The sequence below is a fragment of the Eurosta solidaginis genome, chromosome X (assembly GCF_040869045.1).
Source record: "Eurosta solidaginis isolate ZX-2024a chromosome X, ASM4086904v1, whole genome shotgun sequence".
Taxonomy (NCBI): domain Eukaryota; kingdom Metazoa; phylum Arthropoda; class Insecta; order Diptera; family Tephritidae; genus Eurosta; species Eurosta solidaginis.
Window position 1 is genome coordinate 78,189,223 of NC_090324.1, and position 72,089 is coordinate 78,261,311.

Genomic DNA, 72,089 nt, shown 5'->3' on the forward strand with positions numbered 1-72,089 from the left:
CCGCATAATCCATGAATTGTATTTACCCTTTAAATTCCCTATTGGGAACACTAATGGACGTGTGGCAGCCTCCACCGCGAAATTCCACCAAATTTAATTCGCCACAAATGCAGGATGGCGATCTGGCATGATCGCCATCTGTCAGAAAACAACCACCTTTTGGTCATATAAATTTTATTATTGTCATTGCATAAAAAAAAAAACGCAAAATCAGCATCTTGTGCTTTTCGGAAAAAACAGATTTATAAATTCGCGATTTTGTCATAATTTTACTTCGTAAAACCGCCTGTTGATCAAAAGTTTCATTATTAATTATTATCGGCATCGTTATTGGTGTAAACTCGTGTAGTTTTGTGGTCAAAATCTGGTTTACAACCAAAATAACTCTCCAGTTGCAAATGCATATAGTTTGTGCGGCAAATCGGTTTATAACAAAATTAAATTAGTTATTGGATATATATTCTACATATAGAATCGCCTTAAGTTATACATTCAAAACCTACAAAAAACGAAATATAGTGAACAAACCTAAAGCATACAGAAAGCCGTCTTTTATTCAACAGCTGCACGTAGTACCTTCGATTATAAGGATCGCAGCCCAGTCAAAAGTAAAGATCTGGTGTTTGGTGAATCACGTCATTTCTGTGTTAAACAACTGTGTTGCAGGACAGTTTTCTTCCAATCCACAAATCACAGTGACGCATATGATAGTTCCCATCCTAGATTTTTGAGCAAAAGGCTATTACTACTACCGCCCTAATATCGGAGAAAGTATAATTGCAAATTAATACTGAACTTCGCATCATTCCGATCGAGGAGAACACCAATAAATCAGCTCTGCTCAGTGATTCAAACCGGAAGGTAAACGAGAGCCAGAACATCATTAGCAAATACACCCTCAGCAGTCTTAACAGTCCTCAGCCCTACCTACAAGCCGGTGAGTACCATCCCATATTAACTAATGGTCCTTCGTCGCCATTGACGAAACCAGCCCCTTTTAAAATAATATACATATATTAAAATATATCCCTCCCAAAAAATTTTTGGCGGCTCCCAATTATATACAATTTTCCCGCCAAAAATACAATTTTCCCGCCATAAAATATATGTATATGTATATTCCCACCACCATATACAAACGTTCATAAAAGCGGTGTATTACAAACCGGCATATCCCACTCATACTCTTACAAAGTTAACTTGTGTCCCTTGCGGTATAATATAAATACATATCCCCCCCCACATCTGTATTATTATTTGCGATACCCAGCAAAAAATTCGGCCACTTTCACATAGTCTGAAATACCCAGCGGCAAATTCTGCAGGTCATCCCAACTGCTCTCAGACTACTCCCAATTAATCTAACTGGTCCTAACCTACCCACTCTTGACCGATAGGAAAGCTTCTGCCTTTGGTATTCCCTCATAAATAAACACCAGGCAGTCCCAAAAAATAACCAAAATAGCTAAAATAAAATTAAGCAAGTCCCTGTTCAGAATGGCTACCGTGGTCGAAAATAAATTTATATCCGAAACGGATCTCTTTACTGATTACTGCGCTCGGTTCGGCACAACCGAGATCCAAGATAACACCGAGGCATCCCTAAAGATAAAAGACAAAAATATTGATGTGTTCTGGGAAAGGCTACAGAGCGCATATGACGCTGTCGTGGAATCTGATGACAACGATCTTCCCGTCGACTTTAAGGCCTCAGCCTTCAATAAATACCGCGACTGCCTTATAGCATATGAAGACACAAAGGCAAGAATAGGCGATCAGCTCCAGCTAAGGTTACTAAGCAATCCCGTCCCCGCTACAACTACCACTCCCCAAGAAAATTCCGGGATGCACCTCAAAGTACCCGCTTGTGACACCGAAGTATTTTACGGGAGTTATGATCAATGGCCGTCCTTCCGTGACATGTTCACGGCGGTCTATATCAACCACCCCAAACTCTCGAACGCCCAAAAACTGTACCACCTCAGGTACAAAACCCAAGGGAAAGCCAGCCAGATAGTAAAGCAATTTCCACTGAGTGATGACAACTTTGCTCTGGCTTGGGAAGCTCTTAAATCCCGTTATGAAAATAAAAGAGTCCTGGTCGACAACCAAATCAAAGCCCTCATGACCCTCAAGCCCATTCCGACTGAAAACAGCGAAGACATTCAGCGATTGCAATCCTCCGTTAATAACTGTCTCCAGATATTAGCAACCCAACAAGTCTCGACAGACAGTTGGGACCCCATATTAATATATCTGGTAACCTCAAAACTGCCGGAAAATACAGTTGCACTTTGGGAGCAATCTTTAAGCTCCAGAAGAGACCTACCGAACTGGTCCCAAATGGATCAGTTTTTGACTACTCGCTACGAGATAGTGGAAAGGGTGGATCAATGGCGACCAGCCAAATCCCGATATAACCCACCCTCCACTAATTTCTCAAAGCCTCCCACAAGTCAAAACAATCCCCAGTTCAGGCATGCTCAAACCCCTAACCAAAGCCGCAACCCCCCGCAGAACAACAACTACTCTCAAACTCGCACAAATGCTCATATGGCCGAGCATCAAAAAGTATACGCCTGCAGAAAGTGCAAGCAGAACTCCCACAAGCTACAAAGCTGCTTGCATTATAAAAAGCTGGCAATCCCCGAACGGAAAAAATTCGTGAGAGAAAGCAATCTCTGCGAAAACTGCCTGTCACAGACCCACCTCGTAAAAGATTGCACAAGCACAGGAACGTGTCTATACTGCCAAGGTCGCCACAACTCCACCCTCCACTATACCGGAATATCACACCAAACCAATGGCCCTCGAAGAACGGCAGCCCAAGTAGCAACTACTCAGGACGTTACCAACCCAGATCCCAACGAGGAACTTCCAACCACCTCAAACGCTGCCCGCATCCAATCTTTGCATGCGGAAAATGATAGCAAGATCATTCTCCCCACAGCGATAGTGTCCATAGAACACCGAGGGGACTGCTTCAGGCTCAGAGCCTTAGTGGATCAAGGGTCAGATCGTAGCTTCATCTCGTCGAAAGCTCAAATCAAGCTAGGCCTCCCATATACCCACTCCCTATTTGAAATATCGGGAATGGGAGGCGGAGTAGTACAAATCTCCAACAAGCTATGCTCACTGACCCTAGTCTCAAATGACCACAAGGTAAAAATAAAGGCCCAGGCAATCGTGCTACCTCGGCTCACTAGGCAACTCCCAACACTCACGCTAAATAACGACCAAATGCGCAAATGGTCCCATCTCAAGCTAGCAGACCAGAACACTCACAACCCCTCCCAAATTGATCTGGTATTAGGCAGTGATCTTATCCCACAAATAATGCTAAATGGCATAGAAAAGATCTCGCCCACACTGCTAGCACAAAACACGATATTTGGCTGGATAATAAGTGGCCAAACCCCCGAAAAGGTCGGATCACACTCCTCTCAAGCGTGGGAAGTGACGAATGTCCAGCTGAATGAACAGCTAAGGCAATTCTGGGAAATCGAAGAAATACCCAGAGTGCGAGTGGAAACCCCAGAAGATAAAATGTGCGAAGACTTTTATCAAAGCACAACCACTCGCATGGATGACGGTCGATATATGGTTCGGCTCCCCTTTAAACCAACATTCCCGAACGATGTCGACCTAGGTCAGTCCCGTACTGCAGCCCTACGACAGTTCCACGGCATGGAACGTTCCCTCTCAAAAAAGGGAGATCTCAAGCAGCAATACGACCAGGTACTCGAGGAATATCTATCCCTAGGCCACATGGAAGAATGCAGTCCCAATGAAATAGAATCCCTGGGTAAATACTGCTCATTCTATCTCCCTCACCATGCAGTCGTAAGGCCAGACAAAAAGACAACAAAAGTCAGAGTTGTGTTCAACGCCTCCAAAAAGTCGGGTTCCGGTCACTCCCTCAACGATGTTTTATGTACCGGACCAACCCTCCAACCCGATCTCCGACTTATGTTGCTGAAATGGCGAACATATAAATATGTGTTTAATGGCGATGTCGAGAAAATGTACCGCCAAATTCTCTTGCACCCCGATGACCGAGACTACCAACGGATAATATTCCGAACCCCCGAACACAGTCCAATAAAGGACTACAAGTTAAAAAAGGTCACCTTCGGGGTTAACTGCGCGCCTTTCCTGGCTATTCGCACTCAACACGAGCTAGCGAAAGACATAGCCGATTCCCATCCACGCGCAGCCCCAATACTAAAATCCGAGACGTATGTTGACGATATTTTATCTGGCAGTCATGATCTTCAATCAGCCGAGCAATCCCTAACAGAGACTATAGACGGTCTCAATTCAGCCGGCTTTCCCCTAAAAAAGATCACGGCAAACCATCCCAACATCCTCCAAAAAATATCGAAAACTGATCTGCTGGAAACAAACTTTCTCGAGTTCGAAAAGACTAGCACCGCCAAGACCCTGGGCATCCAGTGGAACGCCCTAACGGATACATTCTCGTATACCGTCGACTCAAATCCGGCATCCACGGCAGCCACGAAGCGGCAAATCCTCTCCTCCATTGCGAAACTTTTCGATCCCGCAGGGTGGCTAACGCCAATTATGATCCAAGCAAAAGTCTTGATGCAAGAGCTATGGCTAGACGGGACTGACTGGGATGAGCCAGTGAAACCCCTCCGTCTCATCAAGTGGGCGCAGTTCGCCGACAATCTCCCAACGATCTCGGATATTCAAATACCACGCTGGATAAACTAGCACCCCGATAAACCAGTTGAGCTCCATGGCTTCTGCGACGCTTCGGAAAAGGCTTATTGCGCGACACTTTACGTAAGAACCACCGTAGGAACTCAAGTATTCTCTCACCTTTTAGTCTCTAAAGGGAAAGTGGCCCCCCTAAAAACCGTAAGTTTGCCACGACTAGAGTTATGCGGCGCGGTCTTATTAGCCAAGTTAGTCGCAGTTGTCCAATCCCATCTCGGCTTCAATCAGCGAAAGTTAACCCTGTGGTCTGACTCCGAAATCGTTTTAGCCTGGCTTGAGAAACCACCTCATTCCTGGAAAACCTATGTCTCCAATCGAACTGCGCAGATCATCGACCTCATCGGCAATGCCACTTGGCGACATGTACGCAGCAAGGATAATCCCGCAGATATGGGCACCAGAGGATGCACCCCCCTCGAGCTAGCTAGCTCATCGCTATGGTGGAATGGCCCAGAGTGGCTTTCCCGACCCCCTGAGGACTGGCCAACACCAACGGCCAGGAATATTGTACCCCCCGAACTTCGCCGAGTCGAATCACTGCATGCAGCGGAAGAGTCGGAAGACTTCTTGGAACGGTTCTCCTCCTATCCCCGCGCCCTACGCGTAACAGCGTACATGTTGAAGTTTGTAACTCGGCTGAGAAATGCTGTAGGAGGCAATCGTACCCCTAACGATCCCGCCCTCTCTTACGCCGACGTCATGCGCGCGAAAAACCGTCTGCTAAGCTTGACTCAGTCGAGATGCTTCGCTTCCGAAAGAGCCTCCCTCGAAAATTCAAAACCAATCGGAAGGCGAAGTCCCCTACTGGCACTTGACCCCTTCCTGGATACAAACGGGATTCTCCGTGCCAACGGAAGATTAGTAAACGCCGACATGACCTACAATGAGTGTCATCCTATCATTCTCCCCGAAAAGGCTAGATTTACTACCCTTTATATAAGGTTTCTACACGAGAGCTTCCTCCATGCGGACCTCCGCCTCCTGCAACAAGCTATGAGGCAGGAATTCTATATCCCCCGACTCAAACCTCAGCTGAAAAAATGTATATTCCAATGTAAAGTCTGCACCATTCATAAGCGACAAACGCAATCCCAAATAATGGCAGCTTTACCCCCCCAACGATGCACTTTCGCGCCCCCCTTCACTACTACTGGCGTAGACTTCGCCGGCCCGTTTCAAATCAAAGCGTCGATGCTCCGATCTCCAACCCTCGTAAAAGGTTATGTGGCCGTTTTCCTTTGCTTCACTACCAAGGCGATCCACCCGGAATTGTGTTCGGATCTCACTAGTAAGGCTTTTCTCGCTGCCTTCGCCCGGTTTGTAGGGCGTCGAGGGTATCCGAAGCAAATGATGAGCGACAACGGCACAACCTTCATTGGTGCTAAGCGAGCTACCGAAGTAGAGTTCGTCAACTTCCTCAACGAAGTCTCGACAGATATTGTGCAAGAGTATGCGCCACAAGGCATCGATTGGAAATTTATACCCCCCGGCGCACCCCACATGGGCGGATTATGGGAATCTGCCGTCAAAAGCTTTAAAACCCATCTTAAAAGGGTCGCCGGAACGCACAGCTTCGCCTTTGAAGAATTCTCGACTCTATTAATTCGCATCGAGGCCGTTCTCAATTCTCGTCCTATCTCCCCGCTTTCTCAGGATCCAGCGGATCTCACCGCCCTCACACCCGGCCACTTTCTCCGAGGCGCACCCCTTCTCGCCATCCCCGAGCCGAACTATGAACACCTCTCTATGATCAACCGGTGGGACCGGTTGAAAGTTTTACATCACCAATTCAGCAAACGCTGGAAGAATGACTATCTCATGGAGTTACATAAGCGTTATCGATGGCAAACCGCTCAACCTCCCCCTAAAATCGGCGATCTAGTCGTCATTAAGGAAGACAACCTACTCCCTACCGAATGGCGCCTAGGACGCGTGGAAGACACCCATATAGGAAGAGACGGCCATATCCGAGTCGTCGACGTACGCACGCAAAATGGTGTGCTCACCAGGCCTATCACAAAATTGTGTTTCCTGCCACCAGCGGAATTCGACTCAGAACCCCACGGTTCCCTACCATCTCCCCAACCAACTACAGTCCACTAAGATTACCTATCGATATCATCTCAGAGCATAACTTAATCATCCCGTATCTCTCACAGGCAGTCCCTAACCTGGCGTTTCCTCTCAGACATACCACTAATACGCATTCATATTCTCTTTCACAGATGGATCGTCACCGCCCTCCGGTTCCCGCACCACGCCGCTCGCTTGAATCGCGAGTCCTAGTGCCCACAGCCCCGCCACGACACACCAATACCGCGATGGCCGACTACCGGAAATGCCGATTGTGTATGCGGCATCACGCCCTCTTGAGGTGCCCTGCCTTCTTGGCCATGCAACCGCAACAACGCGCACTAATCGCTAGGGCACATCAATATTGCACCAACTGCTTGGCGCTGTCCCATCGCACCGACGAGTGCACCTCCACCGAACGCTGCCGGGTCTGCGGGCATCCCCATCATACCCTATTACACCGGGAAACCGGAGGCCGCCACCCGTCATATGCCGTTCCACCACAGCAGGAGGCTCGTCCGACATCACGCCGCCCGGAGCTGCACCGTCGCATTTCCGCAGCTCATCGTCGACATCGCCCCACCGTTCTTCGAATGCATGTCAACCTCAACGGCCATCAAATGTCGAAAATCGCACTATACGATGCACCGCCACCGGATTGCGCACGTCAACTTACAAGCATAAAGTTGGAAAAATATTAATTCAAGAAGCAGTTCGGGCTCTGACCGAGCTGCAGCACACGTTAGGCGCTTAGTACGCCTAGGCGGGCCAGGATGTTTACGCGGCGTAGGCTGCCAACCGTCCCATCTCCCTTTTGTACATACGTATATCCATGAATTTATATCTATTCCGTATCTTGTACTGTATTTTCTTATGGAATTGTATTATAGTGAATTACCCGCATAATCCATGAATTGTATTTACCCTTTAAATTCCCTATTGGGAACACTAATGGACGTGTGGCAGCCTCCACCGCGAAAATCCACCAAATTTAATTCGCCGCAAATGCAGGATGGCGATCTGGCATGATCGCCATCTGTCAGAAAACAACCACCTTTTGGTCATATAAATTTTATTATTGTCATTGCATAAAAAAAAACGCAAAATCAGCATCTTGTGCTTTTCGGAAAAAACAAATTTATAAATTCGCGATTTTGTCATAATTTTACTTCGTAAAACCGCCTGTTGATCAAAAGTTTCATTATTAATTATTATCGGCATCGTTATTGGTGTAAACTCCTGTAGTTTTGTGGTCAAAATCTGGTTTACAACCAAAATAACTCCCCAGTTGCAAATGCATATAGTTTGTGCGGCAAATCGGTTTATAACAAAATTAAATTAGTTATTGGATATATATTCTACATATAGAATCGCCTTAAGTTATACATTCAAAACCTACAAAAAACGAAATATAGTGAACAAACCTAAAGCATACAGAAAGCCGTCTTTTATTCAACAGCTGCACGTAGTACCATCGATTATAAGGATCGCAGCCCAGTCAAAAGTAAAGATCTGGTGTTTGGTGAATCACGTCATTTCTGTGTTAAACAACTGTGTTGCAGGACAGTTTTCTTCCAATCCACAAATCACAGTGACGCATATGATAGTTCCGATCCTAGATTTTTGAGCAAAAGGCTATTACTACTACCGCCCTAATATCGGAGAAAGTATAATTGCAAATTAATACTGAACTTCGCATCATTCCGATCGAGGAGAACACCAATAAATCAGCTCTGCTCAGTGCTTCAAACCGGAAGGTAAACGAGAGCCAGAACATCATTAGCAAATACACCCTCAGCAGTCTTAACAGTCCTCAGCCCTACCTACAAGCCGGTGAGTACCATCCCATATTAACTAATGGCCTTTATTAAAGTACTTCACAATAACACTCAAACTGTGCAACGAATAGCTTGCTTAATAACCAAACTGATTAACAGCTCAAATGAAACTCTACTATTCAAAATAATACTGCTCTTGCTCGCTAGATAGCGTCTTAGTCAAAACTCAAATCAAACTGAATTCCAGCGCCTCTACAATTGCCGCCTTTTATACTCTTTGATTTCAACCTTCACATTTTCTAGGTGCTTCCAGAATCTACTAGTCCAGCACCTCTCAAACTTCTCAGCTGTAACTACAATTGCACAATTTTATAGTTTTTCTCATTGCATACTTATAGGAATATCTCAGATATAGGCATGTGTTTGTGCATTGACTCTCCGCTGTTCGTATACGTACATGGTACATATGTGTAGACGCAATTATTGTTTCGTTTATGTAGATACATAATGATTGATCTATGGATGTGAACTCACGTCACTGTTTAGCATCGCTTAGTGCTGCTAACATTCGTTACAATACGTAACCATTTGGTGAAATTTGAAGCTTCTAGCTATTAAAACGGGGCAGAAATTGCGCAAAGTTTCTTATCTGAACAATCGGTTGTATGAGATATATACTATGTATACCACCGATCAATGATTTTTTCCGATATCAATATATGCTATACACGTAAGCATTTGGTGAAATTTGAAGCTTCTAGCTGTTAAAATGGGGTCGAAATCGCAAAAAAAAAAAATATATATATACTATATATACCATCATATATATATTATATATATCACCGATCTCTATGATTTTTTCAGATAACAATATATGCTATATACATAAGAAATCGGTGAAATTTGAAGCTTATAGCTGTTAAAATGGGGTAGAAATTGCGAAAAGTTTCTTAACTGAACAATCGGTTGTATGAGATATATACTATATATTCAACCGATCTCTATGATTTTTTCAGACAACAATATATGCTATATATGTAAGCATTCAGTGAAATTTGAAGCTTCTAGCTGGTAAAATGGGGCTAAAATTGCGAAAATATTTATATATACTATATATACCACCATATATATATATATATATACCACCGATCTTTATGATTTTTTCAGATAAAAATATATGCTATATACGTAAGCATTCGTTGAAATTTGAAGCCTCTAGCTCTTAAAATAGGGCAGTAATTACAAAAAGTTTCTTATCTGAACAATCGCTTGTGGGAGATATATACTATATATACGACCGATCTCATCAATTTTTTCAGGCAACAATATGTGCAATATACGAAATTATATGGTGAAGTTTGAAGTTTCAATCTGTTAAATTGAGTAAGATATGACAAAAATCCCCTTTTTCTGAAAAATCGGTTGTTTGGAGGATATATGCTATAGTGGTCCGATACGGCCGGTTCCGACAAATGTCTAATTGGACACCCAAATACACCCGCTCACCAAATTGTATCAAGATATCTCAAAAATTTAGGGACTAGTTTGCATACAAACAGACAGACGGACAGGCGGCTAAATCAACTCAGCTCTTCATCCTGATTATTTCGCTATACTTAATGGTGGGTCTATCTATTTTCCTTTAAGGACTTACAATTTTGGGTTTCATGACGAAATTAATATACCATATCATTTTCATGAAAGATATAAAAATAGGTAGGTACTTTATGTGAGGATGCAAAGCTTCACGTTTTTTGTGGTCTGCATGAAAAAACTATGACTACGAATCACGTATTTCAAAAATATATGACGTAAACGTAACTATTTGAGGAAATCTGATGAATTTTGAAGCCTCTGGCCAATAAAAAGGGTACAAAATTGACAGTTAGTATGAAGTATATAATATATATACCACCGATCTCTATGATTTTTTCAGACAACAATATATGCTATATACTGAGACGAATTTACTTGCAATCCTCTTATTTGCCCTTTTGCTAAGTTCGAATCACTAAACTGTTGAATAAATAACTCCAATATGTAATAATGCAAAATGGCCTTTATTAAAGTACTTCACAATAACACTCAAACTGTGCAACGAATAGCTTGCTTAATAACCAAACTGATTGATAGCTCAAATTAAACTCTACTATTCAAAATAATACTGCTCTTGCTCGCTAGATAGCGTCTTAGTCGAAACTCAAATCAAACTAAATTCCAGCGCCTCTACAATTGCTGTCTTTTATACTCTTTGATTTCAACCTTCGCATTTTCTAGGCGCTTCCAGAATCTACTAATCCAGCAGCTCTCAAACTTCTCAGCTGTAATTACAATTGCACAATTTTATAGTTTTTCTCATTGCATACTTATAGGAGTATCTCAGATATATGCATGTGTTTGTGCATTAACTCTCCGCTGCTCGTATACGTACATGGTACATATGTGTAGACGCAATTATTGTTTCGTTTATGTAGATACATAATGATTGATCTATGGATGTGAATTCACGTCACTGCTTAGCATCGTTTAGTGCTGCTAACATTCGTTACACTGCCCTCCACCTAAGTCTGATCATCCCGATCTGACAAATCTCCTGATCTAAACGCCGCTAGCATCTCCAGATGTACCAATTTTCTACTCCGTGGTTTCCCAGTGGTTTGTATGCGGTAGATGGTATCACTGATCTTCTTCACAACTTTGTACGGGCTTTCCCAACTGCACCAAATCTTGGATGGCACACCTTTCCGCCGGTGAGGGTTGTATAACAGTACCAAATCTCCCGCCAATAAACCTTCCGAATTAAAGTTCTTGTCATGCCAGTGTTTCATCTTACTACTGATTACCATGGGCCGTTCCTTCACACTCTGTTGTTTGGCCAATGAACTACTTCGTAGAGCTTGCGCTGGACGGATTTGTTTGCATAATCAGTATCGTTCCGACGTTTCACAACAGTAGTGTGCCCTGGCTTGAAACCACCCTTGCATTCTTTCTGAAAAATTCTTTCAGTCGTTTTAGTGCGTCCATTAGGGTTTGTCGATGCCGGTCTTTTTCTCGCAGGTACTTTAAATTTTTCTTTTTTTGGCCCATTCGATCCATCAACCTTTCCTTTTGACTTTCGTGGCCTTTGCCGAATCTCCTCCACCAGCACTCGCTTACTGCTGAACCCTTTCTCCAACTTGAAGTTAAGTGGTATGTCCTGGTTCTTATCGCGCATAATTTTTCTCCGCATATCGATCCTGATGTGATGGTCAACCAAGAAGTCCACTCCCAATATGACTTCATCAACGATCTCCACCACAACGAGTTTGTGTAAAACCATGACCTTCCCAATTAGGACTTCACATATCACTTCTGCCTGGACTTGGTTATACTCGCCTGTGACCGTACGCAACCTTGCTCCAGGTAATGACTTTACTCTCCTGTGGACCAAATCAGATCGAATCAAGGAATGAGATGCGCCCGTATCTACAGTCAGTACATGTTCTTTGCCATCCACATTCCCTCAGACGGTGCTTGATTTCCTTCCAATTTGCCACACAGATATCACAGGACATTCAATAGCCGGGGCAAGTTTTCGTTCTTTACATCCGACACGCTCTTGCCAGCTTTGCGTTTACGGCCACCCACATTGTTGGAACTATTAGGACCAAGATCGCAATGACATGCAATGTGACCTGGGTTGCCCCACTTGAAACATTTAATAACTCCTGCATTCTTCTGTTGAGATTCCTTCAGTGCTTCCAAAATTGTGTCTACCCACTTTGGCCTTTCTACTTCCACACGGCGTGCTTTGGAAACTGGCTTACACAGAAGCGACGCTGTTTCCTGAATCAGAGCATGTGATACCGTTTCTGCGAATGTTGGCTTTGGGTTTGCGTATGTAGCTCGCTTTGTTTCGATGTCCCGTATGCCATTTATAAAGCACTGAATCTTTACCCTTTCAGTGTATTCCATGGGTGCGTCCGCATTCGCTAAATGTGCCAGCCTTTCAACATCCGAGGCAAACTCCTGCAAAGTCTCATTAGTTCTTTGTTGACGGTTTTGCAACTCAATTTGGAATATGTTTTTCCTATGCTCGCTTCCATAACGTCGTTCTACAGTAGCCATCAATGTTTCATAACTGTTCCGTTCGTACTCTGGAATCGTCTGTAAGATTTCCGCTGCAGGCCCTTTCAATGCTACGAACAGTGCAGCAACTTTATCTTCCGCATTCCAGTTGTTCACTGCTCCGGTCTTCTCAAACTGTAGCTTGAAGACCTGGAAAGGAACAGAACCGTCAAATGATGGTGTTTTTACCTTTGGACTGCTTGCTAAAACAGCTGGGCGGTTTAGTTGAAACTGCTCCATACGACCTTTTAACGCTTTTATTTCGGCATCAATTTTGTCCTCGAGTTGTAAAATTTTTGCATCCTGCTCTTCCAGTTTCACAAAGAGCTGCGATAATACCTGTTCCGAAATTTGTGCCGACATTTCAGATATACGTGCCTCTTGCGCTTCCAGTTGAGATGCCAAATATGTCTTCTGTTCTTCCAATTGTGATGTTATACGGGTTTCCTGCGATTCCAGTTGGGATACCATACACGTCTTCTGTTCTTCCAGTTGTGAAGAAATTTGTGTTTCCTGTGCTTCAATCTTCGATGTTATTCGTGTCTCTTGGGATTCCATCTGTGATGACATTGTCGATGTTTGAGCAGATATTGCAGCCAAAATCATGTTCAAGTCTGTGCTCATAATTGTCTGCGATGTTTCGTTTTTCTCTTAAATTTTTGTTGTTGTCTCGTCCCCATCAGGATAAAAGACATACTCGTCCACATCAATTCCTTCTGCTTCCATTGCATCTCGTAGTCGTGCTTGGAGTTCAAGTTTAACGCCGCTTGTATTCAATCCACGGCTCACCAACTCCTTCTTTAGTTGCTGGATCTTCAATTCACTGAACTTTGCCATGTCCTTGTTGTCATCTGGAATTTATTCAACAATTCCTCTTCTGACACCAATTGAAACGAATTTACTTGCAATCCTCTTATTTGCCCTTTTGCTAAGTTCGAATCACTAAACTGTTGAATAAATAACTCCAATATGTAATAATGCAAAATGGCCTTTATTAAAGTACTTCACAATAACACTCAAACTGTTCGGCCTGGGTGCGTCTGAAACCGGCAATGGGTAGGCGCACACGGGTCGATCTCGGGTTGATAGAGCACTCGAAAGAAATGCGAGAAAGAAAACACCAAGAGGAATTCCTCGTTATAATAATGTATTTAATTGAATTGAACGGAAATGTACAATGTAAAGATGACAAGGGTTATTTTACCTGTGTAACAAATTACAGCGTTGATCCTTGGACGATGCGTATCGGTAGGCGGTTGATCGAAAAAGAGGCCGGGTGTGCCGTTGATGATAACCGCTAAGCCGCGAAAAGGTCCTCTGGTATTAAGGAGGGGAAAAACCACACACACAACCACCCTTACGTATACGAGCATGGGTGCTGACAACCTGCACACACACATGCATGTGTACGCAACGCATGCATGTGCATGCATGCACACAAATGCGGCGTGAGTGTGGGTGGCTGGAAATATTATTAAAATATTAGGGAGGGGCGCCGTCAATCAAGTGAAAGTTAGGCATTGGGCCTAAACATGCCGCCCCCCTTGCGCAACCTCTCAGTCCTCCAAGGATCACCGACCGTAAAGATGAGGAAAAAAAATTCAAAAACTTATAACTAACTTAACCTAACGACGGCCAGTCCGCCGGCTTGGCAGCACGCACGATGAGTTGCGTAGTGTGCGGGCTTGGTTGCGGATGCCTCGGTCATTCGCCACTTTCCCGTCATGGTTAGAAGCCTGAGCCATGTTTGCCTAGAGCTAGGGATTGCAAAAAAGTAAAAAGATATATATGTTCATATTTCTTGCCGTTTATTACAAATTCGTTGGAAATGAACAAGCATAGAATTTTGTATGAAGAAAATTCAATAAAAAATAACTTATTGTAATGATACAGGGTTTTAAACGCACACCTCCATTGTGAATTCATGCAAGTGGCGAATTTTTGATAAAACGTTCACAATAGTGAACAGTGAGTGAGTATTAATCTGTAGTCTGATTTTCTGTATACAAATGTAAAAGGAAAAGCTGATTTGAAACAAATGCGCAATTCATGGCACTTCCATTTAATAACGGCGAACACAAGAAAAAGAAACCTTTTTTCCATTCTCTGGCCCTTCGCGACAGCCGTCCTCCCTGTCAGCTATGATTTGACACGTAGATATGGCAATGGAGGGATAGAAAGATTTTTCACTTGTACGAAGTCACAATGCACACCTCTTGCGACTGTGTACAACAGAAATTCAATAAAAAGTAAATAAAAAAAAGGATAAAAAGTGTAAAAATTCCTGTATTTCGGTCGTTACCGAACATTTTCATGTTAGGCCTTGGTTGTGCCCGAGAGTACCCAACCGAAGATGGTACTCTGAGCCAGCAAAGGGCCAAACGTGGTGGGCAGAATCCCTGGTAATATTATCTCCGCATAGACATCTGTTCCTAGGATGAGGCGGATCGGCGCGGATGCATGGAACTGTGGATCCGCAAGACGGAGATGTGCGTACGGGGCTGCGATAGCGCTGTCGATGCTGGTCGGGGGTGTCATGTGCCGAAAATTAGATACGACCGCAGCATGGGTCGTAATCCTTTTGTTCTGTCCGTGTCTTCCTCGGATACGCAGCAGACATCCTGCTTGCCCGCCAATGCTGCTGGTAGGAAGTTGGAGCTCCTGGGCGAGCTCATCCGCAATCACTGTGGTGGGGGAGCATCCGTCGATTAAGGCGCGAACGAGGTGTAGCCGCCCCCCTGCTTCTGTTTTCACAACCGCGGTGGGGGTGATCGCTACCGTCGGTATCATGGTGGCGGTGGCAGCTGAATGCGGGGCTAGGAGCCCTGCCCGGAAGGCGGACACGGTGGTGAGTTGCAGCGAGTTGGATCCGTGACTGCGATCTCGTGGTTGATGATGGGTGTGATGTCGTTGTTGCAGGCGAAGAGGCCTTGTCTCCGCTCTGCGATCGCGCGGTGGTTGTCTTCGTTGAGGGTCCATAGTTTGCCGGCGAAGAGACCGAGTCTCCGCTCGGCCGTCACGAACATGGCGCTGGACTGTAGATGTGTTGTGCTGGAGCCGCTTCCTTTCATGCTGCAAAAGCGGTCGAAACGATTTGGCTGCTGGTGTTGTGTTCGGGCGAAGAGACCGAGTCTCCGCTCCGGTTCGGTGGATTCGAGCTGGACGAAGAGGCCCAGTCTCCGTTCCAGCATCTGACGCATATAACGATATGGAGTCATCAATCCGCTCACGGGGTGATTCCAGCTCCTCCTCAACTTGTACACTCCATGGCTTGGCGCGGGCTTCGTGGAGTAGCTGTTCCTCTTCATCAATCGAGGAGATGTGAAGCATCGTGTGATGTTTTTCGCCGCATTTTTTACATCGGCCGTGGCTTGGGCACGCGTTAGAGCGGTGGTCTAGAGCCAAGCAATTTCCACAGCAGCTCCCGCGGATCGCTAAGTAAAGACGCTCCTCGGGTTTTTTGGCCCGAAAGATGGGGCACAGGCGCATGGGATGTTGCTTAAAACAAGCGCGGCATTCCGACGTATAACGCATGACGTTCTTGGCAGCGTTTCGTTGCATAGCGGCAAAGCGACCCATTTTTCTGAAAGAAATGCAATATATTTGACTGGGTCGAGTCATTCTCGAAAATGCGGGGGCGAGTGGTCCCTGATTGTATTATTGGGGATTTGGGAAATTTTATTAGCGCGCGCATAAGGGGAAACATCTGTCGCTGCATAAAAAAAATATTCATATGTGGCGTGCATTATATGCATGGCCTCTTTCCCCGCACGTTATGTGCCTGGGTCTTTAGTGCCTTATTTTGTTTATTTTGTGTCACCCGGTAGCGTTTTAGTTGGCCACGGGCACACTAGTGCTGCAGAAAATGAGCATTTACGATTTTCGGCTCGCACATTCTGGTACCGAACCGGGTATAGCGTGGGTTCTTTCGAGTCGCTGTTATTTGTGTTGTTGGTGCTAAAAACCAACAGCTTCCCTGCCCGCCACAAAAAAAAACATTTGGACAGCAAATTGTATGCTATGTAAAGAAAAAATAAAAAAAATCTTCGTTTTGGACGAAGAGAAGAATTTGCAGAATGAATCATTTTTTTTTTTTTTTTTATTGCCCTTCACTTATTTCTTCAACTTTTCCCCAAGTAAGCTTGTAGTCCTGTTTTATTGATGGCCTTTAGCAAAAGGCACGGTTCCAGAAGGGTAGTTGGCTCCGATACCGATTTTCCAGAAACGGGTTTTTGGGTACCCGTTTGCATTTTTTTTATGCATCCCTAATACAATGTACATTTAACACTCGGCATATATATGTAAATACGTTGGTACAAGTATATGGGCAGTCAGTGCACGTACTTTACCGCATTGGTAGATTGACCTACCTTTTTGACCCATTTTCATTTTCTAATACTTTTACGACTTCTGCTACCAAAACTTAGATTCTACCAATATTTCAGTATTTTCGCACTAAAAACGTATACTGCATTGCAGTATTGAATTGCCGAGCCCACCCAACTAATATTAGGAGGCGATAATGGCCAAATCAGTCAATTTTGACAAATTTGTGAATAACTTAAACAGGAAATGAATTTTTTTTGATTAGAGAAATATAGTAACTGAGCACGCGAGTATTTACTGCCCTATTTTTTTTTAATTTCTTTTCTTTTTTTTTTTTGTGAAGAGTTTGAACAACAATAAAAAGTTTTACGTAAACGAAAACTGCCGAACCGGTTATTTTGCGGCAGTATTTTTGGTACATTGGAAAATTGTTGTGGTTGTCAGACGTTTTGGTATGTTTTGTTTGTGTATTTCAGGAAATAATGAGTATCCTAAGACCTAAGCTGTGTATGTACAAATTTACATTGATTTTGTCTTGTGTACATGTTTTTACAAGTGTTATTTCCCTGACATTTGCTTTATTTGTTTTACAATAAATGATGAATAATTCAAGAGGATTCAATAACAAGTATTGTTTTTCACGCAAATAAACTACCAATTCCTACTGCTATTTTCATTTCTCGTTTACCAACATTCCTTTTATAAAAAGTCCGCGCACTGGTATATGTATACCAGACAAGAAAATATGAACATTCCTGCGCACAAATGTACATTTCTCGCGGCGTCGGCCGCGCTGTCAGTTGTCACACTTTTGCGATGCCCATTGATGTATCACTAATGGGTTTTTTTTTTCTTTTTCTTTGCAGATTTTGTTATGGATATTTTTGGTCACAGTAGATCCTAATAGTGAACCGGCGAAATGGGTTCATGCCACGAATACCCAGAAATGTATTCGTGCTGGGGGTAAACCCAATGATTTGGGTGATGCCCGTAAAGATGCCTACCATCACACATTTTTTTTTGAAATGCTCGGTAATTGGTCGTTTGGGGGTTACACAAAGAAATATGCGTAAAGCATTGGAACAATTTGAAAGCCAAAATGAGCTGAACAATTCCAATTACAAAAAATCCTAACAAATAATTAGCTGAAAAGATCGTTTTAACGATTTCAATATTGAAAGGGGTCGGAAAGCAATAATTAAGCTGAAAAAATTGTTGCATCGGGATAGAATATTGTCTGAAAAGTTTTCAATTACATTGGTGTGAAGTAAAGTACCTAATGTGTAAAAAGCCTAGGGTGCAGTAAAATAAAATAAAAAAAAATGAAGTGAAAGCAGGCAAAAACGTGCTTATAAAATTATATGAGAATTTCAAAAAATTGCAATATTTTTGTAGTACGGTAAAACTACCAAAGCAAAAATTTTAATACCCGCTTGTAAATACGGAAACATCATCAGCAACAGCTGATTGGAAGAGTAGTAAAGCAAAGAAAAATTAGTATAAAAAGAGACTGTTAAGTTAAAATTTGGTATTTCATCGACATTAACTTTGGAACTTAAACCTACGTAGACCCCAATTTATATCCGAATTGATATATGTAAATATTCCTGTTTACAAAAACCATGGAGTTTGAAGAACTTGAAGGCATAGCTAAAACGGACTTTGTTCCGCTTATGCCCTTGATAAAACAAGAGCAAATGGACACGGCGATATCCGATGTTGGAGCTCCGCAACAGCTTGCCGGTACCGGTGCTACTACATCGACGACATCCTCGTCATTCGGCAAACCCTGCGATAGTCCCCATCATCTGCTTCCACCAAGTTTGCTCTTCTAAAATGTGTATGTAATCAATTACTTTGCATTAACAACCGTCCCAAATCATTGGAGTGTTTACACGTTTCCTGCTTGCAATGTGTTAACACAAAATTCTCTGAATTGGATCGAACTATGCCACAGCGTATTCATTGTCCGATTTGTAATATGGCCTCACAAAATGAATTTATTATTGATAATCAACTCCTAATTGAGCAATGTACAGCAGCTGGTGATAACAGTTTGACCGATGGCAGTTTAACAGATGCATCAGAATTTACGAAATTTTACAAAGAGTTGCCTCAAGAGTCACAAGCTCAGCTATTGCAACAGATATTGTTGGCAGTACAACAAGAAATTACTCCAAACTTACGTCGTAAAATCTGTGAAGTAGTCGCTGAAGTAGCACGTAGTCTCACCAATGATGATGGCAACAATCAATGGACTGATATTTTAAAATTTTTCTTTCAATGTGCTAACTCACCATCTCTACAACTACAAGAATCCGCATTGCGTATATTTGCTAGTGTGCCATCAATTTTTTGCAATCAAGAGGCACATGGTCTTGACTTAATCAAACAGATGTTGGCCAAAAGCTCGCGACAACAGCTGATGTTGAGGTACGTTTTCAAGCTGTGCGTGCCATTGGCGCTTTCATATTACATCACAAAGCTGAAGAGACCAGCGTCTTCAAACATTTTTCTGATTTATTATCACGCATGGTTATGATAACAGCTGAGAACATTGAGGCGCAAGATGATCAAAGTTTGTTGAAGGTACTTATTGATATGACAAAAACTTGTCCGAAATTTTTACGTCCACGATTGGAACTTTGAAAGAATGACCTCAAATTTGCGTCAAATCCCGTTGATCTGCCGTGGCCACACACGCGCCTTTGTGCATTAGTGATATTTGCGAGAGCGGTTACTACTTCCTATCGGCGGGTAAAGATGGCAGTCCCATGCCACGAAAAGGTGATACCGGTGATTGGGTTGGCGCAGTCGAAGGACACAAAGGTGCCGTTTGGGGTGTCGCGCTAAATAAGAATAAGAATGCCACGTTGGCTGCTTCCAGTGCTGCTGATTTTTCTGGCCAATAGCCTTGAAATATCAGCTCATAATCATATACTGACAATCACACACGGTTCAACCATTAGCTTCTTGGAAGTGGACACATTGAAAAAGCTGAAAGAGGTGAAAGTGCCGACAAATGTCCCATCGGCTAGTTTGCGTCCAGATAAACATGTGTATGTGTGTGGAGATGAAGACTTCAAAAATGTACAGATTTGATTATATACCTGGTAATGAAATTGAATCCTTTAAAGGACATTTTGGTCTAGTACTTTCGGTGACGTTTAGTCCAGATGGTGAACTTTATGCTAGCGGCGCCAGAAGATGGCGGTGGTTATCTGATTGGTCTACACGCATTTGCACGTATATTCGCATGCATTATAATTACAATTTCAATGCATTTCTGTATTATATACAATTCGTTTTATGGTTGCTCAGAGCCAAGAGCAACCCTAACGGCTTTGACGCTACCAATAACACCGCCAGTGCCAACAACATCTTTGGAGGTACATTTGCGTTCACAAGCGCTGGCATATAGAAATTGGCCATCAAGTTGAGGTATGTATGTAATTGAGTGACCTTAAATAGAATGAGTTTTATAATGTAAGATTATCTTTATTTCAGAAGCACTAATTAAAATAGGCCCGCCCGGTAGTTCTGGTTAACAATGGGTAATGGCTAATAGGGATAATGACGTTGACATTAGCGGTGAGGATGTCCTCAAAGGCATAACCATAACGACGAGAGTGGTGCCGGCACCAATGGCCCAAAAGGTGCCAAAGCAAAGGCACGAGATGATGATAACGACTATTTCTTGGTGGTCGTATCTGGGTGACATCGGCGAAGGAACTCCGCGAACAGGTAACTGAAAGTTATTAACAAAAACCTGTACAATCGCTATGGGGGTCTTTGGTTACTGCAGCCACGCTTGTGGCAATGTGTGATATGGGTTTAATTATTAATATATGCTGTGTATAATTTGAGGTAGTGACCACCCCGAAACTCAAACTTTGTGGTTTTTGTTCTCATCCAGCTGAAAATAAAGGTTTGTTGGCGGGTGCGGCAAATGCCGATGTACTCTGAGTGGTTACATTCGTTTGAATGGTGGAGTATGGAATGGTGCGGTTGGTGGTATCTCAATTGCTGGTAGCGAATGTAGACTGCTCTCCTCTAAACTTTGAGCGAAGTTAGACTTCGTTAAGTCTCCTTCATCCAAGCTACTGAACTTTGCCAAAGCATAGTTTATTGGCGCTGGGGGTGAGCAGATATGCACAACGTTCGGTGTTAAATTCAAAAAAAGTTAAAACATAGTAAAGGACCATTTGTTGAAAGTACATAAATTACGGGCATCGTTTGCACTTCTTTCGCCTACAGTTAACTCGTGAGTTGGAGAGTTGGCTAACGCTAAACCAATAGGATAAGTTTCATCGCTAGCTTCCGTGAGTGGCATTTCAATACGTGCTTCATCCCATAGCATGTAAGGTACCCATTGTGGTTGATCACTACTATCCCTAGTCCCCACAAGGTCAATTTCAACACCAATTTGCCGATTCTACTAATAGTAAATTCCACTGTGCAATGCGCATAAATGTAATTTGTTGTTTTCCTGGTTAGGAGCTACTATAGCACACCCCATTGTAATTAATACAGACAGTGAATCACCTTTAGCTGCATTTACTATTTACATATTCGGCAGGGTACCCTCACCATGTTGCGAAAAGATTACACCAAGCTGAAAAGTCGATAACCAGTGTAATGATATAGTATCAAATGGACCAGGGTGTATATGGAGCGGGAAAATAATGCCTTTTGCAGGTGTAAGATCGAGTTTAAATTGTTGTAACTTTCCATTCGGATGACCGAGCCTGGTTTGCTTGCTCTTTTTCTCAAATAGTTTCCGGTAAAGGAAATCCCTTTTTTTTTCCAGTGAATTGTAGCAGACAAGTATCTTCGGGGTTATATTAGTAGCCATAATAAATTTGTAAATGCAAATAATTCAATTTCTGCTAAATATTTCGTGCATTGATAAAGTCATATTGGTTTGGTCATTCTTTCAGAAATTGTTTGAAGAATGCCGCGCATTAGAATTTTATTCAAAAATGCACTATCTCAAATTTGTTGCCAAACCTCCCAATATGAGCATAAGTGCGATGCCTTTTGTCGTAAGAAAAGGTTAATGAAGGCATTCCGAGATGAAGCGTTCTCCAAGCTAACTCTAATACAGGGCGGTTGTTGGGGTGATGGGATGAATTTTCATAAATTCTGTTGTCCGAGTGTCTTTGAACGAGTGCATATGCATTATGTGGCAGATCATGGATCTGCGTTAGGGTTCTGGTGTCCTCGCTCTGGGGAGTGAGTGAATTGGGGTTTGATTTTGGAAATTGAAAATAAGTATTTTGTGGCAGATGGATGATCGGTGTGAGGGCTTTTCTGGTATCCTCGTTATGGGAGAACGAGTGAGTGGGAAGATTTTCTTGAAAATTTAAAAAAAATTGAATTGGCCGGAGAATGCCCTTGGTTTCGGTGGCAGATGCAGATCTGCATTAGGGTTGTTGGTTGGCCTCGTTCCGGGTGAACGAGAGCTGGGGTTTAATTTTCTGAAAGGAGGGATGTGGAGGAACGGACGGATTGTTAGGAGGAACTCGTGGTCCTCCCACAATCGATCTCCGTAGGGAGAAGGATCAGTTTGACCAAAGGTCGTCTGACTTGACCCTTCTCGGTTATGAGGTCGACTACACGTACTCGGTTATCTTCGCCGGGGTGTACGTTGACGACTCTACCTAACCTCCATTCGTTGGGAGATAAGTTGTCCTCTTTTAGGACGGCGAGATCTCCCACTTGTATGTTTTCTTTGGGATGTTTCCACTTCACTCGTTTTTGAAGTTCGGATAGATATTCACCTTCCATCGCTTGCAGAAAGTATGATGGAGGGCTTTGAGTTTCTGCCACCGATTTATCATCGAGGCAGAGCTCTCACTAGCATCTGGTTCTGGCGGAGCCAATAGGTGGCTGCCCGTTAGGAAATGTCCTGGGGTTAGTGGTTCCAGATCCGTTGGGTCATTCGACCCTGGACTGAGTGGGCGCGAGTTGAGGCACGCCTCAATCCTGCACAAAATGGTTTGGAACTCCTCCATGGTGTACTTATGGGGAGATGCGATCTTTTTGAAGTGGCTTTTGAAGCTCTTCACTCCCGCCTCCCACAAGCCGCCCATATGTGGAGCAGCGGCGGGAATAAAATGCCAGCTTAATGCTTGATGGTTGTACTTTGATACTGTGTTGTCTCGGCTTTCGGCCAGAAAGGCTTTAAATTCGGATCGTAAAGATCTTGATGCTCCGACAAAGTTTGTACCATTGTCGGAGTAGATGTTCTTAGGACATCCTCTTCTCGCGATAAAACGCGAGAATGCTGCAAGAAAGCATGGGGTGCTGAGGTCACTAGTGGCCTCTAAGTGAATGGCCTTACTGGAGAAACAGACAAAAAGGCATAAGTAGCCTTTTGACAGTCGACATCCTCTACCGCGGTAGCTTTTGATGTCGAAAGGCCCCGCAAAGTCTACCCCGGTATTGGTGAACGCGCGGGTAAAAGTAGTCCGTTCGCAGGGAAGGGTACCCATAAGTTTGGACTGTGCCTGCTTTCGATGAATAATGCAGGTTTTGCAATTGTGGATGACGGCTCTGATCATGGTCTTGACATTCGGTATCCAGTATTGGGTTCGGATGAGACGGAGCATGAGCTGGTTCTCGCCATGAAGGGAGTCATGATGAGCCATCATAACAGTAAGGCGAGACAGCCTACAATTGAAAGGCAAGATGATCGGATGACGCTCGTTGTATGAGATGTCTTTAGACGCCCCTAGACGCCCCCCTGTTCTAATAATATCATCTTTGTCGATATATGGGTTGAGTGACAGTATTTCACTCTTTCGGTCGATCGGTTCCCTAGTTTTCAATTTTAAATATTCTGTCCCGTAAAACTGTTTCTGGAAGACTCGTATTAATGCTTGAGTCGTTGCCTTAATCTCATCGGCTGAGATTATACACGCTTTTTCGCGGAACGAGGCTTTTGTTCTTGGGTGAGTTCTTTTATAAAACCTCCTAACATAAGATAGAACCTTCAAAGCCCTGGGTAAATTTGAAAAACGGTCGAGAATATCTACATGATCTACCCTTGTCGTGGCATATGTTTGTGCCCTCTTCTCTTCAACGGACGTTTTGTATTCGGTCTCTTGTGCTGGCCAGTGAGAATTGTCTTCTTGCAGCCAAGAAGGTCCCTGCCACCACAACGAATTGTTGACCAACCCTGATGCAAGTAGTCCTCTGCTTCCTAGATCCGCTGGATTGGATTCCGAGTCCACGTGAAGCCAGTCCTTGCTACCGACCATATCGACGATCTTAGTGATTCGGTGTGCGACGAAGGTTGACCAGGAACAGGGCGGCTTTCTTATCCATGCGAGTACGATGGTTGAATCTGTTCAGAGGTGAACTTTTGCTGGCCCCAAATGAATGTTTCGGAATATTCATTCCATGATTTCTGCGAGCAGCACGGCGCCGCAAAGTTCTAAACGTGGCAGTGAGATGGTTTTCACTGGGGCTACTCGGGTTTTGGCTAGCAAGAGATTTGTGAAAATTTTATCGCCCCTTTTTACGCGCATGTATATTGCTGCTGCATATGCCTTTTCCGAATCATCGCAAAAACCATGTATTTCGATGTCGTCCTCGGGCGTAAAATTTACCCATCGCGGTATCCTAATGTTATCTATTTCGTTATAGTGTTGGGTGAAATTTTCCCACCGTTCTAAGGTAGTTGGGGAGACAGTTTCGTCCCACCCGGTGCCCTCTAACCAGATGTGCTGCATTAGTATTTTTGCCACTATGACCATTGATGCAAGCCAGCCTAAAGGGTCGAAAAGTTTGGCTATAGCGGATAGGATTGCGCGTTTTGTGATGTTCTCGCCATTCTCTAAAACTCCTGCGGTGAAGTAAAACATGTCTGAATGCGCGTTCCATCGTATTCCGAGTGCCTTCACCGAGCTAGCCTCTTCAAACGCTAGAAAGTCCTCGCTGAGCAGATCCGTTTTGGGGATGTCCTGAAGGATTTCCTCACAATTTGATGTCCACTTGCGCAATGGAAAGCCAGCTGAGTGTAATGCTTCGCGAATCTCGTTTCTTGCTTTGATAGTTGACGCTATTGTATGCCCTCCAGATAAAACGTCGTCGACATACATACTTTCGCGTAATATACCCGAAGCTATTGGGTGGGTATTTTCTACATCATCAGCCAATGTAGAAGTGACCGTATCGCGAGGTAGGGGGCGCAGTTTACACCAAAGGTGACAGTGTTTAGTTCGTAAAGACTGATGGGTTCTTGGGGGATGTTCGATGGACAATTCTTTGAAATTTGGCGTGATTATCGGTCACCCAAATTTGCCTATACATCTTTTCTATGTCACTATTAAAGACAAAGCGATACAGTCGCCAACGTAAAATTAAAATAGGCAAGTCTGCTTGGAGTACTGAACCTGGGTGGAGTATGTCGTTTAGACTAATGCCATTTGCTGTCGGACTTGACGCGTTGAAGACGACGCGCACCTTTGTAGTGGTACTTTCCGCCTTTACAACGGCGTGGTGGGGCAGGAAATAATTATCCGAATCGTCGGATGGTACATTATTTTTAATTTTTCTCATATGTCCAAACGTTTCGTATTCGGATAACACCCGAACATACTCTTTCCCTAACTCTTGGCTTTTCAGTAATCGCCCCTCATTTCTGAAGAATTGTGAACATGCGCGCTTTAGGGACGGTCCTAATGCAATCTTCTCAGGGTAATCCTGCCTGAATGGTAGCGAGACTGTATATCTTCCACTTTCATCACGTTTTGTTGTGTCCTTAAATAATTGTTCACAATACCTTTCTTCTTCATTAAGCACTTTATTTTTGGGAACATTTTCTACCTCCCAGAAGGCTTTTAATTGGTTGTCCAACGCAACCTCGTTGTAGAATGACATGATGCTATTTGTTGGACTCGGTGCTTCGATGCGACCGGTTAGTATCCAACCGAACACTGTCTCTTGGGCCAAAAGTGTATTTAGTACATTCTTTTTCAGACCGCTCAGTATAATTTGGGGATATATGTCTCCTCCAAGTATGCGGTCTACATCTTCGTTGATGTAGAACCTCTTGTTTGCCAAAACCAAGTCTGGGAATGCCTGCCTAGTCATGACGTTGATATGGCAGGATGGAAGATTCCCAGTGAGTTTGGCTAGGACTAGAACGGGTGTAGTCAGGCTGAAGCAGGCATCCACGGGTGAACGTAATTCAATTTTGGATGCTTCTTTCACCTGAGCTGACACCGAATTTGTGATGCCTGAAACTTGGGCATGCATTTTTCTCGCTGGCAAATTGATTCTGCGTTTCAGTCTTTCAGTTATAAAGGAACAATCAGACCCTGAATCAATTAATGCCCGTGCGGAGAAGTCGGTACCATTATGGCGAATGTGTACGCGAGCAGTTCCTAATAGCACGCCTGTGCTGGAATTGGCATGACAGGATTTTACATTCTGGTTCGCAGATTTTCGCGCCTGTGCCGAAGTTGTTGGGATATTATCCGCATCTTTGAAAGGATTGCGTACAGCCGTGTGCTGAGATGTATCCGCATGCAGGAGCGTGTGGTGACGAGAGTGGCACTTGGAACAGTTGTAGGAACTGGTGCACTTCGTCACGGTGTGTCCTGGGGATAAGCAATTCAGACAGCCACTTGTGGATTTTATAAATTTAATCCTTTCTACTGGGGTTAACTCGCAGAAGCGTGAACAGTTGCGTAATCTGTGTTCAGGGGATTTACACATTTTACAAATTGATTTTATTGTTTGCTTGGATACTTTCGTTTGAAAAGCACCAAGTCTTTTCGTAGGGGGTTCCGTTGATTGTCGCGACGCGTTTGGTTTTTGCACTTTCGAAGTGGCATGCCCTGTAAAACCAGACACTGTTTCAAGTGTCTGAAACCGATTAGACAGGAATTTATCCATATCCTCCCACTTGGATATGTCCATTTTATGATCTATACTTTGCTCCCATAGAGCCAACGTGCTCTCTGGTAGCTTGGTTGAGCAGAGATAAGTCAGGATTGCATCCCAATTGGAAGTGTCAATTTTGTGGCATTTGAGGGACGAAATACAATTATTTATATCATTTTGCAGCTTTTTTATTGAACTGCCACACTCACTTTCTACCTTTTTTAAGTTAAATAAAATTTGTAGTAGTGTGTTAACTAAGATACGTTTGTTTTCGTATCTTTCACACAAGTTTTTCCAGGCCATCTCGAAACCTTCATTTGTGAGGGGGCATTTTTAAACGATATCTTTTGCTTCGCCCTGCGTTTTGTTGTTGAGATGGAATAACTTTTCCACCCCTTTCAAGCTGGAATTGTTTATATAAATTGCCGTGAAAAGGTCGCGAAAAGTTGGCCAAGACAGATAATCCCCTTTAAAAACTTCCGTGTCGCAAGCAGGGAGGCGAATTTTATGCGCATGAGGTTCTTGCTCAGGGTTGACGTTCTTGTCCGTTTTCTTGTATTTTTCTGCCTCAGCACATATAGACGCTAGGCATCGCATGTAGATTACGTATGCTGCTTTTTGCTTTTTTCTTACCGCCATAACGTCATCCCCTGACACCTCCTCAGATCCTAGTAGCGAATCAAACGCAGACTTTACCTTCTTCCACAAGGACCGCAACTCTTCCTGCTGTATCGCAAGGGTGTGCTTGCTATGGTCGCTTTCCGGAATAAGGCTGTAATCTGTATCAAACTCTGCGATTAATTCTACCAGTCTCATGTAGGTTTCCATGGTCTTATTTGAATTTATTAAAGAAATAATTGCTGATTAGAGAAATGGAACGATTTTGTGTAAAAATACCTGCCCAGCCGTAAATAAACACTATTGAAATTCGAAGCTTTATTATTTCTTTTTATATTGCAGACTTTTTGTCTCGGTAGCAACAACAACAGAGGTTTATTTTTCAACTTTTTGTCACAACAGGGACAACAAAAAGGATTTATTTTTAGACTTTTTGTCACAGCAGCGAAAACAGCAAAAGATTTAATGTAAACATTTTTGTCTCAGCGGCAACAACAAAAAGAGGACCACTCGCCACCTCCACAAATAATGGGTGTATTTTTGAAGAAGTGAAAAAATGCGTGCGATATTGCAAAACAAGCGCCAAAAAAAGTGTAAAAATTGTTTAAAAAGTGAAGTGAGCACCGGATTAATTAATTAAATTGAACTTAATTTCGTGTTTGTGAAGTACAAAAAAAACAACAACAAAAACCTATTTAGTATGGTGCGGAAAGTGAGGTTAGGTTACCCTCTTCCTTGTGTTGTGTCTGGAAAACCTTACCACTGGTGGGGGGATAGACCAGATAATCACAAGGACTGAAAATAAAGGCTAACAAACCGAGTGATTTAACCTTTGAAATTATAAAAATAAATTGGTGCTCACTAAATCACTTCACTGTTTTCACTTTTATTTTTAATTTTTCGCGCACTACACGGGGTTTTTTTCTTTACTTTGCAAAAAACAACACTCAAAAAAAAGTGGCAAGAAATATAAACTTACTTTGTTTTTGTGGAAAAATTGAAGTGATGGCTGTGGCTCCGGCGGCTGCTAATGTCGTGTATAGTATCAAACTTCCAACTTTTTGGTCGTTCTGCTTTACTATGCTGTGACAAATAAACTTTTGATGATTTTTTTTGTGGCAATTCGTGCAAATTTAGTAGTAGGCAAATGTGCTGTGTTGTGGACTGTATATATAAAGGGGCGCTTTTAGTTCCTGGTGAGGAGGACCAATGTTCGGCCTGGGTGCGTCTGAAACCGGCAATGGGTAGGCGCACACGGGTCGATCTCGGGTTGATAGTGCACTCGAAACAAATACGAGAAAGAAAACACCAAGAGGAATTCCTCGTTATAATAATGTATTTAATTGAATTGAACGGAAATGTACAATGTAAAGACGACAAGGGTTATTTTACCTGTGTAACAAAGTAAAGCGTTGATCCTTGGACGATGCGTATCGGTAGGCGGTTGATCGAAAAGGAGGCCGGTTGTGCCGTTGATGATAACCGCTAAGCCGCGAAAAGTCCTCTGGTATTAAGGAGGGGAAAAACTACACACACAACCACCCTTACGTATACGAGCATGGGTGCTGACAACCTGCACACACACATGCATGTGTACGCAACGCATGCATGTGCATGCATGCACACAAATGCGGCGTGAGTGTGGATGGCTGGAAATATTATTAAAACATAAGGGAGGGGCGCCGTCAATCAAGTGAAAGTTAGGCATTGGGCCTAAACACAAACTGTGCACTGAATAGCTTGCTTAATAACCAAACTGATTAACAGCTCAAATGAAACTCTACTATTTAAAATAATACTGCTCTTGCTCGCTAGATAGCGTCTTAGTCGAAACTCAAATCAAACTGAATTCCAGCGCCTCTACAATTGCCGCCTTTTATACTCTTTGATTTCAACCTTCACATCTTCTAGGCGCTTCCAGAATCTACTAGTCCAGCAGCTTTCAAACTTCTCAGCTGTAACTACAATTGCACAATTTTATAGTTTTTCTCATTGCATACTTATAGGAGTATCTCAGATATATGCATGTGTTTGTGCATTGACTCTCCGCTGCTCGTATACGTACATGGTACATAGGTGTAGACGCAATTATTGTTTCGTTTATGTAGATACATAATGATTGATCTATGGATGTGAGTTCACATCACTGTTTAGCATCGCTTAGTGCTGCTAACATTCGTTACAATACGTACCCATTTGGTGAAATTTGAAGCTTCTATCTATTAAAACGGGGCAGAAATTTCGCAAAGTTTCTTATCTGAACAATCGGTTGTATGAGATATGTACTATGTATACCACCGATCTCAATGATTTTTTCCGATATCAATATATGCTATACACGTAAGCATTTGGTGAAATTTGAAGCTTCTAGCTGTTAAAATGGGGTCGAAATCGCAAAAAAAAAATATATATATACTATATATATATACTATATATACCATCATATATATATTATATATATCACCGATCTCTGTGATTTTTTGACACAACAATATATACTATATACGTAAGAAATCGGTGAAATTTGAAGCTTATAGCTGTTAAAATGGGGTAGAAATTGCGAAAAGTTTCTTATATGAACAATCGGTTGTATGAGATATATACTATATATACAAACGATCTCTATGATTTTTTCAGACAACAATATATGCTATATATCTAAGCATTCAGTGAAATTTGAAGCTTCTAGCTGGTAAAATGGGGCTAAAATTGCGAAAATATTTATATATACTATATATATATACTATATATACCACCATATATATATATACCACCGATCTTTATGATTTTTTCAGATAACAATATATGCTATATACGTAAGCATTAGTTGAAATTTGAAGCCTCTAGATCTTAAAATAGGGCAGTTATTACGAAAAGTTTCTTATCTGAACAATCGGTTGTGGGGGATATATACTATATATACGACCGATCTCATCAATTTTTTCAGGCAACAATATGTGCAATATACGAAATTATATGGTGAAGTTTGAAGTTTCAATCTATTAAATTGAGTAAGATATGACAAAAATCCTCTTTTTCTGAAAAATCGGTTGTATGGAGGATATATGCTATAGTGGTCCGATCCGGCTGGTTCCGACAAATGTCTAATTGGACACCCAAGTACACTCGATCACCAAATTTTATCAAGATATTTCAAAAATTGAGGGACTAGGTTGCATACAAACAGACAGACTTCATCCTGATTATTTCGGTATACTTAATGGTGGGTCTATCTATTTTCCTTTAAGGACTTACAATTTTGGGTTTCGTGACGAAATTAATATACCATTTCATTTTCATGAAAGGTATAAAAATAGGTGGGTACTTTGTGTGAGGATGCCTTCAGGTTTTTTGTGGTCTGCTATGACTTCGAGTCACGTATTTAAAAAATATATGACGTAAACGTTACTATTTGATGAATTTTGAAGCTTCTAGTCGTAAAAAAGGGGCAAAAATTACAGTTTATATGAAGTATATAATACAATAATATAGACAACAATATATGCTATTACGTAGGCATTTGGTGAAATTTGAAGCTTCTAGCTGTTAAAACGGGGCAGAAATTACGCAAAGTTTCTTATCTGAACAATCGGTTGTATGAGATATATACTATATATACCACCGATCTAAACGATTTTTTCAGACAACAGTATATACTATACACATAAGCATTTGGTGAAATTTGAAGCTTCTAGCTGTTAAAATGGGGAAGAAATTGCGCAAAGTTTCTTATCTGAACAATCGGTTGTATGAGATTATATATACCACCGGTCTCTATGATTTTTTCAGAAAACAATATATGCTATACACGTAAACATTTGGTGAAATTTGAACATATCTAAACGATTTTTAAGATAAATATAAAATAAAACAAGTAAGAACGGGACTGTCTTCGGCTGTGCCGAAGACTTCATACCTTTCATGAATGGGCCTGAACAATAATCTTATCCCGTTCGTAATCTCCGAATAATCGGATGTATAAGATAAGATATATATAGTGAACAGATCTACATACCTTAACGATTTTTAAGATAAATATAAAATAAAAAACAGGTAGGTAATTTGTGTGAGGATGCAAAGTTTCAGGTTTTTGTGGTGTGCGTGTAAAAACTATGACTACGAATCACGTATTTCAACAATATATGACGTAAACGTAACTATTTGATGAAATTTGATGAATTTTGAAGCTTCTAGCCGTAAAAAGGCCGTAAAAAAATATATATACTATATATATATATACTATATATACCATCATATATACATTATATATATCACCGATCTCTATGATTTTTTGACACAACAATACATACTATATACGTAAGCAATCGGTGAAATTTGAAGCTTATAGCTGTTAAAATGGGGTAGAAATTGCGAAAAGTTTCTTACCTGAACAATCGGTTGTATGAGATATATACTATATATACAACCGATCTCTATGATTTTTTCAGACAACAATATATGCTATATACGTAAGTATTCTGTGAAATTTGAAGCTTCTAGCTGTTAAAATGAGGCTAAAATTTGCAAAAATATATATATATATATATACTATATATACCACCATATATAAACTATATATACCACCGATCTTTATGATTTTTTCAGACAACAATATATGCTATATACGTAAGCATTCGTTGAAATTTGAAGCCTCTAGCTCTTAAAATACGGCAGTAATTACGAAAAGTTCCCTTCCTGAACAATCGGATATATACTATATATACGACCGATCTCATCAATTTTTTCAGGCAACAATACGTGCAATATACGAAAGTATATGGTGAAGTTTGAAGCTTCAATCTGTTAAATTGGGTAAGATATTACAAAAATCCTCTTTTTCTGAAAAATCGGTTGTATGGAGGATATATGCTATAGTGGTCCGATCCGGTCGGTTCCGACAAATGTCTAATCGGACACCCAAATACACCCGCTCACCAAATTTTATCAAGATATCTCAAAAATTGAGGGACTAGTTTGCATACAAACAGACAGACGGACAGACGGACAGACGGACATGGCTAAATCAACTCAGCTCTTCAACATGATTATTTCGGTATACTTAATGGTGGGTCTATCTATTTTCCTTTAAGGACTTACAATTTTCGGTTTCGTGACGAAATTAATATACCATTTCATTTACATGAAAGGTATAAATAGGTAGGTACTTTGTGTGACGATGCAAAGCTTCACGTTTTTTGTGGTCTGAATGTAAAAACTATGACACCGAATCACGAATTTCAAAAATATATGACGTTAACGTAACTATTTGATGCAATTTGATGAATTTTGAAACTTCTATCCGTAAAAAAGGGGCAAAAATGACAGTTTATATGAAGTATATAATATATATACCACCGATCTCTATGATTTTTTCAGACAAAAATATAATCTATATACGTAAGCATTTGGTGAAATTTGAAGCTTCTAGCTGTTAAAATGGGGCAGAAATTGCGCAAAGTTTCTTATCTGAACAATCGGTTGTATGAGATATATACTATATATACCACCGATCTCAATGATTTTTTCAGACAACAATATATACTATACACGTAAGCATTTGGTGAAATTTGAAGCTTCTAGCTGTTAAAATGGGGAAGAAATTGCGCGAAGTTTCTTATTTGAACAATCGGTTGTATGAGATATATACTATGTATACCACCGATCCCAATGATTTTTTCAGACATCAATATATGCTATACATGTAATCATTTGGTGAAATTTGAAGCTTATAGCTGTAAAATGGGGCCGAAATCGCAAAAAAAAAAATATATATATACTATATATACCATCATACTATATATACCACCATATATATATTATATATATCACCGATCTCTAACATTTTTTGACACAACAATATATACTATATACGTAAGCAATCGGTGAAATTTGAAGCTTATAGCTGTTAAAATGGGGAAGAAAGTGCGAAAAGTTTCTTATCTGAACAATCGGTTGTATGAGATATATAATATATATACAACCGATCTCTATGATTTTTTCAGACAACAATATATGCCATATATGTACGTAAGCATTCGATGAAATTTGAAGCTTCTAGCTGTTAAAATGGGGCTAAAATTGCGAAAATATATATATATACTATATGTTTAGGCCGACAGCTCAAACTCCAAACATAAAAGGTCGCCCTCGCATTTTTCTTATATTGGTTAACAGTGCCAGTCAAATTGTCTATGTTAACCATACAAATGAACATCGCTGGAATAAATAAACAGTTTGACTGGCAAGCGGTATTGACCTGTTATGTTCTTTTACTTCACTTGTTTTCACACATCAAGGAGAAAGGACGTATCCCGCCGCAGTTTCCAGCATCAACCAAAAGCTAACCTAAAAATATATATATAATTAATTTTTGTGCACAATCTTTATTTCGAATAAAGATATTATATTTAAATTAAAATTCTAATACCAAACTTTTTCTTCTTTTCTACATTAAATCTTGACCGGCACCATCCCTGAGCTGTGGCCCGGCCAAGACATTGAAAAATCCATTGTTTCTATTTTTAAATTTTTTGCAATATGGAAGCATATAACCGCTTAGTTGACACAATTATTGAGTTCGACATCGAATTTTTAAGCATAGCCACTAGCGAACACTCCAAAAATTCGCTGACAATTCAGCAGCAGGAGTTGAAATCGACGTGGGAAAAAGCTAAAGAAGCTTTTGATGCGTTATTACAATCAGAAAATATATCTGAGAAGAATGTTACGGCAATTAGAAAAAAAATAAGTCGTGCTATACTGTTTTTGTGCGGTGTATGACAAAAATAAATAACCTGGCAGAAAAACTTGAGAAGGCAGAGAAGGAAAACGATGCTGCCTTCACGCCACGCAATTTGTATTTAGCACCTTGTGATACTGATATATTCAAAGGTGATTATTTGTCATGGCCAACTTTTCGTGACATGTTCACGGCCATTTATTTTCTAAATAAAAGCCTGTCGCCAGTACAAAAATTATATTATCTCATACAAAAAACCCAAGGTGAAGCCAGAGAAAACGTTAAGAAATGCGAATTGACGAATGATGGTTTTGATATAGCTTGGAAAAATTTGTGCGACAGGTATGAAAACAAGAGAATATTAGTCAACACCCAATTAAAGATTCTTTTCACCCTTCAATCAGTCGAAACTGAATGCGGTAATTCAATAAAAAGATTACAAAGGGACATAAATAATTGCATATTCTCGTTAGTAAGTCATCATATTGACATATCTAATTGGGATCCAATTATTACATACTTATATTCAACTAAGCTTCCTGATGTGACCCTTTCGCTATGGGAACAGTCCGTAGAAAAACAAGACAGAAACTTCCAAGTGGGCGGATATGGACCGATTTCTGACAAATCGTTTTCAAACGTTAGAATCAGTCTCAGGTTTAAGAGGTACAAAGAGTACAAAACCTCAAAAGGTACAAAACTCAAAGCAGGCCTCTGAACATCCGCCAAAGAAACTTGGCGCTTTTCAAGCAAGTGTAGCTAAAGGCACTTGTAAAATGTGTCAAAACAATGATCACAAAATTTATGCGTGTTCAAAGTTCAAAAATTTGAACACCAATCAAAGACTTGCTTTCATAAAAAGATATCACTTCTGCCTAAACTGTCTGTCATCGGGGCATTCAGTGTCAAAATGCACAATGCGCACAATTGCAGCAACTGCCATTTAAGACATAATACCCTTCTGCATTTACAGACAAGTAAGGCAAAACCTACACAGGCAAATAATTCTGCAGATTCATCGGATGACCAACCGTGCACTTCAAGGCAAGCTCAATCTCAAAATGAATCTGCAAAACAAAAAAAAAGCAGCAAAATAAAACTACTGTAAAATCTAATTTTATTAATACCAGTAAAGGGGTTTTACTAGGCACAGCTCGCGTCACCATTCATTATAATGGTACAGATTTTTCGGCCCGAGCTCTCATAGATTCGGGATCTGAATGCTCTTTTATCACTGAAAGACTCAGACGAAGAATCAACCTGCCAACTCGAAAGATGCATGCTCAAGTTTCGGGCATCAATAATTCAGTTTCTGCGCAGGTAAAAGAGGCATGCGCCATTCAGTTGCGGTCCCCAGTTGACCCACTAATTTCTATTGATGCTTTAGTTCTAGTTCTACCCCATTTGACAGGTAATTTGCCAACATGCGATGTTAGTGCATTAACACATCAAGCATTCCCTGATCTCGTGCTTGTGGATAAACGTTTCTTCGTGAATGAGCCAGTTGATCTTGTTCTGGGCGGGGATATTTTTCCGCAAATCATATTAGACGGTATCAAAAAAAATATTCCTAGCACTCTTTTAGCTCAAGAAACTGTCTTTGGTTGGATACTGACTGGTCGTGCTGATGCAGCCAGTCCAACCAATCATAATCGGGTATCCTTTTACAATGAAGTGGCTTAAGACAAGCAGCTAAGGTCACTTTGGGAGCTCGAAGACACGCCGAAAGCTAAAGCCTCCACATTAGAAGATACATTTTGTGAGGAATTGTATCAACGTACAACGCAGCGGAATTCTGACGGAAGATACATTGTGTCGCTTCCGTTCAGGTCAGAATTCCCAGGAGAGATAAATCTAGGTCCATCATTAAGAATAGCGTGCTCTCAATTCTATAAAAATGAAACCCGACTTAGAAAAAATCTCGATTTACAGAAGGAGTACAATAGAGTCATACTAGAATACGAGACTATGGGGCATATGTCAAAATTAGATTCAATTCAGTCGGCCAATGCGGTCGATTATTACTATTTACCACATCATGCAGTAATAAAAGAAGAAAGCATCTCTACCAAAGTTAGAGTTGTTTTCAATGCTTCTTCACGCTCTTCAAATGGTGTCAGCCTGAACGATGTTCTTCTTCCTGGTCCTGTGCTTCAGGCCGATCTACCAATATTAATTCTTCGCTGGCGACTTTTCAGATACGTCTTCAATAGCGATATTGAGAAGATGTATAGGCAAATCCTAGTAGATCATAATCATACAAGATACCAAAGAATAGTTTTCCGCTCAAGTCCAGATGATCAAATCAGTCTGTATGAGCTCAAACCAGTGACATATGGTATCAATTGTGCTCCTTATCTAGCAATAAGGACTTTACTTAAACTGGCTGATGATTCCGAAAAATCTCATCCAATCGGCTCAAATATCCTACGAAAACAGATGTATGTCGACGACGTTCTTTCGGGAGGGCATACTATAGCATCTGCGATCAGAGTAAGAGATGAAATTTCCGGGGTTTTAAGTTCAGCTGGTTTTCCATTACGAAAATGGACTTCAAATTCCAGTGAAATATTACAGGGTATTCCCAAAGCTGATCTTCTGAGCGAAGATTTCTTAGAATTTGAAGATTCAAGTAGTGTAAAGGCGCTCGGTATTAGGTGGAATGCTCATTCCGATCAGTTTTACTTCATAGCAAAACCTATAGAAGAAAACACCGAGCCCACAAAAAGAGTGATACTATCTACTTTCGCAAAACTCTTCGATCCATTAGGGCGGCTAGCTCCAACAATTATCGTGGCAAAAATGATTATGCAAAATATCTGGTTAGAGGGTACCGGCTGAGATGAAACCGTTTCGTCTACAACATTAGACAGGTGGACAAATTTTACCAATACGTACAAGGAGATCGACAAAATACGAATACCGTGATGGGTAGCCTTTTCTCCAACAGAAAAGGTCGAAACCCACGGATTCTGCGACGCCTTCGAGAAAGCGTATGGTGCAGCCGTGTATTTGAGAGTGGAAACCAACGACGGCATATGTGTGAATCTGCTTTTGGCAAAAACAAGAGTAGCTCCAGTCAAAACCATCTCACTACCTCGACTGGAACTTTGCGGTGCTGTATTATTAGCGAAGATAACCGAATCTATCTGCGCTAACCTTGATTTAAGTCAACAAAACATTCACCTGTGGACAGATTCGACAGTCGTGCTGGCTTGGATACGAAAACCTCCGTGCTCATGGTCAACTTTCGTTGCGCATCGAATTACAAAAATCGTCGACAAAGTTGGAAGTTCATCGTGGTATCACGTGGATTCAGGTACAAATCCAGCAGATTTAGCCAGTAGAGGAATACTAGCCGAGGATTTAGTCAACAATTCTCTGTGGTGGCAGGGTCCTTCTTGGCTCCAAGAAGAGGAGGAAAAGTGGCCAACACAAGATTTGGATTTTACCACGAATATTGAAGAAAAACGCGTGCAAGTACATGCTACCGCAATTTCAAGCAATATTAATGATATTCTCGATAGGTTTTCAAATCTTCCTAGGGCTTTAAGAGTTATCTCATATATACTCAGGTTTTTTCATAGAACGCATTCTAAAACGAAAGATTGTAGTCAACCTGAATCTTATTTAATTTCCTCAGATGAAATTAAAACTACAACAACCCGTTTAATAAAACTTGCTCAGAAGCAATATTACGGATCATAAATTTCAGGTTTGCAATCCAAAACACCAATTGGATCTAAAAGCGAAATACTTTCGCTCACTCCATATCTTGATGAAGACGAAGTAGTGAAAACGGGTGGACGACTTGGCGCATCCAAAGATACTACCGAATCTGAACGCCATCCCATAATACTTCCGTACAATTGTAGGTTTACACGTCTTTATGTTCAGTTTGTCCATAAAATGTCTCTCCATGGTGAAAACCAATTAATGCTGCTCATCATTAGAACGCAATACTGGATACCAAAAGTTAAGACCATGATACGATCCGTAATTCATAATTGTAAGATCTGCACGATCTTCAAGAAACGATCTCAAAATCAGCTCATGGGAATTCTACCCCAAAAACGCACCACTTTTCGCGTGTATTTACCAATACAGGGGTAGATTTCGCAGGGCCTTTCGATATTAAGAGTTACAGTGGGCGCGGGTGTCGTACCTCAAAGGGTTACGTTTGTCTGTTCGTTTGCTTTTCTACTAAGGCCATACATTTAGAAGCCACTAGTGATTTGAGCACTTCCTCATTTCTAGCCGCTCTTTCAAGACTCGTAGCTAGACGAGGATGTCCAAGAAACATTTATTCGGACAATGCAACAAACTTTGTCGGTGCATCACGTGCATTAAAAACTGAATTTAAGGAATTTCTTGCCGATGCAAGAAACCAAACCCTGTCAAAATATTCCCATCAGGCATTAAATTGGGATTTCATACCAGCAGGAGCTCCACACATGGGAGGACTATGGGAAGCGAGAGTAAAAAGCTTTAAAAGCCACTTCAGAAAAGTGGCCTTAAACAACAAATTCACTTTTGAGGAATTTAACACACTGTTATGTAGAATTGAGTCATGTCTCAATTCTCGTCCTCTTAGCACCGCTTCAAATGAACCATCTGACCTTGAGCCTCTAACACCAGGACACTTTCTTATTGGAGGACACCTATTAGCACCAGCGGAAATCAGCGTTGATTAAAATACTGCCTCAATAGTCAATCGCTGGCAGAAACTCAAGGCATTACATCAAAACTTCTGCAGATGGAAATCAGAATATCTTTCGGAACTACAGAAACGGATAAAATGGAAGCATCCTAAATCTAATATGCAAATCGGAGATATGGTGGTTATACGGGAAGACAATCTTCCTCCCAACGAATGGAGATTGGGGCGTGTGATAAGGTTACACTGTTACGACAGTTTAGTGGTGAACAACCATATGCGCGACAAATAAGTTGTATCCGACTCAACTTCACAGGTTGAAGCAGTTTCTACCTTGACGAGTAATCAAACATGCCGAATTGCTAACCACAAAAAGCTAAAAATTCAACCTCCCCACAGTAGTATCATGTTCGGAAAAAATATCCAATCACCCAGTAGTACCTACTGTCTTGCATTAATGTTCCCCCAGCGTAAATTGCGAACATTACCTCTGATAAAACGCACCAGACACGACCATGCAGATTGACATGGAGTGACATGGTGAGCGTCGATGGCTAGGCGATTGCTTTCAACCGTTGAAAACAAACACTGTGTCATCAAAGTGTCAAAAGATTACTAAGCCCACCGACTGCAGTCCATCATGAGCTCAGGGGCCAAGGAGACCTAAAAATGCATCTCGTCCGACCTTTTTGACCATGGTCGTGAACGTGTCCTGGGGTCATATGCCCATTTCATTTGATGTCATCTGCGCATTGACGAGCAAATAAGAATTCTATTGGCGTTTCCCTGGAGCGGGGACTTACACTCCCAGGCAGAATCAAGGTTTGGTAACTTCATGGGGAAGCTGGATTCCAGTGTTCCATATTACGAGAAATTCAAGTCATAGATAGCGGTTTGAGATAGAAAGGTACATAAGTATATGTAGTTAGTTACATTCGTTACGAAACACCTGCAATTATCAAGTTTTGAGGGCGTCTGCAAAGACGGAGTGTAGCGCACGCCCACACGGGAATCGGCGCTCTGGACGCGGCGTCGTCAGGCGCACCAAATGTAATACGGCGCGCAAATGCAATTTAGCTGACCGAGATTGACATACGGAGGAGACACAGTGGCTTCGGTACGCTCCCGTATAATTCATAAAGCGTATGGAAAGATACGCATTCATATATACATTTCATACATTTTTCATAAGTAATAGTGGGTCGTGGTTACATACCACATGAATTTGATTAATCTACCTGTAAGTTTGACATGATGTTGCTCAATCCATACAGACACGCAAATCCTATGTAAATATGAATTATAGAATTGATTGAGTTGATTTATATACTCATTAGTGATCAGATTATAGGTCAATGCTTACATGAAGATATATTTTAATAGTCAATATGCCATAAGCTAATTCCGATTCTCGGATTTCAAGATATCATAAGTTTGTTTGTCAAGATCCCTTGTCGCGATTAAAAAAAAAAAAAAATAAATGTAAGGCGCGATAACCTCCGAAGAGATCTAAGGCCGAGCTTCTCTTCCAATTTGCGTCGTGCTCCTCTTGATTTTCCCTACAAATTGGCCGGACGGGACCTACATGTTTTATGCCGACTCCGAACGGCATCTGCAAAGCAGATGAGTTTTCACTGAGAGCTTTTCATGGCAGAAATACACCCGGAGTGCTTGCCAAACACTGCCGAGGGGGGCGACCCCGCTTAGAAAAATTTTCTTCTAATTGAAAAATCTTATTTCTAAAATTTTGATGTTGCTCTGCCCGGGAGTTGAACCCAGGGCATACGGTGTGATAGGCGGAGCACGCTACCATCACACCACGGTGGCCCCTTGTCGCGATTATATGAATTAAAAAGAAGGTTAGGTTAATATGAAGAAAAATTGAATGTCAGAACCGTAGCAAATAACATATAAGATGGAAATGTACCCAGTTCTCTTCCATATCAAAGAAATTCAAATTGCACATTTTTTGGCTAAATCGTAGTTCGTAAAGAAAGGATAGGATAAAAGAAGCAGAAGACTTCATTAAATGTATATTGAAGATTATGTTAATAGAACGGTGCAAGACAGGTGCAGAGAATAAGTTGGATGCAAATAGGGTTTTGTTTTAAGTCAATGCAGACGTTTGATCTTGTATCCCAGGGCACACATTAGGACGTCCTAAGGTAGGCTTTCAGGGTTTGTGATAGAGGTGAAGATAGATGACCCCTGGCTCCATTGATTCCCTGCGCAAAAATTGCACCGAAATGGAATATGAAATCGTTTTACTAAGTAAGTAATTAAAAATGTTGAATAAAAATGAATATGTTAAATTGTTAATCATAAAATTCGTGTGTGGTGAATAATTTTCTTGACGGGGTCATGACGGACGTGGACGGGATGACATGGGGAAGTGGTAAGGGGGCATGAGTGCGGGAAGTGACTCATGAATATGGGGGTGCAGGGAGTGTTGGGGGCCAGCCACAAGGGCCTATGTTGGCAAAAGGTTGAGGAGGGGCGGATTGGCCGGCCTCATTCAAAGGAGGCGAACCGAGACTTGGACAAGGGGGGTACGAAGGGGACGGACAAGGACAGTTAGGGGCATGGGGAGTTAGAAAAAGGGGGGGGGGGGTTTGATGATTCTATTGGCTGTGGCTGGTCAGGTGCTACGAGGGTGGAGTGATTACTCCGGTGTCACTCAAGGGTATGATTTTTTTTTTATTGCGGCTGCTGCGTGGACTGTGGAAAACGACACCCACCCATATCCGACGAGCTGGTTCGTGCTGAAAGGCAAGCATACCCGCATTCCGCGACAAGTCCAACGCAGCCTGGCGGAGGCCAGAGAAGGGGTGGAGCCCCATCAACCCGCATGCAATAGGAAAATGGCGTCCAAGTGTGGGGCCCACGAAAGTGGGTACTTCATGATTTTTTTTTTTTATACTCAGTTGAGCAGAGCTCACAGAGTATATTAAGTTTGATTGGATAACGGTTGTTGTACATATATAAAGGAATCGAGATAGATATAGACTTCCATATATCAAAATAATCAGGATCGAAAAAAAATTTGATTGAGCCATGTCCGTCCGTCCTTCCGTCCGTTAACACGATAACTTGAGTAAATTTTGAGGTATCTTGATGAAATTTGGTATGTAGGTTCCTGAGCACTCATCTCAGATCGCTATTTAAATTGAACGATATCGGACTATAACCACGCCCACTTTTTCGATATCGAAAATTTCGAAAAACCGAAAAATTGCGATAATTCATTACAAAAGACCGATAAAGCGACGAAACTTGGTAGATGAGTTGAACTTATGACGCAAAATAGAAAATTAGTAAAATTTTGGACAATGGGCGTGGCACCGCCCACTTTTAAAAGAAGGTAATTTAAAAGTCTTGCAAGCTGTAATTTGGCAGTCGTTGAAGATATCATGATGAAATTTGGCAGGCACGTTACTCTTATTACTATATGTACGCTTAATAAAAATTAGCAAAATCGGAGAAGGACCACGCCCACTTTAAAAAATTTTTTTTTTTAAAGTAAAATTTTAACAAAAAATTTAATATCTTTACAGTATATAAGTAAATTATGTCAAGATTCAACTCCAGTAATGATATGGTGCAACAAAATACAAAAATAAAAGAAAATTTAAAAATGGGCGTGGCTCCGCCCTTTTTCATTTTATTTGTCTAGGATACTTTTAACGCCATAAGTCGAACAAAAATTAACCGATCCTTTTGAAATTTGGTAGGGGCATAGATTTTATGGCGTTAACTGTTTTCTGTGAAAATGGGCGAAATCGGTTTATGTCACGCCCAGTTTTTATACACAGTCGTCCGTCTGTCCTTCCGCATGGCCGTTAACACGATAACTTGAGCAAAAATCGATATATCTTTACTAAACTCAGTTCACGTACTTATCTGAACTCACTTTATCTTGGTATGAAAAATTAACGAAATCCGACTATGACCACGCCCACTTTTTCGATATCGAAAATTACGAAAAATGAAAAAAATGCCATAATTCTATACCAAATACGAAAAAAGGGATGAAATATGGTAAGGTAATTGGATTGTTTTATTGACGCGAAATATAACTTTAGAAAAAACTTTATAAAATGGTTGTGACACCTACCATATTAAGTAGAAGAAAATGAAAAAGTTCTGCAGGGCGAAATAAAAAACCCTTAAAATCTTGGCAGGTATTACATATATAAATAAATTAGCGGTATCCAACAGATGGTGTTCTGGGTCACCCTGGTCCACATTTTGGTCGATATCGGGAAAACGCCTTCACATATACAACTACCACCACTCCCTTTTAAAATTCTCATTAATACCTTTAATTTGATACCCATATCGTACAAACTCATTCTAGAGTCACCCCTGGTCCACCTTTATGGCGATATTTCGAAAAGGCTAAACACCTATAGAACGAAGGCCCACTCCCTTTTAAAAATACTCATTAACACCTTTCATTTGATACCCATATCGTACAAAAAAGTCTAGAGTCACCCCTGGTCCAGAAAGGCCCACTCCCTCTTAAACTACTCATTAACTCCTTTCGTTTGATACCCATATTGCACAAACGAATTCTAGAGTCACCCCTGGCCCACCTTTATGGCGATATCTCGAAACGGCGTCCACCTATGGAACTAAGGATAACTCCCTTTTAAAATACTCATTAACACCTTTCATTTGATACCCATATCGTACAAACGCATTCTAGAGTCACACCTGGTCCATCTTTATGGCGATATCTCGAAAAGGCGTCCACCTATAGAACTAAGGCCCACTCCCTCTTAAAATACTCATTAACTCCTTTCGTTTGATACCCATATTGCACAAACCAATTCTAGAGTCACCCCTGGTCCACCTTTATGGCGATATCTCGAAAAGGGGTCCACCTATAGAACTAAGCCCCACGCCCTTTTAAAATAATCATTAACACCTTTCATTTGATACCCATATCATACAAACAAATTCTAAAGTCACCCCTGGTCCACCTTTATGGCGATATCTCGAAAAGGCGAACACCTATAAAACGAAGGCCCACTCCCTTTTAAAAATACTCATTAACACCTTTCATTTGATACCCATATCGTACAAACAAAGTCTAGAGTCACCTCTGGTCCACCTTTATTGCGATACCTCGAAAATGCGTCCACCTATAGAACTAAGGCCCACTCCCTCTTAAAATACTCATTAACTCCTTTCGTTTGATACCCATATTGCACTAACGAATTCTAGAGTCACCCCTGGCCCACCTTTATGGCGATATCTCTAAACGGCGTCCACCTATAGAACTAAGGCCCACTCCCTTTTAAAATACTCATTAACACCTTTCGTTTGATACCCATATTGTGCAAACAAATTCTAGGGTCACCCCTGGTCCACCTTTATGGCGATATCTCGAAACGGCGTCCACCTATGGAACTAAGGATTACTCCCTTTTAAAACGTTCATTAACACCTTTCATTTGATACCCATATCGTACAAACGCATTCTAGAGTCACCCCTGGTCCATCTTTACGGCGATATCTCGAAAAGGCGTCCATCTATAGAACTTAGGTCCACGCCCTTTTAAAATACTTATTAATACCTTTCATTTGATACCCATATCGTACAAACGCATTCTAGAGTCAAACCTGATCCACCTTTATGGCTATATCCCTAAATGGCGTCCACCTATAGAACTATGGCCCACTCCCTCATAAAATACTCTTTAATGCCTTTCATTTGATACACATGTCATACAAACACATTCCAGGGTTTCCTTCGGTTCATTTTCCTACATGGTTATTTTCCCTTATGTTTTCACCATAGCTCTCAACTGAGTATGTAATGTTCGGTTACACCCGAACTTAACCTTCCTTACTTGTTTTTTTTTTTAATTTAATACTTTGCATCTGGCTAAAAATTTTGAGGCATAATAGGATCATCATTAGGAAGGGCGGGATCCCGACGTAGCTCATTTTGGGGAAGTATGTCCGGATGATTGTGCGAAGGGATATTAGTACAAATTAAGGAATAGCGGGGGGTATGTTCTGGTCGAGGTGGAGCAGCTACGGTGCAGGTGGTGGATGAGGACGCCGCACTTGAGGTAGTTCCACATGCGACTTGAAGTATCAGTTCAGTTCAACTGGTGGGCGGCTACAATGGTCGCGTCAGATTTTAGGGCGCATCAATTGAGGTAGCCCATACGCGTTTTACTGAAGTTGGGTTTGGATCGGACCGGGGCGGCTACAGTGTCGTGCTTCGACGCATGTGCGTGACGCTTGAGGTAGTCCTGAATTCGGTCTGGGCTGAGTGGTTGTTCGTGGTCATCCCATGCGGATGAGGGTCAAGTCCGTATGGCTGTGGAGTGTCCACTCAGGGGTGTTGGTTAGGACGACTTTTGATGGGTTGGGGTAGTTTGACTGGGGCTTCCGATTGGGAAGAAATTCAACACACACACTTTTGAAACAATTCATTCGTTATTTTAAATTCACACGGAATAGTAAAGAAATACCATATTACACGGTAATTGCTAGAACTGACATTGAGCTGAATCAGGGTTGATGCGCTGCTTTAACGCGCAGAATTTAACTTTCAGAAGAAATAACTGAGTGTAAATTAACATATTTACTGTATTGAATCTTGGTTTACACTTTATTTGAAACTTGAAACTTACATATCGACACACGTATATAAACTTTAACATTTTATAAACGCACTGCTTGGGCTTCGCGAACAAATTTTTTTTTGGGGAGATAATAGCACGGTTGTATCATGACGAGAAGGGGTTCGCGGAAAGCAGGGCTGCATGACAGTAATAAGAAGCAAGTGGGGGATAAAGATATGACTTCGAAAACAGTCGCCGACGAGGACGAAAGTGCCATAGTCGAGTAAGAGGATACCGGCAGGGAAGAAGGCGCCACAGGCGATGATAGAGATCAAGCGGTTGAGACATCGCGTGGAGGCCAGCGGATCATACCCGTGGGTGACATTCCTTCGCCAGAGGTGTCGCTGTTGGACAAAGTCAGCGGCGAGCTGTTGCAGAAGTTCGAGTTGATGTTCTTCCAATACCAGATGGACGTAAATAGAACCACGGCGGATGCTATCAATGAAGCGATGTTGAAAGTTCGGAAGGGCGTGCGTAGTTTGGGGGATAGGGTCTCAGCCGTGGAAAGACACCACAGTAATAATAAATTAGACGAGAAATCGGGGTCTGGGGAACAGGCGTTAGTAGACCGTTCGTGTGGGGAGTGCGAGTTAAATGGTCCGTCAGGAGATCAGCGCTTGCAGGCCTCCCGGCGGCTGTTCACCGATTCACCAGATGGTAATACCGGGGTCGCACGGACCGATAAGTTAAAATTTAAAATAATTAAAGATTGGGGCTTGAGATATGCTGGAAACTCGAAGTCAATACCCGTTGAAAGGTTTTTGTTTCGGGTGGAAACGTTACAAAAGCGTCATAATATTTCTTCGGAGGATTTATATGCCAACTTTCATTTGCTTTTGGAGGGATCGGCACAGGATTGGTTTTGGTTGTTCATGGAGGAATACTCGGATGGGAAAAATGTAGGGTTTCCCGAACTCCGTAGGCGTTGCTGAACCAGTTCAGGAAAGCCGATTGCGACGAAGAGATTAGACAGGCAATGAACGAAAGGAAACAGGAATTTTCCGTATGACGAGTTTTAAGCGAGCATCAAGGGTATGGAATTTACGATGAAGGATCGGATGCCCGAGCTTAGTTTAGTTAACCTGATGAGACGAAATTTTAAATACAAAATTAAGAACTTGATTTTTGGATGTCACAAAGAAATGTTGCAGCAGCTGAAGGAGGAGTGCAGATGGGCCGAGAAGCACCTCAAGGAACAAGAGCAAAATTTTCCGAGGAGGAAGCTGGTCGACGAGGTAGAGGCAGAGCCGCACAAGGACCCATGCGACGCCGCGGAGGAGGTATCATTGGAGGCGCTGGATGGTCGAGATCGCAAAGCGTTTCACCGAACCGAATCGAATAGGGGACCCGCAGAGCCGAGGATCTGCCAAACGGTCAAGAAGGTGGATACGAGAGAAGATGCGGCGTGCAGTTCCAAATTCCATGACCTGGTTTGCTTCAAATGCAACGAGATGCGAACGAGATTTGTGCTGTGCGACAAATGCAAACAGGAAAACCACATGGCTGGCGGCAACTCCGGGAAGAACCGCCAGAACCAGTCCTACCCGGACCACAAACAAGAACAGTGACAATACTTAAGAATACAGTGCAACCGAAACCAAAGAGAACATCGTTATATAGAACCTGGAATGAAAGAAGACAGCACTACCTGGAAGTTAAGAGGGAAATATTCGGAGATAAAGTTGGGGAAAAGGAAAAAGGGAAGCATAGAAAAAGGAATAAGAAAAAGATTGAGAAGTTGCGAGATAAAATTAAAGAAAGGAAACATGTTAGACGAGCCCTAGAAGCGACCATTATCCGAAGCAAATTGGATAAGCGGCCGTATACTGAAGTCATCGTAAATGGAGTCAAGATCAAGGGTCTGTTGGACAGCGGAGCGTCGGTTAGTTGCGTAGGTGGAGACGCGGTTAAAATGCTGTGTATGGAAGACGTTGAATCCATGGACGAGGAACTAAGAACAGCGGATGGAAGGGTGCAGGCAATCATCGGCAAGCTAAAGGGAAGGTTCAGTGGAGACAGACAACAGTCGATTTGACCCTATACGTAGTTCCGAGTTTGAAGCAGAAGCTCTACCTAGGCATAGATATCTGGATAAGTTTGGTCTGATGCCGACTGCGATTTCGGAAATAACTGGTGAGGACAGCAATATGGTTGAGCTATCACAGGAAAAGAAGATTAAGCTGGAACACGTTAAGAGTCTGTTCCCATATTCTGCTAAATTGGGGCTAGAGAAAACGCACCTGATGGAGCACGTCATCGATGTCTATGAAGAAACGGTGCCCGTAAAACAACGCTATTACCCCTTGTCGCCAGTGAAGCAGAAATGCGCGTATGAGGAGATAGACAGGATGTTGAAGCTTGGCGTCATCGAAGAGAGTGACAGCGCGTGGAGCTCACCGATAGTGCTAGTCTAAAAGCCGGGAAAGAATCGGCTGTGCGTCGACATGAGGAAGCTGAACGAGCGGACGAAGAAGGATGCGTATCCCACTCAGCATGTGGAGGGAATACTCAGCAGACTCAAGGACACATTCTTCATAACGGGACTGGACCTCAAGGACGCCTTCTGGCAAATCCCGCTGGAAAAAGGATCGCTGGAGAAAACCGCTTTACGGTTCCGGGCCGCCCACTTTACCAATTCAAGGTCATGCCGTTCGGCCTATGTAATGCCAGCCAAAGGTTGTGTCACCTGATGGACCGTGTTGTTCCATCCAGACTCCGGGACAATGTGTTCATCTATATAGATGATCTTTTAGTTTGCTCATCGGACTTCGAAACTCATCTTCAACACTTGTCTGAGATAGCAGAGTGCCTCGCGAAGGCCGGACTGACCATCAATGTGCAGAAATCAAAGTTCTGCCAGAAAGAGATCCCATACCTAGGGTTTATTATAGGTCAGGGAGAGCTGCGGACGGATCCGGCGAAGCTCGAAGCGATGGTGCACTTTCCCGTACCGAAAACGATCAAACAACTTCGGAGATTCTTGGGACTTACAGGGTGGTACAGGAGATTTGTACCGAACTTTGCTACCATCACGTCACCGTTGACGGACTGTCTGAGGAAGAAGAAGGAGTTTTGTATGACGGATGAGGCTGTTGCTGCTTTCCAAGAATTGAAGAACGTGCTGGTATCGCCGAGAGTGTTGGTCAATCCGGACTTCGCAAAGCCTTTCTATGTCCAGTGTGACGCGTCCACTATGGGAATCGGAGGAGTGCTCTTCCAGCTGGACGGCGAGGGCAATGAGAGACCCATCTCATACATTTCGCAGAAACTGAATTCCGCTCAACGAAACTAGACGATCACGGAGCTAGAATGCTTAGCAGCGTTGGTAAGTGTGCAGAAGTTTCGGCCGTATATAGACGGAGTTCGGTTCACCATTATTACGGATCACATGAGTCTTAAGTGGCTCATGAATCAACGCGATCTCTCGGGACGTTTAGCGCGCTGGAGCATCAAGCTCCAAGGATTCGACTTCGAAATCGTGCATCGAAAGGGCGCAAAGAATGTAGTACCGGACGCGTTGAGCCGAGTACACATGGACGAATTGAGTAATGACACTTTCCGGGCCGATATATCGCTAAGTAGTCCAGAGTTCCAATCTGAGAATTATAACCACCTGAAACGTGCGGTGGAGGATACCTCCGACCAGTTGCCCGATGTAAGGATACAGGACGGCGTGATCTATAAGCGTGTGCATTTCCAACGAGACGATGAAATCGAGGATTCCATGTGGAAAGTTTGGGTGCCCGAAGGACTGAGAGGGGAGCTGCTGAAAAAGATGCATTGCGGCGTAGCGGCAGGACATGGCGGCGTAGCGAAGACTGTGAACCGGCTGCGTGCTCGATATTTCTGGCCCGGAATGGTCGCTGCTGTTAAGGAATTTATTCGCAACTGTGACGTGTGCAAATGCTGCAAAGCAACGAACGCGATACAGAGACCGTTGATGGGGGATCGTGTCGAGACGGAAAGAGTCTTCCAGCGGCTGTACATAGACTTCTGCGGTCCATATCCGAGGTCTCGCGACGGCAATTCGTATATCTTCGTTGTCCTCGACCACTATTCAAAATTCGTATTCGTCAAGCCTATGAGGAGTGCGACTTCGAGGGAGGTAATCCGGTACTTAGAAAACGACATATTTCACATCTTCGGTGTGCCGGAGACAATCCATTCGGATAACGGCCGGCAGTTCGTCTCGGAGGCGTTCAGTGATTTCCTTAAGGGTTATGGGGTCAAACATGTCCGTACGGCCGCCTATTCACCCCAGGCTAATGCGTCCGAAAGAATAAACCGATCCTTACTGGCCATCATTAGGTCCTACATTGATGAAACCGATCAAAAGTCTTGGGACACTCATCTATCAAAAGGATAAAATCAGAAATAGCTTGAAGCTCGCATACGATAAAGGCAAAAGAGTGTACAACACACGGGCTAGGCCCATCACATATAGACCCGGGCAGGTAGTCTATAGGCGAAGCTTTAGGCAGAGTGACGCGACGCGCAATTTCAATGCGAAGCTTGCGAATAAATATGTGAAGGCGGTGGTTCTGAGACCAGTGGGAAATTGCTTATATGAGCTGGGGGATATGAGCGGCAGGTCCAAAGGCATTTTCCATGCTAAAGATATGCGGGCGTAATATTCGTCGTTTCTCGAGCCCACCATGCAACGCCTTGCATCGGCTGACTCGCCCTGTTACGACACTTTAGTGGTGAACAACCATATGCGCGACAAATAAGTTTTATCCGACTCAACTTCATAGGTTGAAGCAGTTTCTACCTTGGCGAGTAATCAAACATGCCGAATTTCTAACCACAAAAAGCTAAAAGTTGTCATAAAGTTCAACCTCCCCACAGTTGTATCATGTTCGGAAAAAATATCCTATCACCCAGTAGTACCTACTGTCTTGCATTAATGTTCCCTCAGCGAAAATTGCGAACATTACCTCTGATAAAACGCACCAGACACGACCATGCAGATTGACATGGAGGGACATGGTGAGCGTCGATGGCTAGGCGATTGCTTTCAACCGTTGAAAACAAACCCTGTGTCATCAAAGTGTCAAAAGATTACTAGGCCCACCGACTGCAGTCCATCATGAGCTCAGGGGCCAAGGAGACCTAAAAATGCATCTCGTCCGACCTTTTTGACCATGGTCGTGAACGTGTCCTGGGGTCATATGCCCATTTCATTTGATGTCATCTGCGCATTGACGAGCAAATAAGAATTCTATTGGCGTTTCCCTGGAGCGGGGACTTACACTCCCAGGCAGAATCAAGGTTTGGTAACTTCATGGGGAAGCTGGATTCCAGTGTTCCATATTACGAGAAATTCAAGTCATAGATAGCGGTTTGAGATAGAAAGGTACATAAGTATATGTAGTTAGTTACATTCGTTACGAAACACCTGCAATTATCAAGTTTTGAGGGCGTCTGCAAAGACGGAGTGTAGCGCACGCCCACACGGGAATCGGCGCTCTGGACGCGGCGTCGTCAGGCGCACCAAATGTAATACGGCGCGCAAATGCAATTTAACTGACCGAGATTGACATACGGAGGAGACACAGTGGCTTCGGTACGCTCCCGTATAATTCATAAAGCGTATGGAAAGATACGCATTCATATATACATTTCATACATTTTTCATAAGTAATAGTGGGTCGTGGTTACATACCACATGAATTTGATTAATCTACCTGTAAGTTTGACATGATGTTGCTCAATCCATACAGACACGCAAATCCTATGTAAATATGAATTATAGAATTGATTGAGTTGATTTATATACTCATTAGTGATCAGATTATAGGTCAATGCTTACATGAAGATATATTTTAATAGTCAATATGCCACAAGCTAATTCCGATTCTCGGATTTCAAGATATCATAAGTTTGTTTGTCAAGATCCCTTGTCGCGATTAAAAAAAAAAAAAAAATAAATGTAAGGCGCGATAACCTCCGAAGAGATCTAAGGCCGAGCTTCTCTTCCAATTTGCGTCGTGCTCCTCTTGATTTTCCCTACAAATTGGCCGGACGGGACCTACATGTTTTATGCCGACTCCGAACGGCATCTGCAAAGCAGATGAGTTTTCACTGAGAGCTTTTCATGGCAGAAATACACCCGGAGTGCTTGCCAAACACTGCCGAGGGGGGCGACCCCGCTTAGAAAAATTTTCTTCTAATTGAAAAATCTTATTTCTAAAATTTTGATGTTGCTCTGCCCGGGAGTTGAACCCAGGGCATACGGTGTGATAGGCGGAGCACGCTACCATCACACCACGGTGGCCCCTTGTCGCGATTATATGAATTAAAAAGAAGGTTAGGTTAATATGAAGAAAAATTGAATGTCAGAACCGTAGCAAATAACATATAAGATGGAAATGTACCCAGTTCTCTGCCATATCAAAGAAATTCAAATTGCACATTTTTTGGCTAAATCGTAGTTCGTAAAGAAAGGATAAGACAAAAGAAGCAGAAGACTTCATTAAATGTATATTGAAGATTATCTTAATAGAACGGTGCAAGACAGGTGCAGAGAATAAGTTGGATGCAAATAGGGTTTTGTTTTAAGTCAATACAGACGTTTGATCTTGTATCCCAGGGCACACATTAGGACGTCCTAAGCTAGGCTTTCAGGGTTTGCGATAGAGGTGAAGATAGACGACCCCTGGCTCCATTGATTCCCTGCGCAAAAATTGCACCGAAATGGAATATGAAATCGTTTTACTAAGTAATTAAAAATGTTGAATAAAGAATGAATTTGTTAAATTGTTAATCATAAAATTCGTGTGTGGTGAATAATTTTCTTGACGGGGTCATGACGGACGTGGACGGGATGACATGGGGAAGTGGTAAGGGGGCATGAGTGCGGGAAGTGACTCATGAATATGGGGGTGCAGGGAGTGTTGGGGGCCAGCCACAAGGGCCTAGGTTGGCAAAAGGTTGAGGAGGGGCGGATTGGCCGGCCTCATTCAAAGGAGGCGAACCGAGACTTGGACAAGGGGGGTACGAAGGGGACGGACAAGGACAGTTAGGGGCATTGGGAGTTAGAAAGGGGGGGGGGGGGGGGGGGGGGGTTGATGATTCTATTGGCCGTGGCTGGTCAGGTGCTACGAGGGTGGAGTGATTACTCCGGTGTCACTCAAGGGTATGATTTTTTTTTTATTGCGGCTGCTGCGTGGACTGTGGAAAACGAAACCCACCCATATCCGACAAGCTGGTTCGTGCTGAAAGGCAAGCATACCCGCATTCCGCGACAAGTCCAACGCAGCCTGGCGGAGGCCAGAGGAGGGGTCGAGCCCCATCAACCCACATGCAATAACACCCTGGTTCAGACAACCGGGTGCGCGTTGTGGATATAAAGACTGAAAGGGGGCAAGTAACAAGACCACTTGTCAAACTAATATTACTACCACCATATACCGCGGAAACCGAAAACACATCAGACCCTAATCTTCAGAAGTAACGCTACAATTGGAGTTACAAAATCTCCACACAACATCAAAACTTCTCCTAACCAAAACGAAGCAACTTCAACAAACTCATAGTGGAAACAAAAATTTCTTTTTTTGATCCAGCCTAATGTTACATTTGTACGTGTACATGCTTGCGCACATGGGTGGTGTGATTTTAATTTACAATAGCAACAATATTTTGCTACAATTGATGAACACTTTTTATTATTAGGTCTTCAATTTTAAATGCGAATTTTTACACACTCACTACCAATTGAGGTTATCAGGTAGTCGCCACCGAAAACATGTGCACAGGCATATACACAATGACTATATGCATTGGACTGCATGGAATCATGAAAGAAAAACAAATTTCGGGTCTGCTTAAGCAATCAAAAAAAGTTCGTGGTTTCGCAAACCACATATTAAAAAATGAAATTTCCCTCAAATAAATATTTTCTTTGTTCTTTTTGCCTAGTGCATTATATATAAGGGTCCTCATATAGACATAATTTTTTATTTTTGTTACGAAGAAACGAAAAAAAGGATAGTACAATGGCAAAGGCAACGTTACTTAAATTAAACAAAATCGCTGCCAATTTCATTGCATACACCCGTTTTTATCAAAATAAAAATAAAAACAAAAATAAAATAAGTAAAAAACAAAAATTACGGAAATAAAAATTTTTCAATTAAGGACACCCTAATATAATGCACGGCACATAGCACAATTCCTTTGTACTTTTCGAAGTAAAAAGTTTAAATACTAAACAAAAAAGTAAAGAACAACAAATTTTCTAACAACAAAAAAAACAGAGGAGAAATTTCGGATTTCTCGGTTCACCCTAATGCAACATATTGCAATTAAGTTTTTTGCTTTTCGAAGCAAAAACCAACACAAAAAAAAAACTCTTAAAAGAAAAAAAAAATTGTTTTCTTTCACAATAAAAAAAAAAACCACTGCACACCCTACTACATATGTATGTTGTCACTCCACGATCGAATGATTTTATTGCGGATCGTTGCGAAAAAACAAAAAAAAACACAATCACACACTGTTCACTATGCTAGTTACTCTGCTTTGGTAGAGGTTTTTTTTTTTTTGCTTGACCTTTCATAGGTCTTCATTATCATATCTTTTTTCCTCTCTTTTTTAGTTGCAATATATATACACATATGTATATTTTGTTTTACTAAAACACTTCACTAACAACAAATTAACGACGGAAAAGTTAAATGCCCGCGATTTACATTACTCGCCCGCACACGCACTAATTAAAATTACAATTTTAAGAAGGAATTCACTCCCGCACGTTTTTTTTTTTTTCTTTTCGTTTCATTAATTAATCCGGAACTGAAGTTAGTGAAACATGCAATGTATCGATGTTGTAAACCAGCGATTCACTAGAACGGTAGCATAAGGGTGTTGACACATCATCAATTATCCGTAAGGCTACATGCGTCACAGACGTAAAAGCATGACGTAGACATTTACATTTTTGAGAAACGAGTTAGTAATCAAAAACAAATGCTATAAATGCTTGGAAATGTATAAACTAGACATGAAAATCTTTCCTGTTAATGTTTGGGTTGGCGTTGTTTCTGTCTTGGGGGTCCGAGGGTTTCATTTGCAAAACAAATGAATATCAGTTATATTACACTACAATACTTCCATCGCGTATTTATATATCGCATACTTTACCCTGCTTCCACCAACAACCCCTTATAAGGTGAAGTTTACATTTACCTTGTCAGAATTGCTCGCCAACCGAAATACGCTCGCTACGTCGATGAAATTAGAACAACTTATTTTCCTTTTCAGAAAAATGACGCGATTCACTTCAATTCGCAAAACAGCTGAGGCAAAGGGGTTCTCTTTAGCCTGCCGCCTATGCGAAAAGAAACACCCACTTAGGGTGTGCCCTATCTTCCGCGATGGCACACCGGAAAAAAGGTGGTATTTTGTAATAAAAAAAAACTATTGCACCAACTGTCTGTCGCCTCTGCACAGTGCAGCACACTGCACACATGAAGGACGGTGCAATAAGTGCAAGGACGACCACCACACCATGCTGCATGTCGCGGAAGCTCAGGACACGACGCGACGGCAACGAAACACGTGGCATCGCAGGCCACTGAGAACAACCGTAGAGGATAGCGACACCCTCTCACTAAACGCGTCCGAGGTCGAAACGGAGTCCTCTGGAGCGGAAACGTCTGCTTTCCGCCCAGGTGTAGCTCGCGGAGTGGAATCGTCTGCATTCCACCCGCCCTCTGCAAGCGGATTGGAAATGAAAACTTTCCAACCGCACCGTTTTCGACCTCTACTCAGGCACGAGGTGATCGCTAACGAATTGGAAATGAAAACTTTCCAACCGTAGAGGAGCAGCCAGAATAGAAAAAAAATCGACGTGTGCAGCATGCACACCACAATAGTAAAAAATGGAGAGTGGACTCATCCGCATTCCACCTCCATCCAACTAGTGGTTTCCGGGCTGGAGCGGTTGTCAGCCCACGCGCACCGCTGCCGTTGATCCAGTGCCTCACGTCGGTTGCACCCACCGCTGTCGTTAAGGTCGAGTCGGGGGGACGTTTTCACTTGGTGCGAGCTCTTCTCGACCCATGCGCTGCGACGTCCATCATCGCCGAGGATCTCGTCCGCCGACTCCGCCTAGAGGTGACGGTTGTGGGCGATCGGCGTGAGTGCTTCATCAAGCTGCGGGGCAAGCATGGGCAGACGGCAGCCGTCACCACCTATGCTGTGGCGTTGCCACATTTCCAGACGCAAACTCCTCTGACAAGCCTTGACGCCACGGCAGCCACACCATACGCAAACATCAGGCTCGCAGACCCGCGGTTATTCATCGCCGCACCAGTCCGGTTGGTGCTCGGTGCCGACGTGGTCCCAAAGGTTCTGCTGGGCGCCATACCGGCCGGAACTTTGGGGCCCCTGTTGGCACAGAATACCATCTTTGGCTGGGTGTTGTCTGGCGCCTACTAAATTGTTTTTTTTTTTTTAATTAAATTAAAATTTATCATTTACATATTTTTCACAAGAGAATGGAATTTTAAATACTTCTTATACATAAATATTATGAATTGTTAATACTCTTTTTATACATACATTTATGAAATTTGAAAATAAATGTGCCACTGAATTAGAAACATGTGTACCTTCATTTATTATTTTGCAATTTTATCCTTTAGGTGGCTCAAGCGGAACCTAAGCTGAAAATAGTTTTAAACTTAATTGAAGCAAATTCTGGGAGCCAGCGGCGGAATATGTCCAAGGGGGCGGCATGTTTAGGCCGACAGCCCAAACTCTAAACATAAAAGGTCGCCCTCGCATTTTTCTTATATTGGTTAACAGTGCCAGTCAAATTGTCTATGTTAACCATACAAATGAACATCGCTGGAATAAATAAACAGTTTGACTGGCAAGCGGTATTGACCTGTTATGTTCTTTTACTTCACTTGTTTTCACACATCAAGGAGAAAGCACGTATCCCGCCGCAGTTTCCAGCTTCAACCAAAAGGTAACCTAAAAATATATATATAATTAATTTTTGTGCACAATCTTTATTTCGAATAAAGATATTATATTTAAATTAAAACTCTAATACCAAACCTTTTCTTCTTTTCTACATTAAATCTTGACCGGCACCATCCCTGAGCTGTGGCCCGGCCAAGACATATACTATATATACCACCATATATATACTATATATATCACCGATCTGAATGATTTTTTCAGACAACAATATGTGATATATACGTAAGCATTCTTTGAAATTTGAAGCCTCTAGCTCTTAAAATAGGGCAGCAATTACGAAAAGTTTCTTATCTGAACAATCGGTTGTGGGGGATATATACTATATATACGACCGATCTCATCAATTTTTTTAGGCAACAATATGTGCAATATACGAAATTATATGGTGAAGTTTGAAGCTCCAATCTGTTAAATTGAGTAAGATATTACAAAAATCCTCTTTTTCTGAAAAATCGGTTGTATGGAGGATATATGCTATAGTGGTCCGATCCGGCCGGTTCCGACAAATGTCTAATCGGACACCCAAATACACCCGCATACCAAATTTTATCAAGATATCTCAAAAATTGAGGGACTAGTTTGCATACAATCAGACAGACAGACGGACATGGCTAAATCAACTCAGCTCTTCAACCTGATTATTTCGGTATACTTAATGGTGGGTCTATCTATTTTCCTTTAAGGACTTACAATTTTGGGTTTCGTGACGAAATTTATATACCATTTCATTTTCATGAAAGGTATAAAAATAGGTAGGTACTTTGTGTGAGGATGGCTTCAGGTTTTTTGTGGGCTGCATGTAAAAACTATGACTTCGAATCACGTATTTCAAAAATGTATGACATAAACGTAACTATTTGATGAAATTTGATGAATTTTGAAGCTTCTAGCCGTAAAAAAGGGGCAAAAATGACAGTTTATATGAAGTATATAATATATATACCAGCTATCTCTATGATTTTTTCAGACAACAATATGTGCTATATACGTAAGCATTTGGTGAAATTTGAAGCTTCTAGCTGTTAAAATGGGGCTAAAATCGCGAAAATATATATATATACTATATATATACTCTATGTACCACCATATATATACTATATATACCACCGATCTTTATGATTTTTTCAGACAACAATATATGCTATATACGTAAGTATTCGTTGAAATTTGAAGCCTCTAGCTCTTAAAATAGGGCAGTAATTACGAAAAGTTTATTATGTGAACAATTGTGGGGGATATATACTATATATACCACCGATCTCATCAATTTTTGCAGGCAACAATATGTGCAATATACGAAATTATAAGTTGAAGTTTGAAGCTTCAATCTGTTAAATTGAGTAAGATATGACAAAAATCCTCCTTTTCTGAAAAATCGGTTGTATGGAGGATATATGCTATAGTGGTCCGATCCGGCCGGTTCCGACAAATGTCTAATCGGACACCCAAATACACCCGCTCACCAAATTTTATCAAGATATCTCACACATTGAGGTACTAGTTTGCATACAAACACACAGACGGACTGTGGAAATAATAACTTGGAGTTTTAAGTTCAATATTTCCTATTGAGAACATATTTCTAATAATTAGAATGTATGTACACATGAATTTTATCTTTTTGTCCTCATTAAATCGTTGAACTAAGAAGTGTTTTTCTTTTATTGTACCGGACATTCACACAAGTATACAAATCCCCTACCAATTCCTACCGACAAAGGTTAGGGACCCAGATCGCGTGTGAAGTTATTTAAAATTTAATAATTAATCGGGTTTTACAAAATAAAATTTTAAAAATGAATTCGAGTTTGCAAATCGAAAAACTGAGCGATAATAACTATGATGGTGGTGCATGCAAATGCGCAGCATATTGGTTAATATGGACCAATGGCGCATCGTTAATGAAGATTGTAAGCACAGTGATGAAAATGCAGAAAAGTGGGATCAAGATGATCAAAAAGCGCTAGCTAATATTATTTTATGCGTAAAACCGACGCAACTCAGCAATATTAAGGCTTGTAAAACTTCAGTGGAAGCATGGAAGAGGCTTCGAGTTGTTCATGTGCCGAGGGGACCTTTACAAAAAGTTTCGCTTTATAAAAAGTTGCTTGGTTGCAGTATATCTGCTGGTCAAAGCATGTCAACTTATCTAACTTCCTTTGTCGAAGTCGTAGATAAATAAGCCGAAGTGAACATCGAGTTAAACGAAGAGCTAAAAGTCATGTGCCGAGGGGACCTTTACAAAAAGTTTCGCTTTATAAAAGCTGCTTGGTTGCAATATGTCTGCTGGTCAAAGCATGTCAACTTATCTAACTTCGTTTGTCGAAGTCGTAGATAAATTAGCCGAAGTAGCCATAGATAAATTAGCCGAAGTGAACATCGAGTTAAACGAAGAGCTAAAAGTCATAATACTATTATCTAGTTTGCCGTCCGAGTACGAAAAATTCTTGGTAGCTATCGAGACTCATGATGAATTGCCGAGTTTCAGTACTTTAAAGTAAAGCTGTTAGAAGAGGGTGCTAGAAGGGAACAACAAGCAGATCAAAAAGCTCCTGCGCACGCTGTTTATACAAGTTTAAGAGAATCAGCGCATAATTGTAATAAAATAAATACAAAAGCAAAAAGTCATGTAAAGTCAAATGAGTTCAAGGGTGAATGCTTTAGTTGTGGCATGCGTGGCCATACGGCTTCACAATGCAAAAGAAAGGGCAAACAGCAATATGATCGTGAAGATAAACAAAGTTCTAAAATTAACGAGCTTTCTTACGCTGCATATGCTGCTGCTGTGGGGGATGAACGAAGTAAACACAATTGGTGTGTCGAGAGTGGTGCAACAACACATATGTGTTGCGGCAAGAATATGTTGGTGTCATTCATCGAAAAACGAGAAAAAGTTATGTTAGTAGCAGACAATTTCACTTACTCACAAGGTATAGGTACGATCAAAATAAAAACAAATGAATGTGAAATAGAGCTACGTAATTTATTGTTTGTGCCTTCACTGAAAATGAACTTTTATTCTGTTAACAAAGCTCTGCAGCGTAAACATACAGTGTTATTCAAAAACTATGTTGTGGAAGTAAAAAACTCCATAGGGTTAACATTGCTTAGAGCTAGATTACAAAATGATTTGTTTATATTCAATGCGCAAGTACAAGGTTCAAAAATTTATTTAAATAATTTAAAGTGGCATAATCGATATGGTCATATAAACTTCGAAAGTTTAAAGAAAATTGCCGCCAAAAGTTAAGTGCGAGGTATGGACACAAAAGATGTGAAAACAAAAACAAATTGTGACACATGCAACAAAGCAAAATTAAGTGCAATGCCTTTTCCGAAAAAATGTGAAATTGAGTCAAAAGAAATATTATTATTATTTCTCACATTTATTGACGATTTCTCGAGAATGATTTTTGTTTATTGTTTTAAAGAAAAGAGCGAAGTATTTGAAAAGTTTAAATTATTCAAAAATATGGTCGAATGTCAAACGCAAATGAAAATTAAAAAGCTCCGAAGTGACAATGGTACGGAGTACATAAACAGTAAATTTACCGATTTTTTAAATGAGTGCGGAATTAAAAGGCAGTTAACTGTGTCATATACTCCCCATCAAAATGGAGTGTGCAGAGAGAGTTAACCGCAAAATTGTAGAAATGGCTAGAAGTTTGCTGGTGCATGCAAATATAGAACAAGAATTGTGGGGTTGTATAGCTTCACAGCTGTATATTTACGTAATCGCGCACCTACAACATTACTTAGAGATTGTACTCCATATGAGGTTTGGTACAAAAAAAACCGTCGGTAAAACATTTCAGGGTTTTTGGCTCGCGCGCATTCGCGTTAAATAAAACGCAGCGTGGTAAATTCAGCGCAAAAGGCAAAGAATATTTGTTCGTCGGATATTCTGAGGTTGCAAAAGCTTATCGCTTGTATGATAAGGAAACGAGGCAAATTTGTGTAAGATGTGACGTAAAATTTTTAGAAGATGAAGTCAACTTAGCTGTGCCCGAAGTTGACACCAAAAACAGAGATGAAAATGACATTGCTACAATTTTTGTAAAAATCGACGATCGTAAACATGTTGAAGAAGAGCGGAAAGAAGATGGCGAGTTTGAAAGTTGCACCGAAGACGAAACAGAGGTAGAAGAGGCAAATGTAGGCAATGTTGCTGAGAATGGCATCGTTCCGGATGAAATGCAAATAATAGGTGACTCTCATAGAAATGAAAACGAATCACGTCGCGGTCGAGGTAGGCCAAAAATTATTCACACTGGTCAAGTAGGGCGTCCCAAAAAAGAGTATCAGATGCTAAATTATCTACAATATGGTGAAGATGTAGAAACGCCTCGATCGGTCAAAGAAGCATTTTCAAGCGAATACTCCTTTGAGTGGGAGAAATCAATGGAAGAAGAATATTCGGCGCTTCTTGCTAACAACACTTGGTCAGCAGTAGATCTGCCTGATGGTCAAAAAGCGATTGGATCGAAGTGGGTTTTTCGAATAAAACGTGATTCAGATGGCAATATACAAAAGTTCAAGTCGAGACTAGTAGCAAAAGGCTGCAGTCAGCAGTTGGGTTTAAATTACTGGGAAACTTTTGCTATTGCCGTTGAGAAAGAGCTTCACTTACATCAGATCGATATTTCCAATGCATATCTCAATAGTAAGCTTACGGAACAAATTTACCTTAAACAACCAGAAGAATGTGTAGACAATAAAAATCCTAATAAAGTTTTAAAGCTAAATAAAGACATTTACGGCCATTTACACTCTGGGCGACACTGGAATAGTACTACTGATGTAGCATTGAAAGATATGGGTTTTAGCCCATGCAAAAGCGAACCGCGTTTGTAGGTCAAACAATACAATGGCAGTTATAGTTACATTGCCGTTTATGCCGACGATTTTATCTTAGCATGTCCAAGCGAGAAAGAGATTGCGAGCATTAAAAAATCATTATCGTCTAAATTTCAACTACCCGATAGCGGGGCAATGACATTTTTTCTTGGCTTCGAAATAGAACGTCAGGGTAAGACAGGTGCGATTTCTGTGTGTCAGAAGAACTATATAAACGAGTTATTGAGTATGTATGGTGTGACATCATGTCGTCCGGTAAGCACACCTCTTGATCCTGGTTTTCAAGTAAGCTGCAGAAATGACCAGTGCACTAAAATAGACGCAACAAGCTATAAATCGTTAATTGGATCTTTAATGTAGTTGGCCATTTCAACGCGGCCAGAGATTATGCACGCAGTAAGTCTATTAGCACAAAGAAACGAAGAACCCCACACCGAACATGAGGCTGGTGTAAAACATGTCCTATGATACTTATCAAAGACCATCAATTTAAAGTTACACTACTACAAAAATGGCAAACCGGTAGAAGGCTATGCGGATGCGGATTGGGCGAGTAACGATTTAGATAGGAAGACATACACCGGTTATTCGTTCTTTTTGGGAGTAGCGCTTTTTCCTGGCAAGCAAAGAAGCAAGATGTGGTCGCATTGAGCAGCACAGAGGCTGAGTACATCGCTTTAAGAACGGCAGCAAAAGACGCTGTATATCTGCGGCGCTTACTTAAAGAGGTTGGTTTATTCACGACATCGGTCCTGTTAAGTTAAAAGGCGACAACATGAGCGCAATTCAAATTTTAAAGAACCTTGTGTTCAATAAGCGAACCAAGCACATAGATTTGAAATATCATTATATCCGAGAAGTTGTCGAACAAAAAGTAATAGAATTAGAGTACGTCTCCACAAATGAAAATGTTTCTGATATTTTTACAAAAAATCTGCAAAAACAAAAACATTTAAAATTTGCTCAAATGCTTGGTCTTAAAAATTAACTGAAGAAATATTTAACTTAAGAAAGAGTGTTGAAATAATAACTTGGAGTTTTAAGTTCAATATTTCCTATTGAGAACATATTTCTAATAATTAGAATGAATAAGACATATTATATATATTGATGAGTTAACTATATGTACACATAAATTTTATCTTTTAGTCCTCATTAAATCGTTGAACTAAGAAGTGCTTTTCTTTTATTGTACCGGACATTCACGCAACTATACAAATTCCCTTCCAATTCCTGCCGACACGGACAGCCGGACAGACGGACATGGCTAAATCAACTCAGCTCTTCATCCTGATTATTTCGGTATACTTAATGGTGAGTCTATCTATTTTCCTTTAAGGACTTACAATTTTGGGTTTCGTGACGGAATTAATATACCATTTCATTTTCATGAGAGGTATAAAAATAGGTAGGTACTTTGTGTGAGGATGCAAAGCTTCACGTTTTTTGTGGTCTGCATGTAAAATCTATGACTACGAATCACGTATTTCAAAAATATATGACGTAACGTAACTGTTTGATGAAATTTGATGAATTTTGAAGCTTCTAGCCGTAAAAAAGGGCAAAAATTACAGTTTATATGAAGTATATAATATATACCACCGATCTCTATGATTTTTTCAGACAACAATATTTGCTATATACGTAAGCATTTGGTGAAATTTGAAGCTTCTAGCTATTAAAACGGGGCAGAAGTTGCGCAAAGTTTCTTATCTGAACAATCGGTTGTATGACATTTATACTATGTATACCACCGATCTCAATGATTTTTTCAGACATCAATATATGCTATACACGTAAGCAGTTGGTGAAATTTGAAGCTTCTAGCCATTGTGAATGATAACAAAGTGTGATATCTTCTGCATAGACGTCAAAATTCCAAAGTAACTTGATCACATGATTTGTAATTGACTATCGCTGTCTCATTCCGTATCTTTTTCTATCACCCGCTGAAGATAGGCGCCGCCATATTGAACAGCCTGTCAAAACGCTAAAAAGTAGCCATATTGAACATCCTGTCAAGCAGTTGACAGATAAGATATCACACTTAGTTATCATTCACAATGCTTCTAGCTGTTAAAATGGGGCCGAAATCGCAAAAAAAAAAATATATATAATATATATATATACTATATATACCATCATATATATATTATATATATCACCGATCTCTATGATTTTTTGACACAATATATACTATATAGGTAAGAAATCGGTGAAATTTGAAGCTTATAGCTGTTAAAATGGGGTAGAAATTGCGTAAAGTTTCTTATTTGAACAATCGGTTGTATGAGATATATACTATATATAAAACCGATATCTATGATTTTTTCAGACAACAATTTATGCTATATACGTAAGCATTCAGTGAAATTTAAAGCTTCTAGCTGTTAAAATGGGGCTAAAATTGCGAAATATATATATATATACTATATATATATACTATATATATCACCATATATATACTATATATATAACACATATATATACTATATATACCACCGATCTTTATGATTTTTTCAGACAACAATAAATTCAATATACGTAAGCATTCGTTGAAATTTGAAGCCTCTAGCTCTTAAAATAGGGAGTAATTACGAAAAGTTTCTTATCTGGACAATGGGTTGTGGGGGATATATACTATATATACGACCGATCTCATCAATTTTTTCAGGCAACAATATGTGCAATATACGAAATTATATGGTGAAATTTGAAGCTTCAATCTGTTAAATTGAGTAAGATATGACAAAAATCCCCTTTTTCTGAAAAATCGGTTGTATGGAGGATATATGCTATAGTGGTCCGATTCAGCCGGTTCCGACAAATGTCTAATCGGGCACCCAAATACACCCGCTCACCAAATTGTATCAAGATATATCAAAAATTGAGGGACTAGTTTGCATACAAACGGACAGACGGACATGGCTAAATCAACTCAGCTCTTCATCCTGATTATTTCGGTATACTTAATGGTGGGTCTATCTATTTTCCTTTAAGGACTTACAATTTTGGGTTTCGTGACGAAATTAATATACCATTTCATTTTCATGAAAGGTATAACAATAGGTAGGTACTTTGTGTGAGGATGCAAAGCTTCAGGTTTTTTGTGGTCTGCATGTAAAAACTATGACTTCGAATCACGTATTTCAAAAATATATGACGTAAACGTAACTATTTGAAGAAATTTGATGAATATTGAAGCTTCTAGCCGTAAAAAAGGGGCAAAAATGACAGTTTATATGAAGTATATAATATATATACCACCTATCGCTATGATTTTTTCAGACAACAATATATTCTATATACGTAAGCATTTGGTGAAATTTGAAGCTTCTAGCTGTTAAAACGGGGCAGAAATTGCGCAAAGTTTCTTATCTGAGCAATCGGTTGTATGAGATATATACTATGTATACCACCGATCTCAATGATTTTTTCAGACATCAATATATGCTATACACGTAGGCATTTGGTGAAATTTGAAGCTTTTATCTGTTAAAATGGGGCCGAAATCGCAAAAAAAAAATATATATATACCATCATATATATCACCGATCTCTATGATTTTTTGACACAACAATATATACTATATACGTAAGAAATCGGTGAAATTTGAAACTTATAGCTGTTAAAATGGGGTAGAAATTGCGAAAAGTTTCTATCTGAACAATCGGTTGAATGAGATATATACTATATATACAACCGATCTCTATGATTTTTTCAGACAACAATATATGCTATATACGTAATCATTCGGTCAAATTTGAAGCATCTAGCTGTTAAAATGGGCTAAAATTGCGAAAATATATATATATCTATATATATAAAAAGAAGTGTACATTTTTATTGTCACTCCATAACTCGAGAACGGATAGAAAGATTGCCATGAAATTTTTAGGAAAGATACAGGAAGGAGAGGTGATGGTTAGTTGATTTTGAAAACCCAAATCGGTTTAGCCATTCTTGAATTATGATTTTTTTTTAGAAAAAATTCAATCTATATATATAAAAAGAAGTGTACATTTTGATTGTCACCCCATAACCCGAGAACGGATAGAAAGATTGCCATGAAATTTTTACGAAAGATACAGGAAGGAGTGATGATGGTTAGTTGATTTTGAAATCCCAAATCGGTTTAGCCATTCTTGAGTTATAATTTTTTTTTAGAAAAATTTCAATAGGTATATAAAATTCTTCTGTCACGGTGTTAGAGGCTTAACTCCTCCGAAACGGCTGAACCGATTCTCATCAAATTTTGTGAGCATATTGGGTAGGTCGGAAAGTCGGCCAACGTCTACCTTGTTTTTCGCTAGGAGCATAGGGTCTTGAGATCAAAACGTGGACCCGGGTACCCCTAGAATGTGTTTATACAATGTGGATATGAAATGAATGCTGTTGATGAGTGCTATAGTACAAAATAATTTTCATACACCTGGGTGTCTAGGGTCTCGAGATATACCCCTAGAATGTGTTTATACAATGTGGATATGAAATGAATGCTGTTGATGAGTGCTATAGTAAAGAATAATTTTCATACACCTGAGTGCCTAGGGTCTCGAGATATAGGCCAACACGTGGACCCGCGTACCCCTAGAATGTGTTTATACAATATGGATATCAAATGAAAGCTGTTGATGGGTGCTATAGTACAGGATAATTTTCATACAACTGGGAGGCTAGGTTCTCCATATATAGCCCAAAACGTGGACCCAAGTACCCCTAGAATGTGTTTATACAATATGGATATCAAATAAAAACTGTTGATGAGTGCTATAGTACAGGACAATTTTCATACAACTGGGAGGCTAGGGTCTCGAGATATAGCATAAAACGTGGACCCGGATACACCTAGAATGTGTTTTGACATTAAGGGTATCAAATTGAAGCTGTTGATGTATGCTTTAGTACAGAGTAAGTTTTACACCGCTGGGTGACTACGGTCTCGAGATATAGGCCAAAACATGGACCCGGATACACCTAGAATGTGTTTTTATATTATGAGTATCAAATTGATGCTGTTGATGTGCGCTATAATACAGAGTAAGTTTTACACCGCTGAGTGACTAGGGTCTCGAGATATAGGCCAACACATGGACCCGGATACCCCTAGAATGTGTGTGTATTATGGATATCAAATGAAAGCTGTTGCTGAGGCCTCTAAAGTTCATTGTGATATTCGATTTAGTCGCATCAACCTGGCAAAACTGATAAATATGCATGCGAAGCCGAAATAAAGGCAAGAACTAATAATACCCACATACCTATTTACATACATCCTATTCGATTTGCCCGAAATCTATATATATAGAAAGAAGTGTAAATTTTGATTGTCACTCCACAACTCGAGAACGGATAGAAAGATTGCCATGAAATTTTTAGGAAAAATACAGTAAGGAGAGATGAAGGTTAGTTGATTTTGAAATCCCAAATCGGTTTAGCCATTCTTGAGTTATGATTTTTTTTAGAAAAAATTCAATAGGTATATACAATTTTTCTGTCACGGTGTTAGAGACTTAACTCCTCCGAAACGGCTGAACCGATTCTCATCAAATTTTGTGAGCATATTGGGTAAGTCTGCGAATCGGCCAACGTCTACCTTTTTTTCGCTACGAGCATAGGGTCTTGAGATGAAAACGTGGACCCGGGTACCCCTAGAATGTGTATATACAATGTGGATATGAAATGAATGCTGTTGATGAGTGCTATAGTACAAAATAATTTTCATACACCTGGGTGCCTAGGGTCTCGAGATATACCCCTAGAATGTGTTTATACAATATGGATATCAAATGAAAGGTGTTGATGAGTGCTATATTATAGGATAATTTTCATACAACTGGGAGGCTAGGGTCTCGGGATATATCCCAAAACGTGGACCCGGGTACCCCTAGAATGTGTTTATGCAATATGGATATCAAATGAAAACTGTTGATGAGTGCTATAGTACAGGACAATTTTCATACAACTGGAAGGCTAGGGTCTCGAGATATAGCATAAAACGTGGACCCGGATACACCTAGAATGTGTTTTTACATTATGGGTATAAAATTGAAGTTGTTGATGTATGCTTTACTACAGAGTAAGTTTTACACCCCTGGGTGACTACGGTCTCGAGATATAGGTCAAAACATGGACCCGGATACACCTAGAATGTGTTTTTATATTATGGGTATCAAATTGATGCTTTTGATGTATGCTATAAGACAGAGTAAGTTTTACACCGCTGAGTGACTAGGGCCTTGAGATATAGGCCAAAACATGGACCCGGATACCCCTAGGATGTGTGTGTATTATGGATATCAAATGAAAGCTGTTGCTGAGAGCTCTAAAGTTCATTGTGATATTCGATTTAGTCGCATCAACCTGGCAAAACTGATAAATATGCACGCGAAGACGAAATAAAGGCAAGAATTAATAATACCAACATACCTATTTACATACGTTCTATTCGATTTGCCTGAAATTTCGTATATAAATTTGCATATATTAATAGTTACGCTGTTTTTTTCCGGGAAGTATACCAGAGACGGACTGGGACTGGGATTAGGACTAGGACTAGGACTGAGACTGCGACTCGGAGTGGGAGTGGAACAAAATACATACCACCCAATGGGACTGGCAATAAGAGATGAAGAAGAAGGAGAAAAACTTGAGAGAAGAGAAAAGAGAGAAGGAGGCTGAGAAAGAGATAGAATGATACGAAAATGGAGATGAAGCGAAAAAGACGGAGGGAAGAGTGAATAAAAAGATTAGGAAAAAGTGTAGAGTGGTAGGGCAGAGTTAGACGGAAAAAGCTTATTAAAATGTATGCAGATAGGCCAAATTTAGGGCAGAATAACGTCTGCCTGGTCTGCTAGTATACTATATATACCACCATATATATACTATATATACCACCGAACTTTATGATTTTTTCAGACAACAATATGTGCTATATACGTACGCATTCGTTGAAACTTGAAGCCTCTAGCTCTTAAAATAGGGCAGTAATTACGAAAAGTTTCTTATCTGAACAATCGGTTGTGGGGGATATATACTATATATACGACCGTCCTCATCAATTTTTTCAGGCAACAATATGTGCAATATACGAAATTATATGGTGAAGTTTGAAGCTTCAATCTGTTAAATTGAGTATGATATGACAAAAATCCTCTTTTTCTGAAAAATCGGTTGTATGGAGGATATATGCTATAGTGGTCCGATCCGGCCGGTTCCGACAAATGTCTAATGGGACACCCAAATACACTCAGAGAAAAACGCCGTTCTAAAATCCAGCACCACCGGACTCAATTCAAGCTTTTCATGTTCTTACTTTTTTGTTCTTGAAAAACAAACGATCTGTTCTTAAAACAACAACCTTGTTCTTGAACTGACACCATTTTCTTGAAAAGAGGACGGCTGGTCTTAAATTATGAACAAATGTTCTATTAATGAGAACGAATGTTCTTAAATAAGAACAATGTTCTTAAATTAAGTTCAAGAAAAAAGAAACGGTATAATTCGTGTGCACTACAATGTTAAATACAACATTTGGCACGAACTACCAAGCAGTTGTACTGGCCCAGCGGCTATGCTGTTGCGGTTGTGACCGTGTGGCGCGAGTTCGATCGCCGTCAAACTCTGAGGTTTTTTAAAACAATTTTTTTATATTCTATCTTTTTAACTCTTATTTTTCGTTCGGTCCACTCAATTAATTCTCAAACTTGTTATGAAATGTTTTAAATATATATTCCGATTGCATCATCAAGTAAGAAAGATTTCTCTTATCGAGAAATCTATGAAAAAATGCATATTATGCGTTTTTTGAACCTTTTTGGCATTTAATAAAATTTTTTGTTATTAATATTTCTTATTAATAACAAAAAAATTATTTATTTATAAATAAATAAATTTATTACCCATTTAAAATTAATTTCCTCCCACCAATGGTCAAGCACAAACCGTTCTTAAATTGAGACCGGAAACTGTTAAATCGACAACAAATCTTTCTCGAAGCGTGAGAACGAAAAATCTTAAATCAAGCCCGAGTAGTGTTTGAAATGAGCACAGAAGGTTCACAAATCAATACCAAAGTGGTCATAAAATACGAACGGTGTGCTTGGAAAAACTGTTCTTAAAACAAGCCCATCGGTCACGAGTTAAGAAAAAACGTACTTAACAGACTTTTGTCAACGAATGTTCTTAATTTTGAACTTGTTTTGTTCGTTTTAGAACGATTTTTTCTCTGAGTGTACATCCGCTCACCAAATTTTATCAAGATATCTCAAAAATTGAGGGACTAGTTTGCATACAAACAGACAGACGGACAGACGGACATGGCTAAATCCACTCAGCCCTTCATCCTGGTTATTTCGGTATACTTAATGGTGGGTCTATCTATTTTCCTTTAAGGACTTACAATTTTGGGTTTCGTGACAAAATTAATATACCATTTCATTTTCATGAAAGATATAAAAATAGGTAGGTACTTTGTGTGGGGATGCAAAGCTTCACGTTTTTTGTCGTCTGCATGTAAAAATTATGACTACGAATCACGTATTTCAAAAATATATGACGTAAACGTAACTATTTGAAAAAATTTGATGAATTTTGAAGCTTCTGGCCGTAAAAAAGGGGCAAAAATTACAGTTTATATGAAGTATATAATATTTATACCACCTATCTCTATTATTTTTTCAGACAATATATTCTATATACGTAAGCATTTGGTGAAATTTGAAGCTTCTAGCTGTTAAAACGGGGCAGAAATTGCGCAAAGTTTCTTATCTGAACAATCGGTTGTATGAGATATATACTATGTATACCACCGAACTCAATGATTTTTTCAGACATCAATATATGCATTTGGTGAAATTTGAAGCTTCTATCTGTTAAAATGGGGTAGAAATTGCGAAAAGTTTCTTATCTGAACAATCGGTTGTATGAGATATATACTATATATACAACCGATCTCTATGTTTTTTTCAGACAACAATATATGCTATATACGTAAGCATTCGGTCAAATTTTAAACTTCTAGCTGTTAAAATGGGCTAAAATTGCGAAAATATATATATATATATATACTATATATATCTATATATATAAAAAGAAGTGTACATTTTGATTGTCACTTCATAACTCGAGAACGGATAGAAAGATTGCCATGAAATTTTTAGGAAAGATACAGGAAGGAGAGATGATGGTTAGTTGATTTTGAAATCCCAAATCGGTTTAGCCATTCTTGAGTTATGATTTTTTTTTTAGAAAAAATTCAATAGGTATATAAAATTCTTCTGTCACGGTGTTTGAGGCTTAACTCCTCCGAAACGGCTGAACCGATTCTCATAAAATTTTGTGATCATATTGGGTAGGTCTGAGAATCGGCCAACGTCTACCTTTTTTTCGCTAGGAGCATAGGGTCTTGAGATCAAAACGTGGACCCGGTACCCCTAGAATGTGTTTATACTATATGGATATCAAATGAAAACTGTTGATGAGTGCTATAGTACAGGACAATTTTCATACAACTGGGAGGCTAGGGTCTTGAGATATAGCATAAAACGTGGACCCGAGTACCCCTAGAATATGTTTATACAATATAGATATCAAATGAAAACTGCTGATGAGTGCTATAGTACAGGAAAATTTTCATACAATTGGGAGGCTAGGGTCTCGAGATATAGAATACAACGTGGACCCGGATACACCTAGAATATGTTTTGACATTATGGGTATCAAATTGAAGCTGTTGATGTATGCTTTAGTACAGAGTAAGTTTTACACCGCTGGGTGACTACGGTCTCGAGATATAGGCCAAACCATGGACCCGGATACACCTAGAATGTGTTTTTATATTATGGGTATCAAATTGATGCTGTTGATGTGCGCTAAAATACAGAGTAAGTTTTACACCGCTGAGTGACTAGGGTCTCGAGATATAGGCCAAAACATGAACCCGGATACCCCCAGAATGTGTGTGTATTATGGATATCAAATGAAAGCTGTTGCTGAGAGCTCTAAAGTTCATTGTGATATTCGATTTAGTCGCATCAACCTGGCAAAACTGATAAATATGCATACGAAGCCGAAATAAAGGCAAGAATTAATAATACCCACATACCTATTTACATACGTCCTATTCGATTTGCCTTAAATCTATATATATAAAAAGAAGTGTAAATTTTGATTGTCACTCCATAACTCAAGAACGGATAGAAAGATTGCCATGAAATTTTTAGGAAAAATACAGGAAGGATAGATGACGGTTAGTTGATTTTGAAATCCCAAATCGGTTTAGCCATTCTTGAGTTATGATTTTTTTTTTGAAAAAATTCAATAGGTATATAAAATTTTTCTATCATGGTGTTAGAGGCTTAACTCCTCCGAAACGGCTGTACCGATTCTCATCAAATTTCGTGAGCATATTGGGTAGGTCTGAGAATCGGCCAACGTCTACCTTTTTTGCTACGAACATAGGGTCTTGAGATGAAAACGTGGACGCGGGTACCCCTAGAATGTGTTTATACAATATGGATATCAAATGAAAGCTGTTGATGAGTGCTATAGTACAGAATAATTTTCATACACCTGGGTGCCTAGGATATCGAGATATACCCCTAGAATGTGTTTATACAATATGGATATCAAATGAAAGCTGTTGATGAGTGC